The 72089-nt window shown below is 34.3% G+C and overlaps 4 protein-coding genes and 1 pseudogene across 4 annotated transcripts in view; all 5 read left to right on the top strand.

Annotated features, from left to right (window-relative positions):
* The window catches only part of LOC126722320 (wall-associated receptor kinase 2-like), an 8220-nt gene extending 3105 nt beyond the window's left edge, over positions 1 to 5115 (top strand). The window contains exons 4-5 of the mRNA XM_050425474.1: positions 2574 to 2639; positions 4115 to 5115. Coding sequence (XP_050281431.1) covers positions 2574 to 2639; positions 4115 to 5040 — 992 coding nt within the window. The 3' untranslated portion in view covers positions 5041 to 5115. The remainder of the gene's footprint in view (positions 1 to 2573; positions 2640 to 4114) is intronic.
* Positions 5116 to 9407: 4292 nt separating this feature from the next.
* LOC126723228 (glycine--tRNA ligase, chloroplastic/mitochondrial 2-like) lies at positions 9408 to 37498 on the top strand (annotated as a pseudogene).
* A 14590-nt stretch (positions 37499 to 52088) lies between these two features.
* Positions 52089 to 56441, top strand: LOC126723229 (RGG repeats nuclear RNA binding protein A-like). The gene is made up of 7 exons (XM_050426549.1): positions 52089 to 52553; positions 53103 to 53442; positions 53545 to 53610; positions 53759 to 53888; positions 54738 to 54893; positions 55001 to 55057; positions 55985 to 56441. Exons 1-7 carry the CDS (start codon positions 52340 to 52342, stop codon positions 56165 to 56167), a joined length of 1146 nt encoding a protein of 381 aa, XP_050282506.1. The 5' UTR covers positions 52089 to 52339; the 3' UTR covers positions 56168 to 56441.
* A 10642-nt stretch (positions 56442 to 67083) lies between these two features.
* Positions 67084 to 68528, top strand: LOC126723231 (glutathione transferase GST 23-like). Its single transcript, XM_050426551.1, has 2 exons — positions 67084 to 67469; positions 68030 to 68528. Exons 1-2 carry the CDS (start codon positions 67155 to 67157, stop codon positions 68393 to 68395), a joined length of 681 nt encoding a protein of 226 aa, XP_050282508.1. The 5' UTR covers positions 67084 to 67154; the 3' UTR covers positions 68396 to 68528.
* Positions 68529 to 69749: 1221 nt separating this feature from the next.
* Positions 69750 to 72089, top strand: part of LOC126723230 (uncharacterized) — a 2355-nt gene continuing 15 nt past the window's right edge. The window contains exons 1-2 of the mRNA XM_050426550.1: positions 69750 to 71278; positions 71369 to 72089. The exon at positions 71369 to 72089 is cut by the window's right edge and continues 15 nt beyond it. Coding sequence (XP_050282507.1) covers positions 69750 to 70604 — 855 coding nt within the window. The 3' untranslated portion in view covers positions 70605 to 71278; positions 71369 to 72089. The remainder of the gene's footprint in view (positions 71279 to 71368) is intronic.

The raw sequence follows: 72089 nt of genomic DNA on the forward strand, positions 1-72089 counted from the left end.
TCGATCTGATAATGCTCTTGAATAGACCCAATATGCTTTCCAAGCTGTTTTGCATTCCTATGGCACTATTCATCAACTAACTTGTCCAGGTACCTCTCAGCAAAATGGTAGAGCCGAACGGAAACTTCGTCATATTCTTGACACTGTTCGTGCTCTTCTTCTCTCTGTCAAAGTTCCTGCTCCTTTTTGGGGCGAAGTTGCTCTTCATGCTGTTCATACTATTAATCGCATTCCGAGTCCGGTTATCCAAAATCAAACTCCATATGAGCGCCTTTTTGGGTCATCTCCAGATTATCACCACCTTCGCTCCTTTGGTTCTGCTTGTTTCGTTCTTCTTCAGCCACATGAGCATAACAAACTTGAGCCTCGGTCAAGGCTTTGTTGTTTTCTTGGCTATGGCGAAACTCAATAGGGGTATCGGTGTTATGACCCTGTCTCTCATCGTCTTCGTGTTTCCCGCAATGTTGTCTTTTGGGAACATCGCCTCTTTGTCGAGCTCTCTCACTTTCGTGCCTCCCTATCTTCCTCCTCTGTTTTAGATCTTTTTCCAGATGAGGCACATATTCCTTCTGTAGCTGCTCCTGATCCTCCTGTAGTTGCTCCTGATTCTCTTGTAGACTTCTCTGTCCAACCACCAGATATCACTGATCCCTTTCCTAGTTCACCCTTTAATGAACAGGTGGAAGATGAACAAGTTGAAGACGAGCTACCCAACCCCAACCCTGAGCTTGGGTCCCCTGCTCCTGCTTCGCCTGAAGATCTTGCACAAGACATTCCACCTCGTCACTCAACTCGAGTAAGATCTATTCCTACACATTTACTTGACTATCATTGTTACACTGCTCTTGCTACATTACATGAGCCTCACACCTATCGTGAGGCTTCCACTGACCCTTTATGGCAGATTGCAATGAAAGAGGAACTTGATGCATTATCTAAAAACCATACTTGGGATTTGGTGACACTCCCTCCCGGGAAATCTGTGGTTGGTTGTAAGTGGATTTACAAGATTAAGACTCGCTCTGATAGGTCCATTGAGCGCTACAAAGCTCGTCTTGTTGCAAAAGGTTTTACACAGGAGTATGGGATTGATTATGAAGAGACCTTTGCTCCGGTTGCTCGTATCTCATCTGTCCGTGCCCTCTTAGCTGTTGCTGCTGCCCGTAAATGGGATCTTTTTCAGATGGATGTCAAAAATGCATTCCTTAATGGGGATTTACATGAAGAAGTTTATATGCAACCTCCTCCTGGTCTCTCTGTTGACTCAAATAAGGTTTGTTACCTTCGACGTGCACTTTATGGCCTTAAACAAGCTCCACGAGCTTGGTTTGCCAAATTCAGCTCTACCATCTCTCATTTGGGTTACATGGCCAGTCATTATGATTCTGCCTTATTTCTTCGTCGCACTGACAAAGACACTATTTTACTTCTCCTGTATGTGGATGATATGATCATAACTGGTGATGACCTCAGTGGCATTCAAGAACTCAAGAATTTTCTCAGTCAGCAATTTGAGATGAAAGATCTTGGACATCTCAGCTACTTCTTGGGTCTTCAAATCACTCATTCTACTGATGGACTTTATCTTACTCAAGCTAAATATGCTTCTGAACTCTTGTCTCGAGCTGGACTCACTGATAGCAAGACTGTTGACACTCCAGTTGAGCTTAATGCGCATCTGACTCCCTCAGGGGGGAAACCATTGTCTAATCCCTCTCTTTACAGACGATTGGTTGGCAGCCTAGTTTATCTCACAGTTACTCGTCCAGACATCTCCTATGCTGTTCATCAGGTGAGCCAGTATCTGTCTGCTCCACGATCAACTCACTATGCTGCTGTTCTGCGCATTCTTCGATACTTGAAGGGCACCCTCTTTCATGGCCTTTTCTACTCAGCTCAGTCTCCTCTTGTACTCCGTGCATTCTCTGATGCTGATTGGGCAGGAGATCCTACTGATTGTAGGTCTACTACAGGTTACTGTTTTCTCCTTGGTTCTTCTTTAATTTCTTGGTGAAGTAAGAAACAAACTTTTATGGCCCGCTCCAGTAATGAAGCAGAGTATCGTGCTCTTGTTGATACCACATCTGAGCTCCTTTGGTTACGATGGCTCCTTAAGGATTTGGGTGTGTCCACCTCCTCTGCTACTCCCCTTTATTGTGACAACCAGAGTGCCATTCATATTGCTCATAATGATGTCTTTCATGAACGGACTAAACACATCGAGATTGATTGTCATTTTATCCGTTATCATCTTGTCCATGGTGCTCTTAAGCTTTTCTCCGTCTCCTCCAAAGATCAACTTGCAGATATCTTCACCAAGTCACTTCCTAAGGGACGCACTCGTGATTTGGTTGACAACCTCAAGTTGGTCTCACATCCACCTTGAGTTTGAGGGGGGCTGTTAATGTCTATTATGTTATGGGCTTTAGGCCCAATTAGGTTACTTGTATAGCACACTTGTACTTGTACTACATTCTACTTGTACTGCACACATATGCCTCCTATATAAAGGCAGTGATGTATATTCTTTTATTTATGAAATACAATACAATTATTCTGTATTTCTAACACAGACGGTGAGGCATGTGTAGCTGATCAACCTGCTCCTAAATCATCACTTGCAATTAACCTCTCAATTGGTAAGTATATAATTTTTTTTTTGAGTAAACAGTAATACTTATTAGAACACACACAAAAATAGTAATATTAGTATTTTAAACATCCAATATGAGATAAACATCCCTATTAAAGTTAGGGATGTTTATTTCACATTGGTTGTGTATGTCTAGTATCCACTGTTTATAAACCTAGTCTACAACTACAAAGGTTAGATCATTTTGTAGTTAAAATCTGGTTATATAATGTATTATAAACCTAGTTGATAAGTATATTTAATTACTGTATTGGGTATTGATTATGATTTCATATACAGAATGACTTTCTACCGTTAATCACAAGAGAATAGGCTTTTTCTTTTTTCTTTTTTCTTTTTTCTTTTTTTTTTTGGTCCTAACAAAAATGCCATGGTTGGTATGGGAAAAAAATAATTAGAACTTGTTAAAACTTTTTCTAAGGTCCCCTTCTCCAGGTACATCAGTAATTGAAATTGTTAAATTAGTTGAAAGAGATATAAAAAATATTATAGACATAAAAGCATAGAATAGAGTAATACACGTTCCCATAACGTAACTCTCATGGGGTTTCTCAAAAAAATAAAAAATAAAACTCTCATGAGTACGTGTATTACTTTATTTTATGTGGGACCTAAGTTATTGGAATTAATATATCTTTAATAAAGACTATCAATTCAACATCACAAAAAGTCCGTCGACTAAATTTAGTGAATGAAAAAATTCCAAATCTTGATTGTCTTTATTTGGTATAAAATGTAGAAAATGATTTTTTTAATGTGGTCCTACAACTTAGGGTCCATTTGGTAATATTGTTCTAATAATATTGTTTAAATATTATGAAAATACATGTGGGTAAAAAAGTATTATAGAAATACATGTTGTGTTATTTAAACAACGAAAACTGCTATTTAAACAATACAACCAAACAAACCCTCAATTATCTTTGTTTAAACTTTATCTTTAGTCTCCATTCTCCAAGAACGTGGATATTTGAGACTTTACCAACTCAGTGTCACAAAAAGTCTAGTCCAAATTTTTTGAAATAAAAAAACTTCACAACTTGATTGTCTTTGTGGGGTTTGAAAACATTGAAAAGTAGAAAATCAACCTTTCTTGTAATCCAACTTGATTTTTCGTGTTTGCTCTATAAAATTAAAATAGCATGAATTCAATAGTCAATTATTAATATTTTATTTATTTTAATTGTAAGTGCTGGCATAGGCTTGATAGTCATGTTTGTCTGCTGCGCCTCTTGGCTGTACTTGATAATTAAGAAAAGAAATCTTATCAAACTTAAAGAAAAGTTCTTCAAGCAAAATGGTGGGTTAGTGTTACAATACCAACTTTCTAGACAAGAAAATTCAACTGAAACTGCCAAAATCTTTACCATAGAAGAGCTTAAGAAGGCAACCAATAATTATGACGAAACTCTGATCATTGGTCGGGAGGGTTTGGTATTGTTTATAAAGGACTTTTATCAGATGATCGTATTGTGGCCATCAAGAAATCCAAAATGGTAGATCAAAGCCAAATTGAGCAATTCATCGAGGTAGTTGTACTTTCCCAAATTAATCATAGGAATGTGGTTAAACTATTGGGTTGTTGTTTGGAGACATCAGTTCCTTTATTGGTCTACGAATTCGTAGCGAATGGCACCCTTTTTGAGTACATACATAATGAAAGCAAGGTGTCCACTTTATCATGGGAAATTTGTCTAAGGATAGCTACAGAAACAGCGGAAGCACTATCATATTTGCACTCTGCAGCTTCTACACCTATAATCCATAGAGATGTCAAGTCTTCAAACATTTTGCTTGATAGTAGTTACATAGCAAAGGTATCAGATTTTGGAGCTTCGAGATTGATACCACTAGACCAAATAGAAGTAGCAACAATGGTGCAGGGAACTATTGGATACCTGGACCCAGAATACTTGCATACAAGTCAATTAACTGAGAAAAGTGATGTTTATAGCCTTGTAGTGGTCCTTGTAGAGCTATTGATAGGGAGAAAGACGCTTTCATTTTATAAGCCCGAGATGGAGAGAAGTTTAGTTACGTATTTTCTCCTTTCTTTGAAAGAGAATAGATTGTTTGAAGTCCTTGGGAAACATATAGCAAAAGAAGGCAATGCCGAGCAATTGAAGGAAGTGGCAATTCTTGCAAAGAAGCGCTTAAAATTGAAAGGGGAGGATAGACCTACTATGAAGGAAGTAGCAACAAAATTGGAGGGTTTGCGAAAGATGGAAAAGCATTCGTGGGTCAATTTTGATTCGAACTTTGATGAGATTGAGCACTTGCTTGCTGAGACATCAAATTCTAGCAATTATGATGTTAGGAATAAAAGTATTGGTGTACATGATAGTGTCAAAGACCATGTAATATTGGACTTTGATAATGGAAGATAATCTTAGAGGATGATAGCCTATATTTAGTAGTGGTAATTTTGTAGTTTCTTGTTTTTACACTCATCAATGATGTCCCTTCCCCTTTTTTTTTTTTTTTTTTTTTTTTTTTTTTTTTTTTTTTTTTTTTCTGAACTTCATCCTAAACTAAGAGTGGTGAGAAGAATAAACTTGCAAATGAATATCATATTGATTTTCTTTCATATCCTCCTTTATAAATATTACTCTTTAATAGTTTATACATCCATGAAGGTAAAACGTATCTTGTCTATCCATTAAGTCTTCCCTTGAAACAAGAGATTGTAATTAAGATATATGTTATCTTGAATGGGCACTACTCACATCAATAAAACCCATATGCCAGAAGGTTTATGGGTGAAATTATATTTGATGAATTCCATTGCATAATATAACAATTTTTGTTCAATATAATTTTTAACAATTTTTGTTAAATATAAGTTAAAAATTTTCGTCAACATTATTCAATTGTAACTAAAGATATAAATCACTTACTTCACCAACCTACACAAACTTTAGAAGTTACATACCCTCCCCTTTTATAGATATTTTTTTCAACTATTTAAATCTATTAATAAAGTTCATTATTATGCATAAAAAAGGAGGAAACTACACTTTTTTCCTCTAAATTATACCTCATTTTACACTTACCCTCATAAACTATCATAGCCTCTGAGCACGCGCTCACGTGCGTGCTCAGAGGCTCTTCTATTTTTTGGGTAAGGGTTAATTTAGAGCATTTATTATAATTTGAGATTATTACATTTTTCAATTAAAAAAAAACACCTAGGGGTGTGATGAGTATTATGTGGTGAAATAATTTTTTTCATCACAATCTTAGGTTTTTTTTTATGATTGGAAAATGTAGTAATCTCAAATTATAATAAATGCTCTAAATTAACTCTTACCCAAAAAATAGAAGAGCTCATGCGCGTGCTTAGAGACTAGTATTTCATTTATAAAAGTACTTTTTATTATTTATATGAAATACTTTGATTTTTTTTTTTTTTTGAGAAAATTAAATACTTTGATCTTGATCTTCATAATTGCAAGTTGCAACAACAACCATTCCGTCACTTCGGTAGTAGAATAAGGGCTGGATGATTGCTATCTAATGAATCTGGGACAAAGCATAATCTTATTTCATAGGAAATCAATGAGTTTCTTTTTTTGTGGACTCCAAATTTGATTTATACTTATTAGGTAAAAAAAAAGTTTATCTAGAATTTACACGCTAAGAAAATTAAGATTGTAAGGACGCGATTTGTAACGATCCGTAACAGGGTGCTGGGCTCGCACGTAAATAGGTCTAAACAATATGATTTGTAGAGCGTGGGTGTAAAGAACTAGGTTAACTTTTGTATAATAAAAGGATTCACCCTCAAGTATATTGAAAGTCCAGAGTTGGTACAACAATAGTTCTCTTGGGTAATCGATACAGTTCTTTTTCTCTCTTTTCGTTCTCCTTCTTTAGTATGTGTTTCTCTTTCTTCTTACTTTCTGTTTTTCTCTCCCCTCTCCTGTATGTTCTTCTTTCAGTTTATATACCACCTTTTGTGTTCCATCCTCACCGCACACGTGTAGGTTAGGTTCGGAGGATTTCTTTCTGTCCCATCTAGCACCTCTTGGAACTTCCTATGGGCAGCTGTAAAGCTGCTTCCTCACTGTTCAGGTATCACCTCCACATTAATGCGGTCAGAGAGTTAGTTGAGAGGCCATTAATGCGGAGGCAGCTGTAGTTATAGATATTTGTTTGCCTTATCTCTTTCACCCTTGGTCGGTTACTCTATCTTTAGTGGTGATCTAGTTCTGAGGTCTGGTTACAACAAGACCGCGTCCTGATCGTCCTCGGACGCATACTGCCGAGGAGTATAACATCCTCGGACGGGTACAGAACTCCTCCCCCATGATATTGATTATCACCCCCTTTCGGCAATTGCCTTGTGACCTGACACGGCCTCCTCGGACGGATATGCATCCCCGGATGGGCCACAGGCCCAACGATCCTGACTTTAATGGGTCTGTTGATTGACAGGCCCCCACAAAGATCATCTAGGATTCTTGTTGTATTCAAGATTAAAATCATCTACAATTTCTTTTCATTAGGATTCTTGCAGGTGGCTAAGAAAATCATCTACAATTTTTGGTTAAAATCAAATTTTAACTTACTGTAAACTATCTTAATAACTAAAAACTAATTAATGAGAGTTTTATATAGTAAACTATTGGCAATGGAATTTAATCCACGTTGAAGAGTTGTAATATGAGTTGTGAACAAAACAATAGGAATATAAGAAAAGGTGAAAGCAAATATAAACCAACATAGAGAACCCAATATGCATGAGGTATCCAAACTAAAGGTGATCAAAGATACTTATATTTTGGCCGTTGACTACACTTCAAATCCAAAGTCCAAACAGTCCGTTGGAGTTGGAGGATAAAGCACACGAAAATCTTGAAGATCAACACCCCAATACACGTTTCTTGAAAATTAGATACGAAAATTTTTAAGATAGACACTTTTATTTTATTTTTTTGAGAAATTTAAATACTTTGATCTTGATCTATGTAATTGCAAGTTGCAACAACAACCATCCCATCACTTCGGTAGTAGAATAAGGGCTGGATATTTGCTATCCAATGAATCTGGGACAAAGTATAATCTTGTTTCATAAGGAATCAATAAGTCTCCTTTTTTGTGGACTCCAAAATTGATTTCTACTTATTAGGTAAAAAAAAAAGTTTATCTAGAATTTACATGCTTAGAAAATTAAGATCATCTAGGATTCTTGTTGTATTTGAGATTAAAATTATCTAAAATTTCTTTTCATTAGGATTCTTGCAGGTGGCTACGAAAATCATCTACAATTTTTGGTTAAAGTCGAATTTTAGTTTATTGTAAACTGTCTTAATAACTAAAAACTAATTAATGAGAGTTTTATATAGTAGAGTAAACTATTGGAAATGGAATTTAATCCACGTTGAAAAGTTGTAATATGAGTTGTGAACAAAACAATAGGAATATAAGAAAACGTAAAAGCAAATATAAACCAACATAGAGAACCCAACATGCATGAGGCATCCAAAATAGAGGTGATCAAAGATACTTACATTTTGGCCATTGTCTACACTTCAAATCCAAAGTCCAAACAGTACGTTAGAGTTGGAGGATAGAGCACATGAAAATCTTGAAGATCAACACCCCAGTACACGTTTCTTGACGTTTAGATACGAAAATTTTTAAGATAGACACCTCAGTGCACGTTCCCTAAAGAAATATGCGAAAGAAATTAAAAGTGAGATTGAAATATTTGATTTCTTTGTAGAATATAAGTGTTCATGACTTAGAAAACCAAAACAGAAAAGACCGATGTATATTGACATACACATACCATTGAGCAAGAGCAAATAGAAAAAAATGATGATAATGGTGAAAAGAAGATTAACACAGAATTGAGAGAATTGGAGAATTAAAGAAGAATCAGTTTCAGTTTGAAAACCAACTTGGATTTACTGGGAGTTGGTCCTATTTTGTAGATAGTGTTTTACATGGGAGTTAAAAAAGTATTTTTACCAAGTTTTGCCTATACTCAAACGTAGGCTATAGGTGTATTTTGGAGCAAAAAAATCTCATCCAAACAAGAGAAACCCTTTAAATAGTAGTATAGATAAAAACACGATTTCAACTGTTTGTGTATTAGATAATGAAAAATGTTAAAGTGAAAAATTATTTTACAAACTGTTAATGTAGTGAGCAGTTATTGATAAAAAAAAAAAAAAGTAATGTTAACAACGGGCTCAGGCGAGAATCAATTAAGAATTTGAAGATGTATTACTCCAAGGGTCTATTTGGATACAGCTGAAAACTGAAAATAGTGTAGCAAAATAATTTTTAAACGTGTGAATAGTATCGTGGGATCCATTTTTAATGAAAAAGTTACTGAAAAGTGAAATTTGTGGGTCCCGTAAACAGTATACGTGACCTACTAGTGTGCTGAAAAGTGATTAAAAAGTCAAATATTACGATTACTATTCACTCTTTTTTATTGTTCATATACCTTGGTGCACTGTTCATGTCCCGTGAACAATGCACCAGGCGCTGGTCTTAAAATAAATAAATTAAAAAAAAAAAAGCACAAACATAAATGTGCAAAACGGCAAAACACTGAATCCAAACCGCACCTAAGTGTGTGTTTAGATTAGAATTAAAAATTAAAATTATTTCACTATTTAATTTATTTTTTCTACTATTTATGAATTTCATTGCACTTTTTGACATTATTTATGAGTTTCACTATACTATTTCAATTAACCTTTACATCTATCTACAATATTTTCAATAATTTCTCACTCTCCAAGCCTGCCAGAGCCATAGCCATAGCCATGGCCATCCTCGCCTTTCCCCTAGTCATCTCCTTCCTCAAACCCCACACCTCCTGTCTCTCTCTCCTCCGCGTTGCCAACCGCAACCACCACCACCACCTCTTCTGCCCTCGCCGCCACTTCTCCGTCTCCGCAATCAGCACCTCCTCCTCCTCCACTAGTATTCCACAACACTCGCCGTCCTCCTCCACTAGTATTCCACAACACTCGCCGTCTACGGATTCCGAGTCCGACTCCAATTCCAACAACAACAGCAGCGAAGCTATCAAGTCCCCCGTTCCAACTTTCCAGCAAGCCATTCAGCGCCTTCAGGTTTCACTTCTTCTCAACTCAATTGAATTCACGCTTTTCTCTTCGTTTTTCTTTGTTAGTGTTATTGATGATGGTACTGTTACTCTCGACGTGTTTTTATAGGAATATTGGGGCTCAGTTGGATGTGCCGTAATGCAATGCAGCAATACTGAGGTAATGTAATGCTGTGTTTGAAAATGTTTTCCAAACGTAAAATATTTTCCCAAAAAGGAATTATTTAGTGTTTGGTTGTGTTTTCTGAAAATACTCTGGAAAATATTTTCTAGTGTTGGGTTGCATTTCAGAAAATGATATGGAAAATTTTCTTCTACTTTATCGCATTATTTCCCAGGCACAGGAGACCGGGGACATTAATTGGGTTGGGGTGGAGCTTCGGTTGATAAGTTTTGGTTGAGGGGGTAAATGGTTTACGAAAAATGCCTTTATTTGACCAACATTTTCTGTTGCCTCAAACACCGGTAAATGTGGAAAATATTTTCTGGAAATCAATTTTTGTTGAACCAAACACAATTGTAATAAGTTTTTCTACAACCACAACATTTGACACAACTTGATAAAATAGTTGACTATGAGTAGTGGACTCACTGGGTCCACTTTTTCTCCATCACTTATTTTTATAACAAAAGCTGTGGCACTGTACTTTCTCAATTTTATATAGTGCAATTGTTTGATAGTACAACTAAGATTAGATTACACTTTTGGCCCCTTGGGGTTGCTTTCATTTTCTTGCACCAAGTTTAATTTCATTTTCAAAAAGGTCCTTCCGTCTATGTCCGTGACTAATCTGGCCATTATGAGAGTGCAAAAAAAAAAAGAAAAAAAGAAAAGAAAATGATGTTGTTTAGTTGGCACGTTGAAGGATCATTTTAAAAATGGAATCAAATTTGGTGGACCAGAATGAATATTCTGAAACTCAAGGGACCACAATGAAAATAATGTCAAACTTTTAATGGTCAAAATTTTAATTTAGTCTACAATTTAATATAAATCCATTTCACAATTGGTGAACTGTGTGATGTAATTTACGTTAATCTTTGTTGACCAGGTTGGAGCTGGGACAATGAATCCTCTCACATTCTTAAGGGTTTTGGGTCCAGAACCATGGAATGTTGCGCAGGTGTTGTCACTTCTTTTGATGTATCTTCTTGTGCAAGCAAGTGTTGAAATTTTAGGAAAATGATGTTTAGAGTCATGTAGTAACCGAAATAATGAATGAACGTGGATGGTTTCCTTGGGATTATGGTGTATATGGCTTAATTAAGAGAAGAAAAGTGATTGGTAGTCAATTTAGGATTTCTGTTGTTGATACTAGTTTGTTTGCACGTGAGATCCAGTTACGTGTAAAAGGGTCAAATGTTTTTTATAAGTAGTTCATGTGTAGATGTTGTGGTGAGACTGTAGATCATCTATTGTTGCATTGTGACATTGCATATGCTTTGTGACCTTTACCTTCTTGACATATGGGGTTCAATGAGTAATGTTCAAGAGGGTTGTAGACCTACGACTTTCTAGATGGAGGAATTGGTTTGGTAAACATTCCTTGTTTGTGAGGAACCTACCTCTTTTATGCCTTTTGTGGACTTTATGGAAGGAAAGGAATTAACACACTTTTGAAGGCATGGATGTCTGGGTTATTCAGCCAAAATCAACTTTCCAACAAGCTTTGTTTCAATGGATCCTTGTTTTGGATCATAGATGATAGATCATATTGAGATACATTCTATTATAGACTTCATTGATTCTCCTTCCTTTAGACTGTAACATTCACTGTTTGGATATCTTGTACTTTTTTAGGGCTATTTTGTTTATTCCTGCGTACATATGGCAGTTCCATTTTTTTTTTCAATAAAATTTCATTATTAAAAAAGGAAGCAGTTCAATTCTTCTCTAACAGAATGGCCATACGGTCACGTACAGTGCACACTTACTTAAGAACTAAATATATAAATAATGATTTCCTAGAAACCATGTAGCTTAAATTAACTATATTCCAGTTCAATTGTTTGCAACATTCTGAAAAATACCCCTTGGTCCCTTTTTTTGTATGTAAATTATAAAGAAGTTGTTCTTGTTGTAAATGAAACTGAAGATGGTGCAAAATAAAATAATAAAAATCAATATATTCCTTCCCCCCCCCCCCGCTCCCCTCTTTATAATTTGACTTTGATGCTACCATACTTGCCTATCTTGTTTGTTGAAAAGAAATAAAATAAACAAATAGCAGATTGGAATCAACCTTTTTAACTTATGGCAGCCAAAATTACTCTCATTTTCATTTGCTAAAGGTTTCTATACATTTAAAAAAAAAATGCACAGATAGGCCATGCATATAATGGGGTAATTGGCTGATCAATTTTGGGGTGATCTGGATTTTTAATGCATGCTGGTTGATGAGGCCTGTGTGAATTAGACGTTTCTGGGATTAAATTCTTTCTTATAAGCATTTGCTTATTGTAACTATGCTTGAAAAAATTTGAAAATTTGAAATCTTGATTTTGATTGCTTTGATTTTTTGCTGGAATCTTCAAAATATTGTTTGATTAGCTAATTTAAAATGCTGTAAAGTTGTGAGATTTTCTGTCACTACCATTTTACATTTTGACAACTGCATTGATACTTGAAAACCATCCCTTCCGGAAAAAAAAAAGAAAAAAAAGAAGAGTTTTCTTAGGTAACTGCTAACATGGGGTTTCATATGAAAGGTATACGGAGCCTTGCATTTGGCCAGATGATAGTCTTTATGGTGAAAACCCAAACAGGCTTCAAAGGCACACTCAATTTCAGGTTAAATTTGAGTTTATAGATAAAAAATTTTCTTTTCTGGATGATTTAGGGAGCTTTGTTTTACAATACCTTACTGCTTGCATTCAAATTTGATCTCAGGTTATATTAAAGCCTGATCCTGGAAATTCACAAGATCTTTTTATTCGTAGCCTATCAGCTTTAGGTAGTGACTCTGCCTATATTTTCTTTAAATTGCTATAAGCTTAAAGGCATTTCTGCATTTTTCTTAAAGTTGAAAAGAATTGTAATTCTTTAGATTCCTCTGTGTTTATTTTACTTGTACATCAAGTAGTATTTTTTCAATAAAATATCATTACTTATCAAAATAATTTGAGAAGAATTCATTGGTACCCTTTGTCCATTTTCATGTCTTGTGCTTATTGATTCTTGACACCCTTATCAATACAAGAAGAAAACTAGCAATTGAGCCACATCTTAACCGTAAAAGATGGGCTAAAACTCATTTTTCCCTTTAAAAAAAGGAAAAATTCATTTGAAGTTATGCTGTATAAGAAAATGACTAGGCCTTACAATTTTGCTGTTTGTTGTTCTTCTTGACAAAGATGCAAAGGCGCACCCATTTTCTGCATAAATGGGAGAAAGTTGGGTATCTAGAGGTTCCCTAATATGAGAATCACGAGCTGTCCTTCAAGTTGGAAAATGAACTAGGCCTTACATCATCATTTGTTCTTTCTAGGTATTCCACTCATTTCATGAACATGTTGTTTCTTAGTAGCCCAACATTTTTTTCTTTGAAGTATGGCTGGTCTTATATCAATCATATATAATGCCCCCTTCAACTTAATGGAAATATTCAATCATGCAAGATTCCCGATTCACTTTTTATGTCTCCCAACTCTAATTATACGCATAACTTCTCTTTTTTTGATAGGTAATAGAACTTTTATTGAAAAAATGACTGGACATGAAGAAAATACATAAAGCTCAAGAGCTAAAGTTAACAGCTAACAGATTGTAGAAAGCAGAAATTGAAATGCATTGTGTAAGACCCAAAATATGAGCCCACTGAAATAAAGTACCGAATAGAAGATGTTTTAAAAGATCTAAAGATCGCTCATTATCTTCAAAGATACGGTTATTAAGTTCCTGCCAGGCTAACCACGGTAGACAACATGGTATCATATTCTAGATAGTTGATTGGTGTTTCCCAAACCAATTCTCCCCCAAAAAAAGAACAGTATGTATAACATGTTACATACCTCTTCAATCCCCCCATTCTTACAAATGATTGAGCCAAGATGTTGAAAATGATAACTTGTAGGCATTATTTGTCCATCTATTTTATCATCACTTAATATCTAGTTCCAGCTTTAATAAAATTGCATTCCATATGATCAATCTAAAGCTCAAGTAGAATAATCACTATAAATAAACAAACAAAGTGGTTAATATTATTGTCTCTGTTAGATTTAACGGGATGCATTTCTATCTCAATCTACCAATTTGATTGAGAATCATGATCACTACCTTCTTTGGCTTGGAGGTTGATGATTATGAGATCACTTTATTATTTTAACTATCATATAACTTATCAAAAAAAAAAAAAAAACTATCATATATCTATGGCAATTCATGTTCTATTTTTTGTTCCCATATATGGTAATTCCTTTGATTTTTATACTGTCATAGTTTCCAAGGATAGTGGTTATTCCTTTACAATTAAAATGAATAAGCACCATTTACATTCCGTGTTATATCTATGCAGGAACATAAGGGCCTCTGTCTTTTTCTTTTTAATGGTAATTGAATACGTATATGGTGGTCTTGAAAACCCATGACCTGTTGCTCCACCTTCTTCTTTTTACAAGTAATTAAAAAAATTTATTGGAGAGAAATGAAGGCAATGATCTCCATGTACACAGGAAGTGTACGAGGGTAGCCACAAACATCATCTAAAGTTATAAGTATCTAGAAATCTGACCAGACCCTCCACCTAACCTCACAAGGGGAGGAGTTGCATTTATGTTAGAGCTAATTGGCCTAAAAGCTTCTATGTTTTAATGACCATTGTTTTCAAAACAATTTCAAATGATGCCAATGAGCTCTAGCTCAAAATTCAAATGGTGCTTCCTACTCCCTTAATATTTGGATGGAGGGTAAGATTGTGGTTCAAGGCCTCTGGGATTCAATTTTATTAAATAAGTTTACATGTTACGTGTAATTGTTGTTTAGATTGCCAATCATCTAGTCCCATCGATGTTAGTGCAAATGACAAGAACTGTTTAACTTAAGTTTCATGTTCACATTTTCACATTTTATCCTTTTTTCAACATTTTGTTTAACAGTGATGCTTTATGCTTGATAGGTATCAATGTTAGTACGCATGATATATGATTTGTGGAGGACAACTGGGAGAGTCCGGTAATATCTTGTCTTTAATGGTGAATTTTTTCTTCCCTTGTTATTTTATGCAGATCTAATTAGTGCGTCTTACTAAGATACAATTTAACTTGGTTAGATTTCCTTGCTATGGCTCATAGTTGTAAGCATAGTGCAACTATATGTGTAAAATTTTTCTTGAGGAAGCATTTTGTCTAAATGGATCATTAGCTTGTTTGTTTTCTACATGCTGACCAAACATGCTTATAGGTACTTGGTGCCTGGGGTTTAGGCTGGGAAATCTGGATGGATGGGATGGAGATTACCCAGTTCACCTACTTCCAGCAGGTTAATCCTTTGAAATTGAATAGAACTAAGAATCTTCCCTAATTTTGGAAAATATGGCTTTCATGTTTACCGTAATAATAAGTTAATAACTATTTCCCTTGGTCAAGGTACTGTTGATTTTCATGATTTTGCCAAGTTTTATTTGGTTTCACTTGAAGCTTTTTTCCCATTCTTTCTCTCTAGGCTGGAAGCCTGCAATTGTCGCCCATATCTGTTGAAATCACTTATGGTCTTGAGCGTATCCTCATGTTACTACAGGTCTGTCTTTGATTGTTTCTTTTATTAATCTTTGACCTCATTGTCCATTTTATTAAATTTGTCTGAACTAATTGGCTGGGAGTTGATCATTTTAAGAAAATTCAATATGCTGATGGAATTACATACGGGGAGCTGTTTTTGGAGAATGAGTAGGTTTCCCCTCAAAAAAAAAAAAATATATATATATATATATTTTTTATTTTTCTTTTTCTTTTAAGGCAAAATAGTGCTAGAACTGTGTGGTCACAAATACTTATAATCTTCCAAAGATTGTCAATGTACATCACTCAATATTCTTGAATGGCGGATTATGTTTCTAAATTTGCCATTATTGTGCTTTATTAATCTTATGGCTCATTTTGTATGCACAAAAATTGTTTCCTTGTGATGTCATTGCGTGTTCCCTCAAAAAGTCATTTGAGTTAAGTTTCATACTTTCTTCCTAAATGCTGGTAATCTTTTGTCTTTCTAAATTTTTGTCATGGTCTTTATGGAATTGCTACCCCAAACATGTTGTACTTTATGCAAATAAACTTTTCGAGTTAGTGATATTCGAACTCCCACCTTTCTACTCCACTGTGTTCTTTTAGTCTTCTTTGTAGAAGTTAACTGCTGAACTTTTTGCCTCCTTCCCATTTTTAGTCAAGTACTTTCTCCTCTGTAAGCCGCTTTGCCTCTTTTTGAAGCATACTACTGCTTGAAGCTAATTTAAAAGAACTCTGAGGTGCTTGATTGGCAATTGAAGATAGTTGGATGGGATGCCATCTGATATGAAGTTCAAATATTCAGATGACTTCCATTAACCTTTTTAATCTCCATTCTCTTTATTTTGCTCTTTTTCCACCACCTGTTATATAAGCATTATCAAGCTTCACTGTGCCATTTACTTTCTAAATGTCCACAATCAATATATTTCGTACTTCTTTTTCAAGAAGGAAATGAGTGCATATTATCTAGAACATGCCAGTGTTCATCATCTTCAGAAACACTTTGATTTTTTTGAAGAAGAGGCGTGTTCTTTGCTTGCTTTAGGCCTTGCAATCCCTGTGTATGTTGTTTAATTTTTATTTATGTTCCATTATTCAGTGCATTATGTGGAAACCTTTTCTCTTTTTTTCTTAAAGTTAACATTTGCTGTGCTACATGCTAGGTATGATCAGCTTCTGAAGACATCTCATGCTTTTAACATCTTAGACTCTAGAGGCTTTGTTGGGGTAACAGAGCGTGCTTGATATTTTGGTCGGATAAGAAGGTAAGGATTCGTCCTTATTGTGGCCTGGAAAACTTTGCACTGAAAATAGAAAAACACTGTCATGTATGTACTGGTAAAATTAAAGTTGTGAATTTTGTTTTGCTGTAGAATGGTATTAAGGTCCACTTTTAGAAAATCATAGAGATAAATTTTTATTTTTAATCTGATAATCTCTCGATCTTAAAGTTGGGCAGATATCTTTTTTGTAGTCATCATTGTCTCAGCCCTATCCGTGATAACATGACCTACCATGTTCTTTGTACAGATTCAGTTAATGGGTAAGGTTTTAGAACTAAATTTATAGACCATTTGGTAGACTTTTCAACTGAGTACAGGGCACTATTAATTTATGGTGCCAATGACATGTTATGGCAAAATCTTAGGGGACATATATGCTCAGATCAGCAGGAGAAAGATTAATATGTAGTCTGCAACTTGTGATATACTGCTCAAGCAGCTCAACTAATATTGAATTTATAAAGGAACAAGACTATTGTCTTTTGATCCATAGGATCAACAAAATGAGAGGCAGGGAGGACTATCGAAACTAACAGTCCCAGCCACTATAATTTGCAACTGGTTATCATTGCTTAGCTAAACAAATTTACCAACTTTGGTTCCATTAACTGAATGTTCATATGAAACGAAGGGCCAATATTGGTGTCTATGTTATCAATGAAATGGTTGGCAGCTTGATAATACAGAACAGAGACATGCATGACAGATTATTTGAATGCAAATAAATTGCTGGTCTAGGCCTGAACAAAGATTTGTTTTTAAGCACATGATTCTTTCAGGTCAATCCTCCTGAGTTCTGTGTCTATCTTATCCTCTTTTTTGTGCGTGTGTGTTTTTTTTTTCTCTTCAATCAGTTTAGCTCGTCAGTGTGCACAACTTTGGTTGAATACCAGGGAGTCTCTTGGACATCCATTGGGTGTTGCTTCTGACCCTGTTCATGTTCTTAAGGTTAATTTAGCTTTCATTTTTATTGATTTATTATCATTTTTAATTATATGTATGAATGATCAAGCATACATGAATAGACTCATATTATTTTGGGATTTACTTTTACATCCCTTTTTGTGGCATGCACTTGTTTATATGGTTTGATCACCAGGTGTACATAGGAGTCCTTGATTTTTTACCTATGCTTGTAGCTTTAAAGACATCATAAATTACGCATGAGAACTAAATGATCTAAGCAATTATATAATTGTATTTGTACACTCCTAGACATATAATATATATGTGTGTGTAAGAGAGAGTGAGGATGGCGTTCAATTTACCATTGACACCTTGTCATTGAAATTCTAGTAGATAGATATTGCTAGAACTTTAAATTTATGTGAGCTTTTTAACATTATAATTTTATTGTTTGACCAGAATAAGTCACGGTTTAACAACTACTGTGTACATATAATTATTACTTTTAAATATGGGTTTATTCTGTGACTTATGTCACAGGTGAATGATGATTCAAGGTTGTTTGTTCTTGAGATTGGGACTGAAGAGATGCCGCCTCAAGATGTAGTTGATGCAGGCCAGCAAGTACTCTTTTTCTTCACATGAAGCATGTTGATCCTTGTCTTATTATAGCTATCTCCTTTCCTTTTTTTTTGGTTGGTTGGTTTTGAAGCTCTCTTTACCTTTTAGATATTGTCAACCCCATTTTTTCCACCTAATTTTCCATCTATAGTTGTTCACTGACTGAAATGGTGGTCATTACAGCTCAAAGACTTAATATTGCTGGTGTTGGAAAAACAAAAATTAAGCCATGGTGAAGTGCAAGCATTTGGAACACCTCGCAGATTACTGGTACAGTGATAACTATATTTCCCTTTGCAAAATGCTGACATTGTTTTCCAAATAGAGAAAATAGAAGAGAAGTTATTCTTTGTTCTTATGGCTTAATGGCCTAATTGCATTCTTCCATGGGATTTGTTTCTGGGTTCAATTCTTCTATCTCATACTTAATAATAAAAAAGAACCATGTTTCACATGCAATGGTGCAGGTTTTACATCTAAATATGTTGAATTTTATAGTACCCTATGTGGCTCCTAGTACTAAAATTGACTGTCCACTGAGATTTCAGGACGTTATCCAGTTTCATTTTTTCACACTGAATGGTTATGATGTGTGCCTTTTTGTCACATTTCCTGGTTTGTGTTGAGAATCTTTGCACTAAACAAGCTGAGAAGGAGGTTGAGGTTTGAGGACCTCCTGTTTCAAAAGCATTTGATGATCAAGGAAATGCTACAAAGGTTTGCCATTCTTTTTCTCCTGTGAGCTTAAGTAAATTTGCTTTTTTGGCCAAATGATTTGTGTGGTGAGATTATTTGAAAACAGCAATAGAAGTACCATGAGTGCATTTGCTTTATTATTAATGTTATTTTATTTGTTTTTCCTTCATGGAAGGGATTATTAGTTATTACATGTATTTTATGTTTCCCAGCTTGTGCTGTGACTTTGGCAAAGCTAGAATACATTGCTCGCTTGTTAGTGTAATTATTGAGATGTCATTGTATACTGGTGTAACTTAAAAGGTCATCATTTTTAAGTGGTTGGTAGCTGATTTGAATATGAATAGCCATATAATATTTAACTTGTTATTTCATGTCAGGCTGCTGAGGGGTTTTGCCGTAGATACTCTATACCACTGGACTCATTGAATAGAAAGATTGATGGTGAGTGTGCAAAGTTTACCTGATTTGAGATCTAAGTTTACTTCATTGTTCATCTCCTCAAATTTATTTGTACTTTTTATATGATTTTGGATATAGAGATGGTTTAATTATTTCAATACTCCCCCCCCCCCCCCCCCCCCCCAAAAAAAAAAAAGAAGAAAAAAAACTACTACTAGAAGGTGACTTAGAACTGTGTATAGTTATTAGTTTTTACTGTGTTATCATGTTGCAAATAACTTGCAATGGTTATATTTAGAAGTTGACCCCTTTTAAAAATCAGTATTATTATTACACAAAAGAGGACTTATATTTTAAGGAGGCTTATCATAGCACATAAAATCCTCATCTTGTGAGTAGTCTAGCTAAGCAAGAGCATCACAGTAGTCAGACTACTGCAAGAGAGGGTGGATAGCAATTATCTACAATCAACAAGGGAAAATGTTAGTCTGCTAGTGGCAAAATGCCCAGTGACTAAGTTGACAACTATCAGCATCATTTCCACTTTTAAACAAGAAATTCCAAGCTCCACGGCCATTGACCAGCTGCCTCTAAGCACTTAACTCTGCTTGCACACTAGTATTATCACTTTCATTTAGGGAAGTCTCTCTCTCTCCGAATTTTTCACCTTATGTGAGAACAATAGCAGACATGTTTATGTTTGGAGATTGCAGATAATTAGAAAAAATATATGGAAACAAAATTTTTTTTTTTTTTTTTATTGGTAAGTAAACATGCATCTAGTGATTCTGGTGGGTTTGAACACATGACTTTACCCTCCAAGCCTTTCTACGGGGGCATATAGTGTCATTTGAGCTAGAGCTTATTGGCAAAAATTTATGGAAACAATTGACTCATCTGTGAGGTGGGTTGATGATCTTACCCATACACTTCCAATAAATCATGTATGAGATCTACCTAATTGTATTGACGGAAGATTGTTTTCGGTATCTGTAAATGTTTAATATTCAGTTTAAGTATAGAAAATCTTATGCTATTTGATCTTCATTTGACCAAGTAATCAATTTAATTTGCTAGTACACCTCATGCCAAATCAACTAAGTTGTACTATAGTTGTTTATACTACATAATTTGGCTGGGGCATACTGGGTCTTTAGTTGAGACCACCTCTACCCTGGTAGGGTTTAGGGTTCTTGTGCTGCCATTTTTTTAATAGAAGTGAACCTTAATCTGGCCCATTTATTGATGGGCCACTTTGCTGCAAAAGGTCTGAGTTATTGCTGTTTAACTGCTACTTTGAGGGCAAGTAAGTTGGCCTTTAAAGCTTTGCACATTTGAATGGTTAGCCATCAGAAATTTAGGCCATGTTCCAGAAAACTCACATATTCTTGTTTTTAAGTTGCTACACATAATGTTTGCACTTGATAATGGGTATTCATGAGGATTTTTTTTTTTTCAAAATGCAGGGAAAACAGAGTATCTATATGCTCGTATAATGGAATCTGCCCGACTTGCTGTTGAGGTTCTAGTGCCACTTTTTCTCTTTGCTAATTGTATTTATGAACTTCTCTCATAAAAAAAGAACTTTTTTCCTTAGTTATTTTATTGTGAATGTATTTGGTTAGATGAAGTGCCCATCAAATTTGGATGTACAATTGCAGATGTGTACTGATTCAGATAAGATCTCAATATGTGCTAATTTTAATATAAGACAAATACTGAATATATAGTATTACTTTCCTTTATATCTATTAAAAAAAAAAAAAAAAACAATGACTGAATGTTTTGATTAACTGAATGAAACTTTATTAACAGTAACAGTTTCCAACATAAAATGTTAGTAGAAAAGTTTATCTCATGTACTATTTGTAGAACTCAGGAACAGGATACAATCAAAAAGAGCTAGGGAGGAATTCAAGGAAGCATTGATGAAGATTAGGGCTCTTTCATTTTTTTTACCATTCCCCTTTTCTATTATTAAGGTGACAGATGCAATAATATCTGATGCTTAAAATTAATACTGATTGAAAGAAAACGTAATTTCCAATGATATCTGCAGATATATGAACGTCACTTACTATGTGTGTGTCAATTATTCTATTTTTATTTCTTTCATAAATAGGCTTGTTAACTATTGGAGCTTATTGGTGAGTACAAATTATGAAGGTACTGATAAATAATGGAATACTATGTTTCTAGTATCCTAATAATGATTACTTATCTATCTCCTTAAGGTGACAATTTGCTCAATGATTTTCTAAGATTCTAGGAATTAATGGCTACTTACTAGGACTGCTGCTTTAGAATAGTGTACATGTGGCTTGCCTTTTGATTCTATTGTCATCACTTTGTGGTTTTTTTAATTTAACAATTTTTACCCATAAGGATCTGTAGATAAATGCTGTTTTTAATTTGCTATAAATAGGTGTTGTCTGAAGAATTACCCAGTACCATTGCTAAAATATCATTTCCAAAGTCAATGCGCTGGAACTCTCAGGTTTGTACAATTTTAATTTTTGATTTCTATTTACGGCTCTTAACATTTGATTTGCATGTGTTCCTCTTTTCTTGTTAGTTAAAATTAAAAAAATAAAATCAATTATTAATCTTTTGTTCATTAAATTGAAATTGATTTTTTTTGGATTATCAGTGAGACAACTTGGTGTGGCTACCGGATTTATTTTTGATTTTTACTTATTTGAGACACTAGATTTCAGACTTTTATTACTTTTATGTATTTGAATTTTTTGAATTAGTTTAGGCTTTATTGTGATTATGGATTTTGTGGGATTTAATTGTGGCATGATTAGATCTTTCCAGATTGATGTAATCTTGGAAGCCCTATTAAATTAGTGGCTCTTGTAATAAAGAATTTTCTGATGAGAAATTATCTCTTGCTTGGTGGTGATCCCAAGCACCCTTAGGTGGTGAAGCCTAGAGTTTTTCTCTTTTGTTTTTATTTTATTACATTCCCTAATTACGTTCTGCATCAACTTGGGGAGTTGGTGTGGACACTAGATTTGTTTCTGATTTTTACTTATTTGAGACATCAAATTTCAGACTTTTATTACTTTTATGTATTTGAATTTTGAATTAGTTTGGCTTTGTTGTGATTAAGGATTTTGTGGGATTTAATTGTGGCATGGTTAAATCTTTCATATTGATTTGATCCAGTAAGCCCTATTAAAATAGTGGCTCTTGTAATTGTGAAGGTACTGCCTTTTGAATAAGAATTTTCTGATGAGAAATTCTCTCTTGCTTGGTGGTGATTTCAAGCACCCTTAGGTGGTGAAGCCTAGGGTTTCTCCCTTTTGTTTTTATTCTCTTGCTTTCCTCACTACATTCTGCATCACAGGTCACTAGTTTTTTCAGTGTCAAGTAAAATCATATGTTGGATTTTCCTTTTGCAAGTGCTCTACCTCCTTAATGGATGAAAATAACTCTAGGATTTAGTGCTTGATTCATCCAGCATGTCGTTGTCAAGGACTTACATTATGTAATCCTTGTGCAATTGTTGTGCCAACAATTTTATTGTAAATAAAAGACTGGCAATTCACTTAGTATTGTAATTAGGTAAAAACATGATTACTTGGATCCATCCTAGTATTTTCAATTTTTGTTTGTGTGTGTTTTTTTAATTCCGCTTTTTTCATGAGCAATAAAATTATTTGTTGTGGTTATTCTATATTTTTGGTCAATATATTCATATTTTTAGTTCACTGGATTTGCTAATTAAGCCCTTGTTGTTAATATGTAGATCATGTTTAGCAAACCTATTTGTTGGATTTTGGCCCTCTACGGAGATGTAGTCGTGCCATTCATGTTTGCTAGAGTTTTGAGGTGATCATGGGTGTATTCATATATCTCTCACTCTCTCTCTCTCTCTCTCTCTGATATATAATTGCACAATTGTATTTCGAGTAAAGTGGGTTGGCTTGGCTTGTCTTGGGCTACGTTTTCTATTGTTGCAACATGAGCTTTTATTTAAGGGTTTTGAAGTATAGTGTTCCTTATAGGGATGGCATTACATCTCCCTGAATCAATAATCGGCAATCTTTGTTAGAAACATGTTTATTTATCATTTTGAAGATCTATGATGAAAGGGAATTCATTATGGGCCTAAGAAATTGATTCGCTAAGTGGGGCATTGTTGCATTTAGGGATATTGCATTGTCATTATTGACAAATGAGTTGTTGTCAATGGAGGAAATGAATTACCTTTGGAGATCTAGGCACCGATGCTAGTAATTTGATTCTCATCAAATAATTTTGAGGGGAGGATTTTTTTTTTTTCAATGAAATGTCTTACTTAAAAAAATATTCTGAGAAGGAGAGAAGGGGAGGATGAGGCCCATAATTGTACATTTTTAGCCCACCCCACAACTCCCAAAGTAGCTTGGAAACCTATAAACTATCATCCATCCTCCCTTCTTAGCAATGTGGGGTTCATCTATAGGCGCCTGAAGGTTTCTTTTTTATTAGTTATTTTGAGGAGAAATTTTTACTAGGTGAGATTCTCATACTTGTAACTAGTAGATTGATGCAACCCAACCTATTATGTAAATTCAGTCCGTGGGCTAATACTCAAGTTTTCAAAAAAAAAAAAAAAAAAAAAAAAAAAACCAAAGCTAACAGGATTATAAAAAAATACTAAAGAAAAAAGCATTTGTAGACTATTTAGAAAGTTCATGTTGGTCAACAGGTTGCTTGATTTGGTTATGTGCTGACAATAGATGCATGTTTCCTCTAGAAAGGACAGTTTCAATGCCAAAAGAGAAGGGCAGAATAGAACTTTGTGGTGCATGGCTTGTTTTGTCTAGAGTTATTCCTTTTGTGTTTATATCACTGGCTAAAATGCATCTTATCATTTGGCTCATTAGGGGGGAATGCATATAAAAGTTGCTTGTGGATTTGGTTTTTCCTTTTGTGTGTGTTTAAACAGTGTACTTACAAATTTAGTTTTTTTTTTTGGATGTAGTGGCAACCTGTCTTATGGCCTTCGTAATACTCCTTCAGCTACTCTCATAGTATGTGGGTAAAATTTACACTTTTTTATTTTTCAATTTCCAAAATCAGCTTCCTATGCATTTTACCTAGACTACTTAGGTATCTATTTCATTTTTGGTTTATGTATCTGTGAATGTATTCATGTATATGTTACAAAAATAATTATCTCCCCCTCCCTAAAGGTTGATCTAACTACTCAAATCTCAAGTGAATCAATTTTCTTATTGAAGGGAATATAGAAAAATTGTGGTAGGATTGACTGCATCATCTTGTGTACATTATATAACCCATAGTCAATACACACACAAAGATCAATGCAGATATCTTTCCTTTCTTCCTTTAGAGATAACTAATTGGCTACCACAAAGGGTAGCACATTCGGCTGAGGACCATGGCTCATGATGTGGAGGTTAGGTTACTAGTTCAAATTTCCCCTTCCTCCTGCTCTTGGGGCCAAAACTTATCAAAGAAAGTACAACTGATTGAGCTGTGGCCAATTTTGTTCACTTGTATAATTGTCCTGTTTTATACAGATCTAAATATTTTTGTTCTAAACTCACAATTTTTATTATAACCTTTAATTGGCACTCTATTAGGTTTGCAAATAAGTGGCTACAAATCGTTTAATTCTTTTTTAGTACAAATTTTGGTCATATGTCTCTTTTTCCTCCCTTTGGTAGATTCTATCTTAACAGTATTTGTGAATGTTTTTTGAGGGCTATATCACACTATTTCCCACATTATGATTTCTTTCATCTGTTCATATTGATGATTTCTTAGTATACCTATTTAATTTATGGATTTTATATTCCTGGACTTCTAAAGGTGAGTGTGGGTGCGTTTTGTCCTGTGCAGGGGGTGGGTTGTGGTAGGAGTTGCTCTTTGTTTTCCAAGTCTAAGATGCTTGATTAATTCAAAGCTCCACAAAACTACTCACAGGTAGAAAGTGCAGAATCTTATGCAAAAGTTATGATGAATGCTGTAATCAATGTTGAAATTGAGGTACTATGAAGTAACTTGCTTTTTCTACTTTCTGCAAAACTATGGATGGCTAAAAACATTGTCTCGTTTTTCTTATACTCTTTTCCCAAAAAAAAAAAGAAGGAAGTATAGAATTAGCAAAACTTAATTTCTGAATGATTTGTTTTCTCTTACAGGAACGTAAGAAAAAGATTTTGGAGCAGTCTAATGTGTTAGCAAAAAGTTTCAATGGACACACTCTTTTTAAGGAGGGCTTATTTGATGAGGTTATAGATGTGTTCTCTTTTGGTGAAATTTGTTCAATAGGCTGGTACTTGAACTGTGCTTACTTCTGGGAAAAAAAGTTCTTAGTATATCTGTTTGCATAATATTTTAGGTTGTAAATCCTGTTGAGGCTCCTGTTCCAGTACTTGGGAAGTTTAAAGAGTCCTTCTTAGAGCTTCCAAAAGACCTTCTAACTATGGTAAGATGTTAAAAGTTTATCAGACTTTTAATGTGGGGTTAGAAATTTGTGCATCATTTGTTGACTGTTATGTACGATTATGCAGGTTATGCAGAAGCACCAAAAATACTTTGCTATTAGTGATGACACTGGAAGGCTATTGCCATACTTCATTGCTGTGAGACATTCTTACCAGTTATATCTACATTATAACCTTTTTTTTTTCCTTCTTAAAGTGTCAAGGTTGATCTGTTTGTAAGTAGTGTGGTGACATGAGTTTTTCTTTTAGGTGGCAAATGGTGCAATTGATGAGACTGTAGTGAGAAAAGGAAATGAAGCAGTACTCAGGTAAACAAGGTTCTCATTGGTTCACCCCTTTTTTTTTCCTTTGGTCAATAGTGGAGGATATGATCTGTTAAACTTCTCATAGCTCCTTAAATTTCTTTTGGCAAAGGAAAAATTCTATTGATCTTTTTAGAAGTGATTTCTTTTTTCTCCCCCTAAATCAGAAGTTGTAGATGTTTCAACAAGGCAAATTAGGTCCAAGTTTCGGTCTTTATGTTATTTTAAGGCCATTGCCTATTGTGAGTCCTGCCGGCATAAGGTATTAAAATGGTATTTTTCGGCATTACCAATTGTGAATCCCACAGGAATAAGGTTTTGGAGTGGTGTTTCTGAGCCTAACCATTTTTGCATGAAATTTCAATTCTCATGAATCTACTTCGAGTGATTGCATATTTATTTGGAATTACACTATTATTATGCCTTCCTTCTTATTCTCTTATTGAGCTGTCATATGAGACAAAGCATTTCATTTTTTGTGCATAGCTCGCTATGAAGATGCTAAATTTTTTTATGAGACGGATACACATAAAATTTTTTCAGAATTCCGAAGTAAATTGAAAGGGATTCTTTTCCATGTAGGTTATTTCTTTCTTTTTTAATCCATGAGAAAGGAGAGATGATATGTTTGGGAATTAGAGAATTTCACTGTTGCCTTCTTTGAATTAGAAAGTTCAGCATGTGACTTTTTTTTAACACTGTTTCTTTTATATAATAATTGAACAAACTCTTTTAAGCTTGTAGTGCTCATAGTGGATTTTTTCCCCCTGAAAGAAAAGGGGGTGGGGGAAACTTTAAGATCAAAAGTGATATTTGAAAGTGCTGGAATTATATCTGATTGATGATGAATTGACACTGTTCCCTTCTCTAATAGCTCTTACATCTTGATAACTTGAAATACAATAGGAGAAACTAGGAACAATGCTGGACAAGATGACTCGCATTCAGAATATGGTTACCAAACTAAGTTCGGCTCTGCAAATTGATGAAGATATGCATCAAGTTCTTCAGGTTGCTGCATCTCTTGCTATGTCAGATCTTGCTACTGTGGTTGTCACAGAATTTACTTCTCTCTCAGGAATAATGGCCCGCCATTATGCTATTAGAGATGGCTATCCAGAGCAGGTTCATCTTACTTTTAATTGTTATTTCTTCTTTTTGGGTTTCATATATGCATTTTTTCCTTTTTTTTTGTTAGGAATTTATGTATAATTCCCTCACATGTGCTACTTAATGTAATATACTCTGTTTTTGTTTCAGTTTCTGTGCTTTGTGTGTTGCAGGTTGCAGAGGCATTGTATGAAATCACACTTCCTAGATTTTCTGGGGACATTCTTCTGGCAACTGATGCAGGGATAGTTTTGGCAATTGCTGACTGGTGAAACTCTAATCATAAGTTCATTTACTTATCCCTTTCAGGCTCATTGGTTGCTAAGTAAAATTTAGGTCAAAATGCAATATTGGTATTTGAACTATGTGTTAGATATGAAATTAATCTTTAAACTATCAATTGTTTCAATTTAATTGTTGAAGTTTTAAAATCAAGTCAATATTATCCTTACACTACCTTTCCATCACAACACAAAAGACAGTTGCTGATGTGACAAATTTTTTTGTATGTCTTTATAATGTTGATATAATATGTTAAGCAACATGGTGCTCACAAAATCAGGGTTTAGGGACCACAAATATTTTCTATTTGTTTTACATTCTTTAAGTTTAAGTTCACATATCTCAATATATTCTGATTATGTGAGACCTGCATGTGGCCCAACATGTCACATGAGTATTATAACGGCTTGTAGAAACACATGTGCTACATCAGTGATTGCCATTAACATGGTGATAAAAGGTAGGGTAAGGGCACATTGATACATTTTCAGAACTTCTAGAAGTTTGAAACTATTGATAGTTCAGGCAGATGCATAGTTTAAGGACCAAAATTGTAGTTTGACCTAAAATTTTACTTCGGATAAACTAAATGTGTGCCATATGAGTTTAAGTGTTTGCTCAAGGATGCTGAAAAATTATTAAAACTGAACAAAGCGGGCTTATAGTTCTCTCCTTTTTTGGGCATATGGTGTATTAGTTAAAGAAGAAAAAAGAAAGAAGAAACTTACTTAAAACCATTTTCCTGCATTTATTGTTTGACTTGTCGTACATTTTGGGCAGTTTACATTGTGATTCTTTCTAGGATTTCATTTTTGAATATTCAGTTGTAATTTCTTCAAAGGATGTAGCATTTTCATCCTCTGTATTTATATTTTGCCCCTTAATAAAATTTTTAGTACTTATAAAAAAAGTAGGAGAAAAAGATTAAAAAAGCAAAACCAACTGGATGGAGTTGCAATCTGGCAAGAAAAGCATGGTTTGTTTTGGTATTCGATTCCACTTGGTAAACTTTTTCTTAAGGTCCACTGAAGAAGTTGAATGAATAAGACTTGATAAGAGTGTTTGAGTTGTCTCTATCAAAAATTATTCTAAATGGTAAAAGAAGTGGGATTTCAGTTTCTTGCTCAACTACCTAACACCCTAATATGCAAAAACAGCTGAAGATCTCTCCGTAGTGGGCAAAAGATGATCCATAAAGTCATCAGATCTTGCTCAAATAGCCTAATACCCTAGAACAGGCACAGTTCCTTTGTATGTCATGCATGCATGGATTCTCTAATGTATTGTCATCCTTTTCATTTGGAAAGGGGTCTTTGTGGGGGGGGGGGGGGGGGGGGTGAGTGGTGGGGAGGGGGTAGTTTTAGTCCTGGGTTAGACATGAGTTTGTAAGAGAAGAGTATTAAACTGCACCGGATGCCTACTCTTCAACAAGGATACTCTACTTGCAGTTTGTCTTCATGTAATATGTTTTCTGCAGATTAGATAGCCTTGTTGGCTTATTTGCTGCCGGTTGTCAGCCTAGTTCCACCAATGATCCATTTGGCCTACGAAGAATCTCTTATGGTCTTGTAAGTTATTATCATCTTAATGCTGTGAGGCTCTGATAATTATACTCGATTATGCTGAATTTGCTTCTTTTAGATCCAACTGTTGGTAGAAAAGGATAAAAATCTGGATCTAAAACAAGCTTTGGAACTCGCTGCTGAAGTCCAAACCATTCAAGTAGATGCCAGTACAATAGAAGATGTAAGAACGAACACCCTTTAGAGTTGTATCAAAATTTAACATCACTGTTCCTATGGTTACCACTATAATTACCAATGCCACATAATGGCATTCAACTGATTATTTGAGTAGGTTTTTGTTACTCTGCTTCTGCAAGTGTTTCTTGATTGCTACTATATATGAACAACTCTTATATATGCCATCCCTTGCAATTACTTTGGATTCATCATCATGCTTATAAATTTGTTTACAGCTGTTATGGGCATCCAATTATGATTGTTGCATCTTTCCTTTCAGGTACTTCAATTTGTTACTCGGAGACTGGAGCAATTTCTGCTTTGTAATCTTTATATTATGGAGTTCTTTGCTTAACACAACTTATGCATCTTTTCATTTGCCAGAATGTTTGCCTTATTTTTTTAGGTTTTTATTTTCTGCTAAAAATAATATATTCAACAGAAAACAAGGATGGTACTATTGGGGCATAGTGTTAAGACTCAAACCTGAGACTCCTTCCCCGTTCTGCTCTTGTTGCCTTCTCTGCTGAGCTATGACAGCATTGGCTGAGAGGCATGGTTTTAGTACCAATACTTCACAGAAATTTTGCCTGCTCTTCATAGTTTGTCTGAATACATTTATCTTGAACAAAAATGTGGTTAATGCTTGACCAGTGACTGCAAATTCTGAAGTTGAATTTTTATAGCTGATTTTCCACCATGTTCATCTGGAAAATATAAAAGAAAATGGGCACGCCACCTAGAATGAGTGTGTAGAAAGAAAGATGTACTGATCCAACTTATCTTGCTAGGTAAACACTACTCACGCGGTCACGCCTATAGTAAATTGAACCTGTAACCTTAACCTCCACCCCTTCTTCATTAGGACAGGAGATGTCATTTGGTTCGAAGACCATTGAGGAAACTAACCAGGCTTGGAAGTCTTTACAATAGATTGAATTCATAGGGTTTATACTGTTTAAGAGGTTACAGCCATCTCCAGCTACTTATTGAAACAATCATTAGATCTGGTATTCTCCTTTTTTTGATTGAAAAGGGAGATGTGCATGTTTTCTACTCCCAAAATTTTCTATATGTTCAATTGTGGTAGTTTCTGGTAATATAAGCTTTTTTTTTTAACCATATTATGTCGGATAATCTGTTTGGCTTTACTGTTGTTATTTACTCATTGCAATTTTTAATCCTGTAAATTAATTTTTGTCAATAATCAGAGTATGTTATTTGAGGACATGTAATATATTCTGACAAGACATTGAGCTCACTTTTAGACAAATTGGCTGTGATTTGTTTACAGGTTGATAAGGGAATAAGCTTAGAAGTGGTTCGTTCTATCCTTGCAGAGCGGGCAAACTTGCCTTCTCTGACAGCAATGTCAGCAAATAAGGTAAATGACGTTTTTTATACTCCTTTTTTGTATATATTGACCAGTGTCTGCTGCAAATAACTACTTAATAGATTCAACCACCACATCAAAGTTATGCTGAAAAAAAATTCTTTTCTTTATTTGAAAATAATAAATCTCTTAGATCAATCTGGTTGTAATTTTCAGAGATACCATAGATAGATACCAGAAGCTGCCAGGAGGCACTGATCTGTGAGCTGGATTAGGATATCATATTGATAATGATACCCTTAAATTTCTTTATCTACCATCTTTTGCAATCCTTGCTCTAAAATGGTCTTCTTTTTCTTCCTTTCTTTCCTTTATTTTTTGGTATCTTTTTCTTGAGTAAAAGATTTAATTACAAAAGTCTATTGCATATACATGGCTTCAGTGCCTTTTTTAAATATTCACTTTAAAGAAAAAGGACTTATATGGGAGATATTTCTATTACATTTTTACAATTTTCTTGAACTATGTATTAGTTTTTAATGGTCTAAAAAAATTGGTTCTAGATGGCATCCTTGTCAAGAGGCAATCTTTTTCCAAAGGTTGTTGAAGCATATTCTCGTCCAACAAGAATTGTTCGTGGAAAGGAAGTGGACCCTAATATGGAGGTACCTTTTTCTTTCTAATATAGAAGCCTTATCTTTGGGGCCTGAAATTTATCTAGTTCCTGACTTTGTATTTTCATAGGTGTGTTTTTGTCTGTTTACATTCTGACATGTGTAGCAGTGCTCGTCATTGCTTGTTTAATTGTTTAAGATGTTCTATGGCATGAGTGTGTGGCTACTCGTCCATCTAGTGTTCAAGCACTGACATCTTTTCTGTATTTTGAATTAGATTTTTTTTTTTTTTCCTTTTTTACATTTTCGACATGTCTAGCTTGATTCTTTGCATGTGTAGCCATTTCAGATGTCCATTGCCTCTTTACCAAAGGTATTTTTTAGGGCTTAATTGGTGGTGAATGTTGTAAAAACCAGAAGTGCAGTATAATTTTGTGTGTTTATGTTGAGCATGTGTTGGTCCAATGTCAGTCACACTGTGGATTTTCATTTTCTTTCTCTGCTTCTCTGAAAACAAAATTACTTAGTGCAAATGATATAGTATAATTCATGAACTCTCCCAGCTCCATTTATCATTGAATTTAGCTGCCTTTGGTCAGTTATGTGGAGCATGTTGTGGGAAATATGCAATGATTTTTGTTAGGGTTCAAATGTTCTTATCTTTATTGTGCAGAGGATGGTTTAAGAATTTATGCTTGATGGGGTGTTTACCTCGAGGTTTAGTAGATTTTGCAAGCCGGGTTGTTTAAAATTGGAAATCACTTTCTTTTTATTTAATGTTGATTTTTTTTTTATTAAAAAAAAAATGTGTAAGTTAGTGTTGATTGTTTTAAGGTTGCTTAGTTTAGTTGAAGTTTAACTATCTAAATTTTTTTTTTTTTTTTAAAGTGTACAAGAGCTACAACAATATCAAGGTGGAGCAATAGAAATGGTGAATCAGTTGACCATCTATTCCTTCATTGTCCTATTGCTATGTATCTATGGTCTATGGTTTTGGGTCTATTTGGAGTAACTTGGGTTATGCCGCACACTGTTTTGGGGCTGTTAGGGTGTTGGTAAGGCAGCTTTGGTCGTTATCGAAATGGTTATATTTGGTCCATCATTCCTCATTGCTTAATGTGGTGTCTTTGGAGGGAGAGAAATAGTAGATGTTTTGAAGATATTGAGAGATCTATTCCGAACCTCAAGCTATTCTTTTTTAGAACTTTAATGGATTGGTTGATTTCCTAGACTCTTGCAATTTTTGTATTTGATTTCTTGACCCCTTGTACACTCCCTGTGTATTAGGGTGTTCCTTTTTTATATCAATAAGACTTATTACTTAAAAATATATATATATATATATATATATATCAAGGTGGAGCAATAATCTCCCCATCAGTATGCTGATTAACACTCTAAAATAGCTCCAGGAGACCTAGTCCAAATTCTGAGTGATTTTGTATTCTCAAGTAGAAGAGTCATGTTATTTGTAAGGGTGACAATGTTAGGCATGATCTATGAACACAACACAATTTTTGTGGATTAGTATTTAGTGTAAATGGGTTCATGTCAAAGAGGGTCAACCTGCTTTGATACGATCATAAAATGGATCAATTTTGTGTCATTTAACCCACAATTAACTTGAAATGACCTAGTTCATTACTTGTGTCAATGCAAGTTGACCCGTTTTGACACGAACTTGTTTAACCCATATCATAATTGTCTTTTTTATACAACACATTAGAATATAGAATTGAGTAATTAAATGAATTTAATGTCTATATTGGTAAATTCCACTGTGAATCCTTAGAGTTCCTAAAATTTTTTCCCATCCAAAAAAAAAAAAAAAAAGGCTCTCATCTAATATTAATTTTTTTATGTTGTGTATTTCTAAATTAGGATGGAAGTTCACCATGTTGTAATAAGAACTTTTCAATTATAGTTATTAGTACTTTAGTTGATGTTATTTTGAAATAGAATTAGTATGAAGTATATTTCTTTATAATTATTATAATTTATGTGCTTATAAAATATAAAAACATGTCAATTTTGAGTCAACTCAACAAGGATTGTTTATTAAGCATGTTACATAGGTTGTCTTGTGTTAACTCTCTTAATACACACGTTGTGTTGGGGGTTGAGGCGTGTTGACACAATTATTAAATGAGTCATGTTTGTGTCAACCCATGTACTCGTATACCTCTACCTCAGTTTGTAAATGAGTCATGTTTGTTCGGTTTGTATCTTATTTCCCAATAATGAGGGTGGATTGAATGAATTGGAGGTTGACTTGTTATAGTCAATTTGATGTTTGCTCATGCTATGATGCTTTAAGGGGCACAAGGGAAGTGACATTTCCTTGGAAAAAGTATTTGGTGCACAAAATGCTCCAAAATGGGAAACATTTTTGTCTGGGCAGCAGCACGGGAGATATTTTAACTGGTGACAATCTAAATAAGAATGAGATCACTCTAGTAATTGATGTTGCATGTGCAGAAGCAATGGCTAATCCCAAGAGTGTTGTTGAGCTACTTTCTGGTTGTGGAGAATTGGTTTGGTCATTCTTAATTTTTTTGGAACTTAGATACATTTTGCCTATTGTGGACTTTATGAAGGGAGAGGGAAATCAATGTGCTTTTGAGGGTGTGGATGCCACGGTAACTCAGCTGAAATCATATTTCCTAAGAATTATGTTTGAATAGTCCTGTGTTTTGGGCCATAGTGAGATGCATTCTATTGTAAACTTCATTGATTCTCTATCTCTTAGACTGTAACTTTCATTTATTGTCTCTCCTTAGGACTGTTTTTTGTAGAATCTTGTGTGCATGAAGTAGTTCCTTTTCTTCAATAAAGTTTCATTACTATTTTTTTTTTTAAATTCATTTCTCAATATTGGGACAATGCTCTTTATGAAATATATCTTATACTTTAAGGATTTATTTTTAGCCTATCTCCTTATAATGGGTGTATATGTCTTTATTAGGTTGATGAGACTGCCTTCGAGACAAATGAAGAGAGAGCTATATGGTGCGCTTTCTTGTCAGTTAAAAACAAAATCCATCCTGGTATTTCTTTCTTTCTGTCATATTTCCATTTTCTGTGTAGTTGAGGTTTTTTTTTTTTTTCATGCCTGTTTCTTTCGATTTTATGGATAACTGGTGGCCACAATTTGCTTAACTAACTATAAGATCTACCATTTTTGTCCTCCTACAGGAATTGAGATAGATGATTTTGTTGAAATATCTTCACAGCTAGTACAACCACTTGAAGAATTCTTTAATCGTGTCTTTGTGATGGTGGTATGTTATCTTACCTGTCACTTACATGAATGAACATATGTAACATTAGAAGTCAACATGTACTAGGTGGAAATCACACCCTTGGGGCTTGAAAGAATGAGAAACAGTGTCATCCATTTTTTTTTATTTTTTGATAAGAAGAAACGATGTCATTCATACATGGAGTAGCCTGATAAATGGGTTTTATGGCAATTCACAAGCTATGTTTTAGGTATCAAGAGTGATGGAAGACTATAATTGAACCTAAATTTGATGTTTAGATCAAAGTTGCATATTTTTTGAAACACAAATATTTGAACCTAAATTTGATGTTTAGATCAAAGTTGCATATCTTTTGAAACACAAATATTTGTTTATTTTGTTGCGTATCTCTAGATTTTAATGAGTTTCAAGTTCTATTTATGTTCTAGTTGCGTAAATGTATAGTAAAATACATTTGGCTGATTTTGACTAGTCTGTTGAAGATCTATAGTTGATCTTAAAAATTTCAGGACTGAAGCTTGGTAGTTGTTGCATACATATTTAGATATTCATTAGATATAATGAAATTTACATGCATAACACACACACACACACGTGTGTTTGTGTGTGTGTTATTTTCTAGCAGTGTTTTTTCATTTTGCATATTTGTTCTAAAATATAGAATGAGCAATTGAAAATTTGAAACCATGTGTTAAATGTAATTTATCATTACATTCATATGCCTTCATGTAGATCAATAATTGGATGCTTAATATGTTACCTTTTTAGCTTACTGCTTATATAGATACTTATCCATCACATTTTATACTTAATTCTTGTGGTTGTAAGGTTCCTGTCAAAATTCAAATTGTTTATATTTTGCAACAAGTTATAAAAGACTGGACCAAATCCTTTTGGTGAATAGCTGAGAAGTAATGTACATTAAGTATGCGTTTGGATTGTGGCTGGCGGTTGTGCGTTTGCGTTATTCTCTTCTTTTATTATTATTATTATTATTATTATTATTATTATTATCATTATTATTATTATCATTGAGAAGTGCTCCATCACGTGGGATGTTGTCTGTCAGTGGGTCCCGTGCACTCTTCTTTTATTATTATTATTATTATTATTGAGAAAGTGCTCCATCACGTGAGATGTTGTCTGTCAGTGGATCCCGTGCACTATGCATGGGACCCACTGCCTCTTTGATTTTTAGTGGGTCCCGTGCACTGTTTACAGATCCACAAATCTCTTTTTTCAACAAAACTATTCACACATTTAAAAGTTATTTTACTACAGTATTTTCAATTTTCAGCAAAATAAGTGGTATCCAAATAGACCATAATTTTTTTTAATTTGATTTGAAGTTGCGGAAACTTACCCAGACCCAACCTGCTTGTAACTGAATTTGTATGTTGAGCATCTCTGTTGAGTTCAAAAATCCCAGTGTCAGCTGCTTATTTTGATACATTGCTGGTTTTGTTTCCTACAGGATTTGTTAGAACAATGGTTAAGTGATTAAATTCAGCATTTCCTAATAGCTTAAGTTTTTAAGACAAGTAGTAGTTTATTATGGTATTAGAGCAGTAGCCTTTAGTTCAAACCCTATCTCCACTTTATCTCCCTTTTAAATAATTAAAAATCTCACGTATTCAGCCCCACGTGGTATCAAAGCCTTATCTTTTGTTGAGTTCCTCAATTAGATTAGTGACAATCTTAATTTGTAGTGATTTCTTCTTTTCTGCACATTCAAGGCTACATTCAGTTAAAGGTCATTGCATGCACATGGAGGGAGAGGAGTGTTACTGTGTTTCATCTTGTTATACGGTGCTTGGCTGTTTTCTATTAGCTTAAGCTTTTGAGACATTAATTCAACAGGTAGAGCTGAGGGACAGTCAGCCTGTTCTCGGTCCATAGTTATGCAAATGCAAGGTCTTCTTAAAAGACAGTTTATTAGCTTTAGTTTCCATAGATTCTATGACACAAGGCTGGTTCCAATCACATATCAAACGCTTCAAGATCACTTTTTTATTTTCTGATAGACAAATTCAAAAGTTTTGAGAATTACTTATTACCAGCTTGTTAAAAAGCAAAGCTGATTTTGTCAAACATACACCTTTTGGATTTTAGTCACAAGCTTATTGCTGGTGCTTAAAAGTTCTTTTGCTCTAGTGAGGATACAGCCAGGTCTTCTGCATAAACGTGAGAGCATTATTTAATGGGCAGTGTTTATTACACGTGTGGATCCACACTGCCCAAAATGCACTGAACTTGACTTTAAGTCACGATTTCAAATTTTAACAGGTTTTCCCTTATTTAATTATAAAATAAAATAAATGCTCCAAGTAACAGTGGTAGTCGTAGTAATTTTGCTAATAATATTAACTAAATTGATCTAGAGGCTGTTGATTTGAGCTCATAGAGCATTTTTCTTTGTAAAAGTGCTATTCTGAATTTTTAAAATCTGATTTTAGGCAATATGTAGAGCTAGAAAAGATTATGCTAATTGGTTTTGGTTAGTAATTCACTTTTAAAAAAAATACTGTGCATTCCATTTGCAGTTCATCTGTCGATTTAGAAGTGGTCAGTTTCACTTCAACATTCATTTGTTTATAAAAAATTATTGTGCTTGCAGGAAGAAGAAAGAATTAGAAAAAACAGGCTTGCTCTGCTCAGAGATATTGCTGACCTTCCAAGAGGGATAGCAGACCTCTCAGTTTTGCCAGGATTCTGAGTTCAACCACTTACCATCTATATAAAGCGATGTCATTGTTGTGGCAGGAGAGAGAGCCTAAAGAATGTAATTCTTTGTATTTTGCTTGTGCATAAACATTCTATTTATCCTGCTGCATCTTGTAAAAAAAATTGTAACATTTTTTCCCCAAGCTTATCATTAATTTGTCAGACCATTCAGTAGTTTATTGGAGAGAGGCTTGGGTGTACAAAGCACACAGTGAAATGAAGATTGATGTTTGAATTGAATTATACAATTTAATGAAAATTCAATCATTTTTTTGGGTGCCTATATCATCATTTCCAATGATCTATCCTTAATTCCATCTGCTTTAAAAGTGGTCAAATTATTCTGACATGAATTTGGGAAAATAGTGCTTCTAAGTACGCACGAATGGAAGGTGGTATATGTTCATCAATCATTTCTTTTCTTTTTTACTTTTTCTTTTTAGTTTCAATTGTTTAAATGTAATTTTTTTGTTTCAAAAAACATTCTTAGGAAAAATGACTTATTTTTTCCGTTGGTAGGTTGCATTCCTAAAAATATTTGTCAATGCTTAGCACGTATGGAAAATATATTCCATGAAATATGTAAATTGGCTACCTTGTCTTCTACTAGCATTTTTTTTTTATATAAAATAAATAATAATTTGATAGTTACAATTGGAGGGGTGATTTGAACCCTAAATATCTCATCTTTATAGGTACACGATCAAAGGAAAAAGAATATTCATCAAATAAAGAAAGCAAAAATAAGAAGCTTGATGCGATTGATAGCTTGAAAAAAGGATTTCTCGACTGTGGGCGGTAGATCAATAGCTGGATTGTTGGGTTGTGGGTTATAGAGACGAGGGTGCTGTGGATTGGGTTGCTGGGGTGGGTGTGAGACCGAGACATGATTGAGTGTGTTGTGGAAATCTTCTCTAAGCAAATCCAAGGCACTTGATTGAGTTGAGGGTGTTACTAATTCTCGATTTGGCCAAAATTTTCATGTGTTTCAAATACTTGAAAATGACAAAAAGACATTTTTCTCAACATGTTTTACATCGAAATAAACAAATAGTGTTAAATTCACACTTGCTTTCGGTCTTTCTTAAAATGGAAGGTGATGGTGGTGTGCTCATTTCCCCTTCAAGACCCCAACGTAATGACAAAAGTATGTGGTGGTGGATTTGGGTACTCTTGACTACAATGCAACGTCAATGCAACATGTGACCTAGTGATAAGGGACTTAGATCAATAAGTGATAAGGGACCTAGTGACCTAGTGGTGGTGGACTCAGACTCCAATCTTGGGTTCGAGTATCCCCATACTAATAAGTGCACTGGTGTCCATTTCCTTCTCAATTATCTAGGGGCCCTACACTTTTTCTTTTCTTTTCTTTTTTACCGAAGCGGTGGAATGGTCATATCTCAAAACACATAATTTAGTATGTGTCACTATCACACTCAATACATTTACCGAAATGGTTATTGTCATCATTATAGGACAAAATACCCAGTTGGCGCATTGTGGGCATGGCAAGCCATGGCGTTGAGCTTTCTTGATAAAAAAATTAATTGTGGACCAAATTGTATGAATAATGCTGGGGGCACATAATTCCTCAAAATGTATTTGTCTAGGGATAGGTTGGCTGGCATTGTGTACTTGTGTGCGCTCAGTTTGATCTTACTCCCTTTGTGTGGCCTTTTAAAGTAGAGATACCGTGGTACCAATGTCAATGGTGTCAAAAGTAAAAAGACTAAAAAGAAGGGCATGTCCAAAAGAAAAAAAAAATCTATTTTATTCTCCTAATAAAATAATAAAGGGAAAAACTAAGAACAAGTGCATGTCCAAGCCATATATACAAGGTTTAAGTAGGTTGAACATTCATACAAATTTCTTTTCTTTCTTTCTTTTTTTAATAAAAAAAGGGTGCATGTGCCCTTGTTGGTAATTCAAAACTAAAAACACATATACATTTTGGTTGACTTCACTTAAAGAAAAATATATAAATAAACCCTATCTTTGCTCCCACCCAACCCCTATTTACATAATACTTCTTTCCTAATTTTTCTTTTAAATTATTATAAAGAGTGATAAAAAAGAGATTTGAATCATGATTATCAATGTCACTTAATTACAAGATTCAATATTTAATTATTAGGAGAACATACGAGAATATAAAAAAATAAAAAATAAATTGGGATTGTCTTCATATATAAGACAGAGAAAGAGGATTGGAAATGCAAAGCTTTTTTTTTTTTTTTAAATTTTATTCTAAACTAAAAATTAGTTAAAAATTAAATTTAGTTACAATTGTCTGAAATGATGAGTTGTTAATTATAAGTATAAGCGATTAGTCCATATGACAATTAAGTACTCGTTTGGATATAGCTGATAAAGGCCAACATCTGCGTTTTGGCTTTTTTATTTATTTATTTTTATTTATTGAGAACGTGCATTGTGGGTCCCGTGCAGGAAGAGAATAGCGTTTTTTTGTTTTTTCAGTGTGGGTCCCGTGAACAGTGCTGATAAAGGCCAACATCTGCGTTTTGGCTTTTTTATTTATTTATTTTTATTTATTGAGAACGTGCATTGTGGGTCCCGTGCAGGAAGAGAATAGCGTTTTTTTTGTTTTTTCAGTGTGGGTCTCGTGCACTGTTCACGGGACCCACAAGTATATTTTATTCAGAAATAAACTTTAAAACTGAGTCCTATAGTACTATTCACACATTTAATAATTATTTTGTTACAGTATTTTTAGTTTTCAGTTTAAAGCAAAGTAAACGATATCTAAATAGACCCTAATTATAATTTACCAACTTAGCGGGAGCTTAAGCATTCAATATCTAGAAGACAAGAACAGTGAACACATGAAGTTGGAAGGACTTCACTCTGCCAATCACCAGTTCTACAACTTTTCTAAATCTCCCCAAATCCAGGAGACTTCTCTTTGAGTTAAGAATCTTGAGTCAGTCATGTCTTACACCTATATTAACTTCTCAAGAGTTTTACACAAATAGTTTTCATTTGTAAGAATATTCCATGCATGTTTGGCAAGCATGGATTGAAGTCTTTAGCCTAGAATACTAGGTTCTTTTAGTTGGCATAAACTCTTCCCATCCTTCCTAGCAGCAAAGTTGATTTACGCTCTGTTTGTTTTGTTGGAAAACTTTCTATAGAGATAGTTTTCCACATTTTCCAGTGTTTGGTAGTATAAAAAAAGATTGGTCAACGGAAAACTATCTTTAGTCAACAGAAAACTCTTATAAAACTAAAGCTTATTTTCTATAGGTTGTTTTCCAAAAATTTTTTTTGGAAAACAATCTCTCTCTCATACAGTGCATAACTCCTATAAATATTATCTTCTTCTGACCTAGGAAAAAATATTTTCTTTCGCTCATTTAGCCTTTCTCGCAATAAACTCTCTCACTTCTTCTCCTCCCTTTGTTTTTTCTCTCTTCTCACACCCTCATTATCATCCCCTCTAGCCTCTTCTCTTCCCACAGATTTCTCTCTCTATCTGCCTCTCTTCTCTTTTTTTCTTCCTATTTCTTCTACCCTTTATAACACTGTTCTTTAATAAGTTTTTTTTTTTTTTTCTCCTCATAGATTGGTCAACAGTTCTATAACAATTTTTGGTATATTTGTCAAACTATTTGTACTAGATTAGTTTGCCAGTAAAACTATTTAGCCTATGTGGCATTTTGAACTATTTAACATGGAACTTATGGTTATAATTGTTATTTTGAATTATGAGAAGTATGATTTATATAAATATATAAATATATATATATATATTTATATATTATGTACTTTATTGTTTATATACACGAGCAAGATGATTATTTGAGATCATGAAAATTGGATAGCTAATTTTGATTGTATCTGTTATCAAAATTTTAGTTTGAAAACCAAATTCATTCTTGGGTTTATTTATTTATTTATATTGATTACATTAGGTGAGTTTACACAATACACATATTATACATTTTTTTAAAATTATATAAGAAATGTTATAAAAACTATGGATACCAAATACTAGAAAACATTCTCAAGCCCATTTTCAAGGTTATTACCAAACACTGGAAAATGAGATAGTTTTTCAGAAAATGTTCTTTCAAAAATGAATTATTTTCCAGAAAACATTAATGCCGAAACAAACAGAGCGTTAGAAAAAAGAAAAAAAGTAGTACTGCATCTGCCTATATTTGTTGCACACATATCCGAAATTCCGTACTCGTAGCTTTAGAATCTGCGTAGTTATACTTTTGAAATGGTAAAATCGCTTTTTAAAAGTATAATTTTACTGTTTTGAACTAAAATCATGTTTTGAACTCACGATTTCAACTTAGATGGTGTATACACACTGTGCACACAAATACGTAACTAACAGCACTTTGCCCACAAAAGCGTGGTTGGGATGAAGAGTGACTATTCTACTGCATGTGTGAATTTGTTTTGGATCACTGGTTAGCCACTACGGTGCTAAAGTGAGTCCCTTTTTCACCTTGATGACTGTGACCACCATCAATTGGGCCAAATGACGTGTGACATACTTTTGACAATGAAATTATCCATATCCATATCCATACAGCATTTTCGATAGATTGACCAAATTTTTATACTATTTAAATAATGAATAGTAATATTTAGTTTTTATTTATTTACTTTTTCAAGTATATTTTTCTTAACAGATTCTTTATCATTTTCTCCACCTCATTTAAATATTATTTCTTCATTCATTTTTTATTCATTATTTATTATTTTTTTAACAACTATACATTTTTCAATATTTTTTTATTCAATACCTAATTATTATAATAGGAAAAAACATTTGAAGAATGAATAGTAAAAGTTACAGTGTTCTTTATTTATAGAGAAGCACTATAGCAAAGCTAATCTAAAAAATAGAGATGAAGAATATGTTGGAGTGTGAATGGAGTGTGGATAGTGGTGTTTTTGCTCCAAAAAATAAATATAAAGCCTCTATTGGAGATGATCTTAGCCTAAAATTCCAAGTGTCTCGAACCTACCAAAGTATTGTCATTATTTTTATTTAATCTCTATGACACTTGCGAAGACCAAGCATCTGTATGTCTCAACCTTTTTTTTTAATTTAGAAAACTGTATGTCTGAACTGAATCACTAAAAAATTTTAAAATATATACAACCGTATGTAGATGATATGATCAAATGCATTCTCATTTGTCAATTAAAAGTAAGATCTTAAGGGGTTTGGTTAACTGGAAAAAAAAGTAGTGTTTTATGTTTTCATTTTCAGTTTTTAGCGGGACACACCACAAAAAAACTTGTTTAGTTTAAGAATTTGAACTCAATTTTCATTTTCAGTATCCTAAAAGTTGGATTTAAATACAAAAAATGAATACACATTTTCAGCGTTTTCAAATACAATGGCAATTCTGTACATATTGTGAAAACGTAAAGGACCCCACCTGATTGATGTGAGTATGTGTAAGTGAAAAAATTAATTTAAAAAAATAAAATAAAATAAAAATAATAATGTGAAACTGTGTATGATGAATTTTTTACCCAAATTATGTATTCAAAATAACTTACCAAACACCCTCACATGTAAAAATGGGTCATTTTTTTCTATATTCAATTTTAGAAGTTGCATACAGAAAAGAGAAAATGAAAAGTGAATACATCACTTTTTAGAACCAAACTGGGCCTAATACTTTGAGTTGAAAATTGCTTTTAATTCTGTCTAGCTTGTTAGAATTTTATTTTTATATCTAGGATGGGTCTATGGTCATCTCCTCTATTCTTTCTTGGATTTTCTCTTTAAAAGATTGAAATAGATTGGAACGATTTTTTGTTTATTTCTTAATATATTATTATCATTACTCTTTTTTTTTTTTTTTTTTAAAGTAAGGTTATTATCAATTTTATTTTATTGGTTTGTAAGTAAAAAAAAATGATTGATCTTGTTTCTAATTATCATTCTATAATCAAGAATTCAAAGTGACAAAGTCTAATGGGATGAAAATGAAACCTTCATTGCATCATTCATTCTTATAAGGGGAAATTACACTTTACCACCCTAAACTATACCTCAGATTACACTTTGCACCCTAAACTTTTCGGATGCACATTTTGCACCCTAAATTATGACATCTGTTACACTTTGCACCTTGGACTTAAATTTTCTGTTATATTGGACGGAAATCTCAACCTCATGAGTTTGCATGTGACTCTTGCTTAAGTGAAACATGGGTTAAAGACCCAAATGCCCTTCTTCCAACCCAACAACAAGCCACTTTCTCTCTCTAAACTCTTCCACTATTTTTGGCCACACATAGTCACAGCCACCAATTTACGAGCATGAGATCCGCAATCAAAACCCACACATTGTTGGCCGTCTCACAATAAAAAACTAGATCAAAAACACAAATTCATAGTGATACAAAATCATAAACACAAATTCGGACCAACCCACACAAGATCCACAAACACAAATCTCATTCAATCTATCACCAAGATCTGCTGTGAAAGTGAGAGAGAGAGAGGAGCTAAATCATACACAACCAAAACCCAAACCGAATCTGAATCGGGAACCAAAAAAAACCCAAATCGGAGAGAGAGAGAGAGAGAGAGAGAGAGAGAGAGAGAGAGAGAGGAGCTAATCATACACAACCAAAACCCAACCCAGATTTGAATTGGGACCTAAACAATCCTAAATCAGATATGAATTGCAACCAAAACAAAACCTAAATTGGAGCGAGCCACCATCACCCACTACCATATGCGACCCAGCCACCGTACCACCCTCAAAGTCCGCTAATCTATGCATGCAAAAGACCCAAAACACCAAGTCACGTGTGAGAGAGCGGGACTGTCTGAGACCGTGATCTGTGTAAAAGAGTGAGGAGGTTCTTTTGAGTTTTGACTTGGAAGAGGGCATTTAGGTATTTTGACTTGCTGTTACTTAAATAATAGTCATGTGCTAATCACGTGATTGAGCTTTCCGTCCAATATAACAGAAAATTTAAGTCCGGGGTGCAAAGTGTAACAAATGTCATAGTTTAGGGTGCAAAATGTGCATCCGAAAAGTTTAAGGTGCAAAGTGTAATTTGAGGTATAGTTTAGGGTGGTAAAGTGTAATTTCCCCTTCTTATAAACCATGACTTGTTCAACAGTTTCGGAGGTAAACTATAAATTCTACAGTGACATACTGACATACTGACATTGTTCTAATCGTTGTAAACATGTTTTTAACTTTTTTTTAAATGTTAATCATCATATCACATCAATGTGGTGGAGTCATCTAATGTGTGGCTAAAGGAATTTTTTAATTTAAACCCCTCATAAAAGAATAATGGTTTATAATAAGTACTATTATAATAAAATTTCATTTTAAAAAGGGCATTAAGAAATCCTAAAAAACTCTCATTAATTAGTGAGCCGATCGAGCATCTTTTTCTCTATCTTTTATAAAAGTGTTGCATCACTAAATTTTGAAATCTAAACTCAATATGGACTAGAATATTCTGTCTTTTAAAATATAGTTCTCTTATATATCAAAACATATTCCCTTTTTTTGTTTTTGTTTTTTTTTGCATACGTTTAAGAAAGTTTTTTTTTTTAAATAATTTTTTTAGAGAGTTTCAATCTATAGCATTCATGATATCAATTAGTTTTTGGTTAAAATGGAGATCAAACTTTATATCTCTTAATTGATGACGAGATATTTTATCAATTAAGATAACCATAACCCACTTTTCAATTTCAACAATAATTTATATTTTCTAAATTGTTTCTTCTGGAACCCACTTTTCAGCAAGAATTTTGGTTTGCTAAATTGTTTCTTCTGGTCCATGATATAAGTTGGACCTCAGACCATAAAGCTGCCAGTGGATTTGTCATTTGTGAATTATGAGTGAAGGGTAAATACAATTAAACCATGGTTCAATAATATGGTTTTTTTTTCTTTTTTTTTGGTAAACCAATAATATGGTTTTGAATACCACCTTCAATTATTTGAACCAACTTGCATGATGACATCAACCAAATGTTGTGTCAAAATACTGTACTATATTTCCATAATCAGGGACGGAGGCATTAATTGGCCCCACCTAATTTTTTTTAAAAATATATTAGATATATATATATATATACATATTAAATTTAGTAATTTTATTCTAGAAAATTATATTTTGCCCCTTTAATAATATTTTTTTATTTTTTTAGAGTAACGTTGCAGTTATAAACTTATCTACGACATTTTTATATAATATTGAGGTACAAATTCTTGGTTCGCATATGAGCTATCACTTACATCATTTTTTTACTTATTACTTACCAATAATCACTCACTATATCAACAATATACCTTTAGTACTTTCCTCATTTTAAAGACTATTAAAAAAATTTGTAGATCTAAAATTTAAAACAACATATACTAGCCCAAAAACATTTGTGCAACAACAAAAATTACCAATAGCAAAGCTAAAAAAAATTAAGTCCAATTAACCAATTTTACTCAAACAAACAACTAGCCATTTAAAAAGTTCTAAATAGAATGATTTTGCCTTTACCTAGCAGGTGCACACATCAAAAAAAAAAAAAAAAAAAAAAAAAAAAAAAAAAAAAAAAAAAAAAAAAAAAAAAAAACCTCAGTGGCTAAGAAGCCGTTGAGCTAGAGGTCAAAGTCGTCCTCCTTAACTCAAAGTCCTGACTCCATTTTTGTCCATAATACAAAGAATTTATTTTTTTACTGAAGTATTATTAAGAACTTTATTAAATAATAAAGAGAGAAAAAAAGATATAGTAGAACATTGTACTAAGACCATGATAAAAGTTTTATCTTATAAAGAAGAATTAAAAAAGAAAAAGAGACAATGGTTGTTTTTTTGGGTTGGGGGGGGGGGGGGGGGGAGAAAAATAGACAATGATTAAGTTTTTATTTTTTATTTTTATGAAGATTAAGTATTAATTTGGCTTAAAAATTTGTGAATAATTATATTTTTGTAAACAAAATGTGGTCTGAAATCCAATTCTAAACAACGATGATTTTCTTTTGAAGAAAAATAGACCAATGATTAAGTATCCATTTGGCTTTGCTATTTGAAAACTTCCTTTTTGGTAAAATTTGTGAAATAATGATATTTTTGGAGGGGGAAAAAAACTGCTGTGGAAACTCAATTTTTAATATTTTTATACAACGTTTACATTTCTTAAAAAAACATATATATAAGTCTTACTAACTTAATCTTTTCTTTTTTTTTTCTTTTTTTTTTTTGAGAAGGAATCTAAATTATCAATTTTCCCATGAAATTTTTGTTAGAAATATTTTAGTGAATAAATAACTTTTTGATCAAGAAGAAGTGTAATCCAAATAAAATTTAAGAATAGAAAATAGAGATAAGTTTAAGAACATCTCACAAAACTATAGAACCATCTGAAAACTTTATTTTTAAAAGTTAATTTGTGTCACCCAAAGTAAAACTCTGTGTGAATAGCATCGACTATAGCATCGACTTTTGTATTGGACACACTTCAACACACAGAGGTTTTAAAACAACCTTTTAATAATGTCTTTCTTTCAATTGATTGAGTAAGAATACCATTGGAGCAAGAGAAAAATTTGTGGAAGAGCAAGAATAGTACACTATTTTCTAATCGATAAAGCATTAAACGAACTGACGAGAAAGTGTTTTGATGGTGTGTTAAATAAAGCCAATGCTATACTAGGTCTCACATGTTACGATATAAGAGGAGATCCACAATTGTTTATATCCACAACAAAAGCCAGAGTATTTGGAACACACCCACAACAACCATTGTAAGGCCAAATGGGCACTCAGTTCACAACTTGATTCACATTATAATATTATTAACCAATTCATCTCAATTCTTAATTCGTATCATCGACTCAATAAAGGCAAAATGATAGCTTACAATCAATTCCACAAGGCCCAATTTTAGAATTTTCAAGATAATAAATCTAGTGACATGGATTTGTTCATAATTACTAACATAACTTGTAATTAGTACATAAAAAAGTGGTATTAGCGATTTCGCTCATGTGAAAGTAATGTTGTTCCTAAGAAGGCTTCTTGTTGTTATTTTTGGGAAATAAATTAAGGAGAGTCATAGAAACTAAACAGTCATTGCAGACAGAGCAAGCTCTATGCATATAGTTTCCACTACAACCTTGATTCAAAAGAAAAGATACATCCATGGATGGAATAAGAAGAATAATGAAATCACACGTTAGATTAGTTCCCCTCCTAGCTAGTGCATCCATGCACTTATTTGCCTCTTTGTAACAATGCTTCACTAAGATTTATGGGAATTGGTTCATCAAATGCTGGCAGTCATCAACAAGTGAAGATAAACTGGCATTAGTTTCGGAATTGCTAGTAAGCAAGCCAACTACTATTATTGAGTCGAACCCTATCTCCATTCTTCCAAGTTAAATTGTTGAAATACCTCGTTTTCTAAAGGCTTACAGTACCTCGTTCCTTAATTAAGACTCACAATTCTATGCCTACATACATGGGCAACACCAACCAAAATTTACTATCAATTATATGGATTACATCCATATGCAATCAAACTTTCACAACATTCACAACTCGCATAAACAATACTCACAAACCTTACTAACATACAAACAAAACCTCTCACAAGCCTCACACACAAACTTACAATACACCCAATAACTCTCCACAAACATTAAACTATTCTTTGAAAAAAAACCAACTCATGTCCTTCTAGAAGTCTTCTAATCTTCTCCCCTCCCTATGTGGGAGGACCTTTTGGTAAAAGTCGTCAAACCCATTGCAATAGTACCTATTTATAGAGTATTAAATTATTAATCATATTCCTTGATGGACAATGAACACTCTTTTACTTTCTCAATAAGGAATATTTTTTCTTTTCATATTAAGGAGAATCATTTTTTTCCACACCAAGAAAAAACCTTTTCATCATTGTGCACAATTAGCATGATGATCACTCCACAAGTTTAAGTATTTATGGAATGTGGGGGACGGGGGGATGGGTAAGGGCTAGGGTTCAAGTATTCATGAGAGAGCTTTATACATATATACTTAGATTATGTTAAAGTATTTAAAAAAAAAAAAACTTTTTTTTTTCATGCCATAAAGACCTAAGCCAAGTCAAATTAGGAATTTGAGGCAATTTTCCAACACGTTGCTTGGATGATAGGACTAGCCTTAATTTCTATTAGGACATTCTTTGGAGGAGTAACATAAATTAAGTCTCAGTTTCAACCACTCAAAGTAAATACATTTCTGACTAGAAGGTCATTATTTCCTCTGTTAAGAGGGCACTGCATCAAACTCTTTAAGGTACTCAAACCATTTTTCTCTCCAAAATCTAAGAGTAATATGATTTCCAGTAAGCCATTTAACTCATATATGAAAGACATCCTCAACCTAGTGCATGAAAGACCAAGTTCAAGAGCAAGGAAGGCCTATATTGTGGCTAGAAACAATCCTCATTAGTTTCAGATACATTTTCACAAGGACCTAACTGGCTGAGCCCATTCGGCTTGATTTTCTTTGTGGAACCTCCATTTTCAGCAGGGATAAGTACTTTACTTTAGCCGGATGGATTCCCAATCCACCTTATTTCTTGGACTTTTTTTTTTCAACTCACCATATAAAGTTTACATTTGTTGTAAAGTTTCAGTTGACCTTATTCACAATTTTCAGTATTTTGTGAGGTAACACAGTGCTCTGCATCATATATGAGGGGATGGCTGAAATGATTGCTTAGCATGATAGGAAATTCAAGGAATCAAGATATCTCCTTAAGGTTGGGAGTTGAGTAAGACCCTAAAAATTGGCATAAATCACTTGTAATTTGGCATGCCACATTTAGAGATATAATAGACTGCAGAGCATGTTGACTACTCAATAACCCGTGTAATGCATGCTAAAGTTCCATAAGATATAATTCTCTCTCTTCTATTTTATTTTAAAAAAAATATGAAATTTGATAATTATGGTTGATTTTCTTTAGTTGGATAATTATAGTAATTATTACTATTAGTAGACATTTTTTATAATGTTTATATATGGAAATATATATTCTACCATTTAAATAAAAGAGTAATGCTACAAGTATAAACTATTTTACAACAATTTTACAGACGACTAACAATGAGTTTAAATATAAGATAAATTTTAAATCAATTCAAACATATATTATAATAATGACGTGAAAAGATATAAGGCCTTAATGGTTTAAAATGAAAAAAAAAAAAAAAAATCAAATACATAGCTTGCCATGATTGGTGGAGTACAAAGTGGAATAAGATTTGTTTTCCCTTAAAAGCTTATGTGACGAAATATTAGGAGGTCAATCAAAATTCAAACATTTGTTTTGTTGATAATTTGATAATTACAATTGTAGGGTCGGTCTTTGGGGCCCAGGCCCAACAAGTAAATGATTCTGGCCCAAAGAACCCTAGACAATGAATTTGTAGAGAGCGGGTTACAGAACTAGGGCTGGACGAAGTGAACGTTAGTTAATTGCATGCCATGCAGCAGTTTGAATGTAAGAATATCTCCTTAATGTCCACAGGATACTTAGTCCGAGGAACCGTATGGGTGCACCTCTGGTTCTGATCAAAGACTATTGCCTTGCTCTTTCTTCCTCTCTCCTTTCTGTTTTTCAATTTCCGATCCCTTCTTCATGGGGATTTCCTTCTCTTATATAGCCTCCTTAAATTGATAAGAGCCTTACACTTGTTAACCATCTGGACCTTCACTTGAGTGCCTGTCCCATCGGACATCCACCTTATCTTTCTATGAGTTACATTGGCCAATGTAACACTGTTCGTTTGTCTTCTCCACATTAATGCGACTGGAAAAGTAGCTTCCTTGCATTTAATACGGCAGTTGTGGTCTCTCCCTGGACATCCTATGCTTTTGTTCTTCTCCCTGCTTTGTGAGGCTTATCCTGATAACCAATATTTGTTTAGAATGACTCCTTATTATGGATAGGGTGCATGTTGGGCTCATATTTGGCGCGTCTGAGGAGACACTCCTCCTCGGACGTCTCCTTTAAATAAGTTTGGACTTATTAGGGTTGGGCTGGCAGTTGTTTTGGAGGCCCATTTTCCCTTTGGTCGTAATTGGACTCTGTATAGGGTCCAAGGCCCGTCGTTTGACTTGGGAATTTTACCCTCACAATAATAGTGGTGAAGAGATTTGAATCTTAAATGTCTTTTTTGGAAATATTGAATGGGGATTACGACAAGAATGGTAATCCTTATTACTATAAATAAAATGTGTTGTAATGAAATAACTAAACATATTTATAAGTTCGGTTGTAAGTTGTAATGTTAGAATAAAACTTAAGATATATTTTATGAAATATCTTACTTATACAATTATATTTCCTATTTTTTTTAAATTGAGAGAGATATTAGTTATTTTTTAATTTTCATAATTATTATGTATATATGGAAAGTTTTTTTATTTGGAAATATATTAATTTTAAAAATTATTACACCTACTAATGAATAACTATTACAGGCCTTTTAGAGAGGAACAATTATTCCACATTTTAAAAAATAGCTATTCATAAGGAATGACTATTTCTTATAATAAAAACATAATCAAACTACCGAATAACTAAGTTATTTGAATAACTATTACATTATAGTGTCTATTATAATCTACCAAACGTATCTTAAGAGATGCCGATTAGTTGAGTTATAAGACTTTTAGCAAATGTCAAATATCTTTGGTTTTATAGTATATATAGTAGTTGATAACTTGTGTAATGCTTTGAAAAATTCAACAAAATATGATTTTTGGCACTCTTTTATTTTTGTCTAAATATGAAATATGATAATTATGTATTATTAATAAACGTTTATTATTATTGTTTTATTTTAGGGAAGAATCTAGTCTACCATTTAAAGAAAACATGATAAGGTAAGATTCTAAAGGAGGATTTAAATTTAGAATATAATTTAAGATCAACAAACACTATTCCGCGAAGTACTAAAGATACAAACTTTTTTAGAAAATATTTTACAAATTATTAATGTGGTGAGTGATTATTGATAAACGAAAAAAAAAAATGATGTTAGTGGTGGTGGTGGGCTCAGATAAGAGAACCAATAAAAATTGACTACAATAACCGTTTGTAAAATAATTTGTATCTTTAACATTTTTCATATTTTGGTATTAAATATTTATTATAATTGTGTTTATCTATGGAACTATATATTATAACATTAAACTATATATTATAACATTAAAGAATATACGATATGCTAATATTCTAATTGGCGATTTAAAATTTAAATATAAAATAGAATTTAAATTTAAATTTAAAAAATATTAGAATAATAACGAATAAAATTATAAGATCTTATTAAAAGTTTTTCAATATTATGAAATATATATATTTATAAAATGGTAAGAAGCATCTTCCTATCAAATAAATATAGACATGGATATCATAGATAGATTATAGGTAGATTTTTTGCTCCAATAAAAATTTATTAATACCATATTATTAGTATATTTTTGGTAAAAAAGAAAAAGAAAAAGAAAAAAGAGGGGTTTTGGACATTATTATTAGCCCAAAGCCCAAAACCCTTGGTCTTGAAGAGGTTACAAATTAATAAACCCTAGTGGCTATAATACAACCGGCCGCCCTTAAGTGCACATTGGTAAAAAACCCAAAAACCAAGTCCCTTCCTAATCTCTTCAATTCTTTCTAGAAAATTATTGTTCTACAACACAAAAAGCAAAACACACAAAAAAAAAAAAAAAAAAAAAAAAAAAAAAAAAAACAAATAATAAAAAAAAAAAAACAATAATTTTTCACACACCACACGAGCACCATTGTCACAATAAATTGAGCATTTTAGATTAGGTTCATTTCTCTCTCTCTTTTTCTCACTCTTGCGGCTAGGGTTTTGTCTCTCTCTCTCTCTCTCTCACATACACACACTCTCACACAGACACACACACACACACACTCTCATAGATCTATATTCCGATGACGAAGGAGTTGTTAAGCTAGGGTTTTTGTCCTAACCCCAAATCTCTCACAAACCCCAAACCCACAACCTCTCTCTCTCTCTATATTCGTTACCATTTTTTCTCTAATTTTTTAGAGAGAGAGAATAATGGCGACCATGAATCCCTTTGATTTGTTGGGTGACGACGACGCCGAGGACCCGTTGCAGCTGATCGCAGCTCACCAGCCTAAGCCAGCTGCCTCCACCGCCGCCGTGGGGTCGCAGTCGAAGAAGCCGTCGCCGGCTCAGTCCAAGCCGGCTGCGGTGGTGGCTCAGCCCGCTGCTAAGCTTCCCTCCAAGCCTCTCCCTCCAGCTCAAGCTGGTTTGTCCTTCTCGATTCGTCGTCGTTTTGATTGCTTTTTCACTCTTTTTTATTTAGATTGGTTTTTTTTTTTTTTTGGTTTATAGTATATGTATATGTATACGTATACGTACGATAAGTGTAATGGGGTTTTTGATGTGGTGTATATGGTTTTTGTTTTTGATTTGATTAATTTGCTATTTTTGAAATGGGAAATGGGTATTAATAACGAGAAATGTGAATTTGCTGTGGGATGGTTATGGATATTTCTGGGTTTTGATGTGTTTACCTGTATAGATAATGTTGGGGTTGGTGATTTTACTTTCAATGATTTTGTTAAATTTACAACAGGTTTTGAATTTTGTGAAAATGGAAAAAAAGTTGGGGGAAGACGCAAATTAACATTAGTAAAAGTAGTAAAAAAGAAGAACAGTATGGCTTTGGATAGAATAGAATCGTATAAAAGTATATGAATGGATAGCTTAAATTATTGCTATTATTTTTACATGGGTGTTTATTAAAATTGTACTTCTTCTTGGTGTATTTGGGTATTTGTTTTTGTGGGAGTAGTGAGGGAGGCAAGGAGTGAGCCTCGGGGAGGTGGTCGTGGTGGTGGACGTGGATATGGACGCGGCCGTGGTGGTGGCGGTGGTTACAATCGTGACTCTGCCAACAATGAGGGATCGTTCCCTGAGAGTGGGGCTCCTGCCGGTCAAGGTGCTGTTGAAGGAGGGGATTCTGGGAGGTCTGGTGAGAGGCGTGGCTATAGTGGACCTCGGGGACCTTACCGTGGTGGCGGTGGCGGTGGTGGCGGCGGTGGTGGTCGCCGTGTTAGTTTCAGTAATGGAGAAGCTGGTGATGTGGAACGCCCTCGAAGGGCATTTGAACGCCGTAGCGGAACTGGGCGCGGGTGAATACTTCTTCTTGAACATCTCATTTTAGTATATGTTATGTTTGTCTTCAAAATGTTTCTCCATAACAACTGCCTTATACCTAACATGTTTCTGTGTAGAGGTGAGGTCAAACGTGATGGAGCTGGTCGTGGGAACTGGGGAACTCAGGCTGATGAAGTTGCTCCGTACGTTCATTCTTTACAACATGTCTTTGGTTGCCAAATGATTAAAGAGCCATCTTTTAAAATTAAGTTATAATTTGTTGTTAAGACAAATATGATTAGTTTTATAAATTAGTAACATTGCTTGTTCACCACGTTTTGTTATGCTCAGGGTTGCTGAAGAAGCCAATGAAACTGAGAAGAATGTGGGTGATGAAAAGCCAGTGGGAGAGGAAGAGGCATCAGATGCCAACAAGGAGACTCCTGCTAATGAAACTGAAGAAAAAGAAGCCGAGGATAAGGTGATTTTCGTCAATTCAAAACATAGTCAATATCTGTTCCTTTTGTATTCATGTTTTAAGATGGATGCTCAATGCCTACCATGTAGAGTGTAGACCTTATTGAAGTTTCCTTGGATGATTGCTGTATCTTCTCACTGTTACTAAAAAGCACAACAAAGGATGTGTCAATAGTCTCTTGTTATCCTAATTTGGATATTATTTATTCTTTATCCGAAAGAATTCTGGTGCTCTATATTGCGTTCTTCATAATTGCAAGGAATATAACTTCTAGCAGTTCATTTTTCATCGGTTAGAAATCGCCAGATTTCTTTAGGTCGGTATATGATCTGTCTTTTGTACTGGAATCCTGGAAGTGAGTGTATTTTACTCGGGAATTTCATGTATTTGTCATAAACATTCATAATTTGATTTGGAGAGTATTTGTTATTGTGGTTGATAAAGTAGCTTCTAAAATGTGCTGTTTTTCATCTATAGATCTTGTTATATTCAATTGATTCACATCTTATTGATGTGAAATCTTTTGCTGTCAGAACTTCAGTTTTCTGAAATACAAACAGATTTGGCATTTTTACTATTTATCTTGATCCACAAATTTGGGAAAGTCTGGGTTGTTGTTGTATGTTGATATTGTAAGTGTATTTTCCCCCCATTTGTTGAAGATATGGCCTTTTGTCATTTTTCTATTTTGGATGAGTACCCCAAAATATGGGAATGGGGAGATTTGAACCAATGAATTTTGTCCTTGGATAATTGTGCTACTTCTTGGTACTACAGTCATACTTACCAATAAGAAAATTTTAATAGAAAAAAGGGGAAGCTATAGCTTATGGTTTGTTGCCATTATAATAGGAGATGACTCTGGAGGAGTATGAAAAGGTGCGGGAAGAGAAGAGGAAGGCCCTGCTGACACTTAAGACTGAGGAAAGAAAGGTTGATGCTAAGGAGTTTGCATCCATGCAACAGCTTTCAAACAAGAAGGAAAATAATGACATATTTATCAAATTGGTGAAATCTTTATACCCTCTTAAGAAGTTTTTCAGTTTTAATTGATCTATGTAATCAGCACCAGTATATTAATTATCTTTTGCCATTTGATGTTTTTATCTTTTCAGGGCTCTGAAAAGGATAAGCGGCGAGAGGCTCTTGAGAAGGAAGAGAAAGCCAAAAAGGTAATCATACTTTGCCCACTTATTCTCTCATTTCCAATTCATTATGTTTTCAGTTAAGACTTTAGGTAGTAGAGCTTAATTGGCTTCTTCTTTTGTTTTGGCACTTTGATTTGCCAAAATTTTGTATTGGATCAGAGCATGTCATGTATAACTCCTCCCCTACTTTCTTTCATACCCCAAATTGCTGCTATATCAGATTAAAATTCATTTCAAAGATTTTCAAAGATTCCCTCTTTCCGTCTAATTTCTACTTTAGAAAACCTTGTACATAAGGTTTGAATATGTGCTCATCAATTGTGGATTCTTTTTGGTTGGCTGCCCTCTTCTTTGAAAATGGTGTTTTGTGGCTTGTGCATTGGACAACCTAATGTTTGATTTTTTGTCTATTTCTGAATTTAATGTGGCTAGGGACTTTCAATTTTACATTGTAATGTATTAATAAAGACCTTTTATGGACAATGAGCTCTTACTCAAATGACACTTTCCCTCATAAGAATGGGTGGGGCAATAAGGCCATGGATTCAAAGTCATTGGGTGCACAAGTAATTTACGAATCAAAAAAATAAAATAAAGGAATGATGTTCCTCTTCTTTGCTAATTTTACAATTTACTGTCTTGATGATAAGTTGCCTATGTTTGCAAGGTATTTAACATGTCTTCTCAATTTATTTACGGACAACTAAAGACACAGGTTTACAGAACAAGCATCAAAGATGCAAACAAACCAACAGTCAGCCAACTAACAGAGCTAGGCTAAAACAGATTCAGGCTTAATGCCTTTTGAGACATCATTGTTCATCTTTCCTATGTTTTGCTATTTAGTGCTGCTATCTTGAAAAATTTTCTTGTTTTTCATTTTTTCTGGGTTTCTGTTTCTTCTTTGAGGTTAATACTGAACTTTCTTATTATGTGGTATGGTGGTTATAGTCGGTCAGCATCAATGAGTTCTTGAAGCCTACTGAAGGAGAAAGGCACTTCACCCCTGGTGGTCGTGGTCGGGGTCGTGGTCGTGGTTCAAGAGGAGGGTTCAGTGGAAACACAATAATAAGCAATGTGGCAGCCCCATCTATTGAAGATCCTAGTCAATTCCCAACCTTAGGTGGCAAGTGAGATTATCCAAGGCCCTGCGATAACAATCTCAATGGTTTTTACATTTTTGGGTTCTTTGGTCTAAGCAGGAAAATGACTCAATAATTGGATTTCCTGTATTTTTAAAATTTTATGCCTTAAAATGTAAATTTCAGGTTGCTCTTCATATGTTCCCCTGTAGTTTTTCTTTTCTTTTTTTTTTCTTTTCTTTTAATTGGTATGCTTTGTTTTACTGTTTTTGAGACATTGGGGCATATGAGACCATTTACTTATGATTACAATTCATTATTGCCTAGTTTTGTTTCATAACACATTTTAAATTTTGGATTTTGGATTTTGGTTTTGCCTGAAAAGTGAGGGTGGTGGTACGTACTTGATCTTTTTGCACGGTGACTCTGCCCTTGTTCAGATCAAAACTAGGCAAATGGAAGGAAAACGATAGTGAAATCCAATCGAGGGAAAGAGTTTGTTTATGAACTATTTACTATTCAGCATTTACAACAGGTTTTGGGTTCTGCCCTAGGATCTCACTAAAAACTCTAATCTTCGTTTCCAGTTTTAATGCCTTTGCATCTCCAAAATATTTGCTCCTCGTATCTACAACTGGTATATTTGCTTTGTATTTAATTTTATTTTAAAATATTTTCCTTCAATTAGTATTATAAAATATAAATGTTAGCCTGTGGGATTCTAAAGCCTTTGAATAAATTTATAGCAGCATTGACACGCTTAAATGTCAACTTAATTTCTTTTCAATTGGGTGTCTGCTTTGAATTCGGAAGATGTAAAGTCAACCAGTTTTCTTTTGTATTATATCCTTGGTTTTTAATCAAAATCAGTCTAACACATTTTCTTGTAACTAATGTTGGTGTTAGATCAGCGTATCTCCACAGGTATCTGTATGTTTTGCAAGAATTTTTTGCTACTTTTGTTTCAGCGTTTCTCAGGGACTTGGTAGAGACGATGCTGTCTTCTGATGAGTGTCCAAAGCTTTGCCCTCCTCTCTTGGTCAGTGCCGAGCTAAGCAAGTACACCAATACATGCTCTTTCAAAGTTCTAGTCAGTGGAGGATGGAACCATATCGATTGATCTTTTGGCCATATGTAGTTTCTTCATTGGGAAGAAAGACACTGTCAACTAGTCAGTGGAGGATGGTACCATATCGATTGATCTTTTGGCCATATGTAGTTTCTTCATTGGGAAGAAAGACTGTGTCAACTATGTAGTTTCGTGTTCCATTTGCCCAATTTCTTGTCCCCATTGTTGTCACAGCCTTTCAACCTCACACTTGAATTGCGGTATGGTTCATTTCCTAGTCAGTGGTGTTTAGAGTCGTTCCTGCTTTGATGAGACGGGTGGGGGTTGACTTTCTACTTTTTGTCACATATTTAACATAAAAGCTATCAGAAACTATAAATTTTGATAGACTAAGTAAATAAACTACTGAAATTACGGGGTTTCCAAATAGATAAAGATTCCTCTTGGTTGCTGAGTCCTTATTGTTTCCAAATAGATAATGGTTCCTCTTGGCTGCCGAGTCCCTATGTCTTCACAGTGGGGGTTGGTTTATCTCATCTCATAGATCTAGTGCCTCTCTTGTATGGTTGTCAAAATCCAGATCTGGATCCTACTATTTTACAATCTCACCTGCCAAAAAATCTGGATCTTTCAAGAATCTTTGTGATCGTTCAGGATTGGTAGAATTGTACGATTTTGATGATCAAAAACGATATTGGCGATCCCAAATGATCCCGGTTTTTTGTAATATTCTTTAACTTGACAGAAGGCTCAATTGGACTCAAATGAAAAATAACATCCCAATAGACCAAGTTTTGCTATTCTTATGTAGAGAAATAGAGTGTTAGTTGGATTCAAATAGAAAATAACATTCCAATAGAGTGTCATGTTTTGAGGTTTTTGACCTCTTTAAATGGTGCTTATAAATGAATGTAATGATGTATGGTAATTACGTTAAATGGATGCAAATTTTTGTTTTTTATGAATGAATGTATAATCTATGTGATTATTTAACATACCGTGTATTTTTTGTTTTTTTCTTAGATAATGTAGAATTTTACGATCCATAATCTGATCTTACGATCCACAGTCCCTCCTACCTCAACAATCTTGCTCCTTAAGTGGCCAGTGCCCTTGAGATAGATTCTTAGAGAGCATGGTTTTGTTCTGTTTCAGTTTTGTATTTTGTTTCTCCTTTGTGGTTTGATTACACTGCTCTTGTATTGTTGATTCTTGTAATATGGATTGGTTTGTAATTTCTCTTTGAGAGTTTCGTCTCTCTCCAAAATATACTGGATTAACTTTTTTATTTACATGTATCTTTTTTTTTTTTCTAGAAACAAATACTGCGAATTTTATAAAGGGAAAAACATGTCTTTTATGTTTCTGGAACCTTCGAATAATTTATATTAGCATGGATACTTTTAAACATCAACTTCAGTTCTTTCCAATTTGCTTGGAACCCAGAAGATGCAATGGCCTTGATCACCACTTTTTCTATATTTGCTATCGAAGATACAAGATGCAAAATTGATATCATCTCTCTTCTTTCACTTTTGCAAAATTGATATCCTATCTTTTCTTTCACTTTTCTATCTTTCCTTTATATCAAATAGAGTCTATTATTCCCATTCTTTTTAGTGTTACGTTTCTTTTTGAAGCGGAGACAACCATATCTAGAATATTGTACTAATGTATCCTTCATTTTTAAGCAAAATCAGCCCACACATTTTCTCATAATTAATATTAGGGTGTGTATGTATATACAGTAATTATGCGCATGCATAAGTTAGGGTTCAAGTTATATATGATGTAACTTTTATCAATAATTCAATATTGTTATATCACTTAATAACTTTAGAGCGAATATGTTTTTTTGACAATATCATTGTCTCCTAATACCTTACATGCTGCTAGAGATATTACTATTTAAGGCCCAAATACTGTTGCAAGTCTATGTACATGTAAAGCAAGTAAACCATATATTAAATTCATTGTAAGACATACTTCAATAACAAAGATATAACCGTCAAGGGTTTTCCATTGCAGTCTTACAAACATAGGTCATCAAGAAGAATCACGTAAAATTCTAGCTCATGCTTCTCTCTCTCAACAACCTTGACACAGTACCATAGCCAAATTCGATCTTGGTCAATGCTTTAATATACCAAAAAACTAGTTACCCATGCAATTATGTTGGACCTCACTACTACAACTACCACGACTATCACCATCAAACCTTGTACCATCAATCTGACAAAACAACAATCACAAAACCTTGGCATTTCTCACCAAATTCATTGACCAAAATAACTCGTAAGGTGGCCGGTTTCATGCCTAGCTCGCAACACCATGGGATTGGCTGGCTAGTCAAAGTCTCCACCAAGGAAGATTAGATCTATTGTGACCAAACCAAAACAGTGCCACAAAGGTTGCCATCATGGGGTGTTTTTTTTTATTTTTTTATATGGATTTAGTTAGACCAGGTGTAACAAAACACCGCAACCAAGGAAGTTCAAATTTGTTGATATATATATATATATATATCAAAAAATAAAAAACTTTTTCTTAATGTTAAACTACCTAATAATCTTTACTTTCTTAATGTTAAACAACCTAATAATCTTTATTATATTAATAACTTTTTTTTAGAATCGATTATATTAATAACCTAATAGCCTTTATTACCTATTTTCTATATTCTTATTATTATTTGATTCATAATCTCATCTTTTATACATAATATAAAAATAAACTTAAAATTAAAATTTTATAAATGAGATAGCTATAATTTTTTTATTATCTTGAAATTTTGCAAGAATGAAAAGTAGCAAAAGAGAAATGTTGTCCAACTGTGGGTTTCTAAAAATACACATCCAATAAGATTGTTGAGTAGTATAACACAATAACATTGTTTAATATTAAACAAAATGTAATTTCAACCCAACTTTCAAGGAGGGTAAAAGGAAAATTTCACTTTGAAGGAGGTTAACTGGAAATATCAGATTTTTGAAATTTTTTTGTTTCAACATATTTCTTTTTGTTTCCCACCCTCCATTTCACGCCTCTTTCTAGCACATAGCCATAGATGATTCCCTGTCCATATTGTCGTCACAGCCTTTCAAGTTTAAACCTCACACTTGATCAGCGATATGGTTCATTTCCTAGTCAGTGGGTTTTGCTCATTTGCCCTCTGGCTTCCTTCAATCCCCACTTTTGCATGAAATGATTTGGGGTTCTTAACCCTCACTCTAATGGTCCGTTTGGATTGAGGAGAAGGGAGGAAGAGTAAAGTAGATTTAGCTCAAAATTAATTTATTTTTAGCCAACTCTACTCTACTCTCCCTCCTTCCCCCTCCATTCAAACATGCCATAAGTTTTGCATTTTTTTTTTTAATTTATTTTTCTTTTCCATTTTTAAAGCATTTGCATTTTTCAACTCTTTATCATATCTGTTATTATTTTTGCATAAAAAATGTTAGTTTACTTAATTAATTTTTTTTTTTTCAATTTTCTTTAGTAGATTTAACGGTGTTAAGCTATAAGGGAAGTGACGGTAGCATACTCTTTTTTTTTTTTCAAATAGAAGTCTATTTACAGTTTGAAATAAGTTAATGTAATTTTAGTAAACCTTAAAGAAGGTCAATGCAATTTTCTCAAAAGATAATTGTACTACGCTAAAATCACTTCTTCAATTTTGGTAGAACTCCCCAAATGTACATATACAAATTCGTTTATTAAGTAAGGCAAATATTGACTGTAACATGGCCTAATTAGTAAACTGAGAGTATTGTTTGCCCAATTTTTTAAAATGATGGGTTGGGCTCTCTAAATGTCGGCTTGTGCTTTCCAGAACCCACCCATTGAGAGAGAGAGAGAGAGAGAGAGAGAGAGAGAGATGTTGGTTGTAACATGACCCAATTAGTAAACTGATGGCCTTGTTTGCCCAACCTTTCTAAATGTCGAGCTAGGCTTTCTAAAATCTACTAATTGAAGATTTAACCCAACTTAAAAGAGGTTTGTTTATAAATATAACATGGCCCAACTGGTAAATTGAGAGCCTAGTTTGCACAACTAAATCCTGGGCAAGGCTTTCTAAAATCCTCCCATTGAAGACTTAATTAGCCCAACTTAAAACAGATTTGGTCACACACAGAGAGAGAGAGAGGGAGTTACATTTAGTGTAACTTCAAAAAAGTTACACATTTTTTAGACTATTGATTACTATTAGATCTAAGGGTGAAAACACGCTCACGGTAATGTCATTATTATTATCTAGAAATTAGTGATTTAGGAAGTAACTCTTCTTATCAAATGAAAAAAAAAAGGCATTAACTCTCCCTCGCTACGCCATCATCTTCTTCCTCTCTCACATAATCTTCTTGCTCTCATGCAAACAAATCATAAGGAAGCAAGACAAATGTTGATTGTATATTTAGCTACTTAGGTCTGCCGTGACTTTCACTGTAGATGTTATTTTGGAGTATGGCAAGCATTAGAGTTTGTGGGGCCATATCATGGAGGACATTAAGGTTCGACTCCAAGGTAGAGTACTTGTTGATTATACAAAGACAAATGATGCCACGAAAGTACTAGCCTATTTTGCCATAAACCATGATGCTTTGCATATATTGATGTGTACATGTAAGTTAGATTTGAGCTTATATAGGGAATAAAATAAGTTATCTAATAGTACATTTACATGAAAAAGCCTATGAGTGACAAAGGTACAAGCTTTGATATCACAAAAGTTAGAGAAGAAGAAAGTGATTGCAAGAATGTAAAATGGACACTAGATATATGCGTAAAACCCTAAGAAAGGGATGAAAAATTACGGTTTGAGCAAGAATATTCTTGCTCTGTTCAGCTTTGTATTATGTGGAAAGAAGATGTAACTCTTGTATGATAAGGGTGTTCTTCCTTAAAAGAGAGACTTTGTTTTCTATTTTCCTATCTTATCAACTTTATACTCTCTTCTCAAAAGATCTACTTGAGTTCTTACCCTAAAAGTCCAGCTATATGTTTATCTTATAATCTGAGGAATATAGCTGAGTACAAAGACAGGTGTCAAGTCATTATTTTTTTATTTTTGAACATTTTCACAGCTGTGGTACTATTTGGTGACTAGGGGAAAGAGAATGCATCAACATGGCACTGCGGCATACGGGTAGGTGACTTTGCCATTGCCTGGGAAACAACTTTTGGAAATTGAGAGGGACATCAGAAGTACTGTAAGTAATACGCGTGTCTCTGAAGTGATCCAACATGCATTCGACCAATAAGGGGTGTTCTCATAGTTGTTGACCTTAGAAAGTCACTATCTCCCTTTTTGTGAGTGCTTGAGTATCATGTTAGGTGCATATTTTACTTCCTTTCCAAGGCAATCACGCCTTTGGCACTGGCCAAGGATAGGATTTTGTAGCCAACGCTTCTTCTTCCTTTGCTTATAGCCACTCCACGTGGAGGGTCCAAATCCAACCACATAGACATTCCCCCATGCCTTGGTTGGTGTAATGTACATGATGTAAGAGAGCCCATCTTTTTTAAGATCATTCAAGGACCATAGTGGGAGATGATGATATGGCTAAGAAATAGAGTTATGTTGTTAGAGCACTAATTTTTTAAATTGAGTTTGGCCATGAGTTCTTTTATCCTTAGAAATACTCATCCTTAACAATTTTCTCTAAAACAATTTTGACTATTTCTAAAATTTTCCAGTACCTCAAGACAAATATTGTTAAGAAATCAATTGTGGTGACCTAAAAGTACATAGTGCAAGAAAAAAGATGTGAGAGAAGATGAGAGGAAGAAGATGATGATGCGGAGGAAAGTGGGAGTTAATGCTGTTTTTTTTTTTTTTTTTTAATAAGAAGAGTTAATGCCTAAATCCCTTATTTTTCCTTTAGTAATCTTTATTTATATTAAATTTGTGAAAAAAAAGTGAAAAATTAGATTATTATTTAAAAAAAAAAACAAATAAGCAAAGTCAAACGCACTCTCAATTGATGATACAAAATTTCATTGCTTGTTAATAAACAATGCAAAATAATTTAGGATTTACTAACATTAATAAACTATTTTAAGATATTTTTTTAATGAAAAATTTACTAACTGTATTAACTTCTTCAATTTTTCATAAATTTTTTTCTAAAAAGGATTATACTCTCTCTAGTCCCTAGTTAAAACAAGGGGTTAGATTGGTAGTTCAAAAAGTAATTAGGTGTACTGTGTCACACACAAACAGAGCTCATGTTCTTTTGAGAAGGGTCTCTTTCATCTTTGAAACGCAGAGAATTAAGGAGCTTCATGTGAAATCAAGTAGAAACAATGGGTAAAAACAGAGATTGGCGTGTGAGTTTTAATCGCTAAGGAAAGGCTGGACGAGTTTTGAATCATTTGCACATATATTTCCATTCCAATACCTAAGGCTAAGATCAAGTGTAGTACCTATATTCTTGTAAGTACATCAACTAGAAATTTTTAATAGATTCTTTTTAGATTTTAAATTGAATGTAAAATTAATATTGATCAGTGATCTTCTAATTTTTTTTTTTTTTTAATTATACCATTTAATTGATTTTTTATTTTATCTCACATTGGATTAATTAGTACCATATCAATTCAATTTGGATAGTTGAGATTACCCATTTTCTTCTTCTTCTCTCTCTATCCTTTTCTTTTCTTTTCTTTTTTTCTTTTTTTTTGGGGAGGCCTTTAAGGATTTGTTTGTGATTTTAGAAGCATTGGATAATTATACTTTTCAAGATTAATGTTAAAGCTCCTTCCTCTCTTCAATTACACAAGTATTGAAAATAATACTACTTTTTAGTTCCTTTCTTCACGTCTAGCCCGCCATAGATGCCAAAAAGGTTTTGGAGTTAAAAGGCAATTCTATCCCTCAAGAAAAGGAAACAATACTACTACTTTTTAGACAAATATTACATTTTTTTGATTGGAATCAAGCAATATTTTTCATTGAGATCAAGCTATTCCAGGAATTCACTGATTCACACAATTACTTATTGATTTTGGCCACCAGTAAAATTGCAATGCTACAATAAGAGACTAGGAGTTTTGTTTATATAAGAGTAATATAGAATGATAATTTGGATGGTCTTTTTGTTGTTAATTTTGGTACTAAAATTGCTTTAAAATCTGGAATTGAATCTCATTTGTACCTAAAAATACAAAATTTAAGAAATTGCTTAAATGAGCATTGCTGTATATTAAACTTTGTAGATCCAACGAATCTTGAAAAAGGAGGGACTGGGGGTACAATTAATTGAGAATCAAATTTAAAAGTTACACTAAAAAAAACGCATTTTTAAGCCGCGTTTTACAAAAACGAGGCTACAGCTTTTCCTTTGAGCTGCATGTTTGAAGAACGCAGCTCCACCCCTGGTCCTATAGCCGCGTCGAGTAAACACGGCTCTAGACCAGCTCTGGAGCCGCATTTTGCCCAGGTGAGGTTGCGTTTAGCTCCCTAGGACTGAAGCCACATTTTTAAAAACGTGGCTTCAGTCCCAGAAAAAGAGAGAAATGTGTGATGTAAGCTTAGGCAATTAATGAGAGACTAATGAAATAACAGTAAAATAAGTTAATGTAAACTTTTGGGTAACAGTAAAAAAATGCTAAATGCAAAGTTAGAGCGTTACTTGGCAAAACCTCATGCACTCCCGCATGAGATTTCTGCTTATATATATAGTGATGATTATTCCTTTATAACTCCTAATCACTAATCAGCATGAGTCTCAAAAAACTTTGTGCTAGGACTTTATCATACATGCAAAATAAGTATAGATTTTTTTTTTTTTTAAAGGATATTGCTATTGTGTTCATCCTTATAAGAATTTAAAGCATAGACTAAATTTTCATTATTTTTGACAATTTTTCTTTGATTCTTTTATAATTTATATATTGTGTTGGTTTAAAAGAATTTTTTCTCAAGCTTTCAGAGGATGGACTTTAGATAAGATGTTCAACTTTTATATGCCAAGCATTGACTGTAAGTCTTGTACATGGAACAAATAGAGATAAGAAATTAAGAATATGGTCTATTTTGGTCGGCCTTAGTTTGATTTGTCTAGACATCAATTTTCTCTCTTGCCAAAAGTCTGACTTATTTTAGGTGGAAGTTTTCTTGATTATTACTTATATACAAAATTCCAGGATCATTAAATTAGAATAGATCCCTTACTAACCTAACCAATTGGAATAGAATGAAATTTCTTCCCATCCACACTAAACATTGTGTACACTCCAAATTTTTTCTGCATCTCATAATGATACATTGTTGATAGGTGTCATCCAAGTCCAACATGATTGAGAGTTGTAATTGAGACTATGGCCCAGAAGCTTTACTATTCAATACTTTGCGAGAAAAATTAAACACTCATTTGATATAACAGGAGACTATGGAATTTGACACTGTATTCACTGGAGTTTGTTCTTGATGTTGTGAAATTGTTGTAGGTATTAAAAACTGTAGTTTGATAAGTTGGCAAGTCATGTTCTTTAAGCGTGAAAAGTCTACAATGGAAAACTTTTATGTTCTTACAATAAATGTTTTGGAGAGAAAATTGTTAGCCCCCTCATCCCATTAGGACCCCCCTATTCATACAAAGGAAAAAAGGGTCTAATATTCCTAAGTGTGACTTATTTACATGGAATTTTTGTGCAATTGTGCCTAGATTTCTTTTAAAAATTTAATTATAATTTTAAACTCTAATTTGTTGATTTTTATATGATTTTTGTGGTTTGATTTTGATTTAGTAAAGACATATTAGCCAAAAGAAACAAAGGTAGAGCTATTAAAGAAATCTTTACTTTCAGATTAGCAATTACAAATGGCTAATGCTGCTTTGTCATCAAGTGGACATTATTCCTTTCTTTAAGGCTAATAGCCATGGTCTGTTTGTGAACAGGCTGTGCCCTGAAGCTTTGCTTCCTGTTTAGTTTTTTGTCTTTCCCTTGTTTACCAAAAAAAAAAAAAAAGATATATCAAAATTGAAATATCATATTCAATAGACTTATAATTTATATTTTTTCATATCAATACTTCGAATCAGCCCCATGTAAAAATTTTTGACTTCATCCCTGTCCTAAGTAGTAATATTTTACATTTCCGTTAGTTTTTGAGATGAATTTCTTGAAACTGTTATTTATCACGAGTAGATAATGGGCATACTGGTTATGGGCTTTGAACAGTAATGTTCTGGAATGTACGCGGACTTTGAACATAGTGACTGACAGACTACTATCGTAATCATGACGTAATTCGTAAGTGCACTTTGACACTTCTTTCAAGCTATCACATCAGACTTTCTTCGAATTTGAAACAAAATAATAGTCCTGGTGCCGGCAGGTAAAGACAACAAAGATGGAAAGAGTGTTTTGGTTACCAATAAATAAATAATAAATTCAATCATCTGATGTACTGTCCTCGCGTGGTCCTTTCCAAACTTCACGAAATAATTCGGCTTTGTATTTGTATGGTATATATGTTTTAAGGGTTTAAAATCTTTCACTTTCGTAAGGTAATTTTATTTTTAGTTATCAAAATCTTATCCATTCAGTTAAAAATGAGTGAATTGGATTTATCTTATCATTAATATTTAAATAAATATATTAAGTATCATCATTTTTTGAATATATATAACATTAAAGTATTCCAAAATGTAATTGAAAGACAAGGCACGTTACCTCGATTTTGAGAAGATTGATATCAAAATATTTTATTCCATTACACATTCCGAAAGGGAATTGACAATATTGAGTAAAACAAATTATGATAGGAAAAAGCAATGAAAAGAAAATTCAACATTTAGACAGACCTCTAATTTAGTCAAAGTTGGCGTCTCATTATCTCGTGCTCCGATGTTGAATTTTCAAAATATCTGGGAAGACACACATATACAAGTACTGGCAGCCTCAGACTGTTCATCAAAACGAAAAAAAAAACCAAGTGCACAAAACCGCACCTAAATCTTAAATGGCGAAGCAGGAGGTGAAACTTTTGTCATTTTGGCCTAGCCCATTTGCCTGGAGGGTTGAATGGGCTCTAAAGCTGAAGGGTGTTGATTATGAGTACATTGAAGAAGATGTCTTCAACAAGAGCTCTCTTCTTTTGGAGCTGAACCCAGTTCATAAAATGGTTCCAGTCTTGATTCATGACGGGAAAGTCATCCTTGAATCATTCATCATTCTTGAATACATCGATGAGACCTGGAAACAAAATCCACTGCTGCCTCAACATCCTTATGAAATAGCCCAAGCACGATTTTGGGCTAAATTCGCAGAAGAGAAGGTAATTCCTGTTGGCTTTATATATAGCTTATTTGAGAAATTGTGCGCTCTTTAATTTTCTTTCTAATATTACGATATTTAACTATACCAGTCTCTTTTTTTTTTTTGGTTTTAATTTAAAAGTGGATTTGATTCATTGTTGACGTTTTGCAGATCAAAAACAAAATTGGAAATTGAATGAGGTTTGAGAGTAGTGTTTTAACCTTTTAAGTTTCAACCAGAACAGAAAATGACACAACCAATTAATGGACAAACCTTTTTTTTTATGGCTTACATTGGACAAACCCAATTACCATCACACATGGATAGAATATGGGAAATTAAAAGTACGTCTAACAATACTCAATCGATTTCATCTTTTCTTCATATAACCTACAGGTCCTACACTTTTATGAGCATTCTTCTTTACTAAGAGAGATTATCATGTTCCCAAATTAGTGCATAGGAAACGCAAAATTTTATGGATATCACACTTCACACACATATGCTGATGCATAACAACTCACTCATCCTTTCATCACATAATTTTAATCATCCAAAATTTTCTGTTTCTTGGGACAGCTTATGGAAGCGGCATGGACTGCTATGTGGTCCCTAGGAGAGAAAAAGGAGAATTCACGAAAATTAGCCATAGAGGCTGTGGAAAAGATAGAGGAAGTGATAAAAGGGAAAAAGTTTTTTGGAGGGGAAAGCATTGGGTATTTGGACATTGCACTGGGATGGATCGCTTACTGGCTGCCTATTTGGGAGGAAGTTGGGTCCACGCAGATTGTGGATCCTGCAAAATTTCCTGCCATCATTGCATGGATGAAGAATTTTCTGAATCACGGACTGATCAAACACAATTTGCCACCTAGGGACAGAATGCTTGTTTATTTTCATGAGCTTTGGCGTAGCAAAACCTTGTCGGCTGTCCAGCAGGGGTGATTTTCATTTACAGTTTAGTTCTACGTGTTGGGTATGTTTGCAAGTAATGCATTTTAGTTTGGTCATGTGAGAATTTTTCTAATTATGCTCTTTGAGACACAGAAATTATGTAGAAAGCTTGTTCAGTTCTTTATGAATTTTGTCTAATATTTGAAGGGATCTAGCTAGCTAGAAGACTTCAAATAAATACGTGTTGTACTGTTGATTGTATAAGCCCAGTTGATGATGTCGAAAATATCACTAATAAGTCACACAGCACTCGCGACTCAAAATGAACCTGCACAACAAAATAACCGAAGACTTTAAAGAGCACCGGTGTGGTGCCGGCCAAATACTCTCCGAAGGTCAAGGTAGAATTATTCTCACAACTCTAGAGTGCTAGAGAGGGTAAATTATGCGTACCTTCTTTTGGCGAGGGTATTGGAGATTTTATAGTAGTAGATGATCGGCTATTCCTCTTTGGTGTGGAAGTCTTTTCCTTATAGAACTCTACTTGAATATTTCCGAGCGTAGTGAGCAAGGTTTTTCCTTGTAGAGGAGATCTACTTTCAGTGTGCGTATCTTCTAGAATCACCCTTGTGCTCAGATTTCCATATTGGGATTCTAGGGCGTTTTAGGCAATGAGCGATAGAGACCTTAGATCAAGGGCCCTTACTGTGTCCTTCAGCGATGGGCTTTCAATGAGCGTTGGATCATCTCTATATCGGCCCAACAATTCCAATTTGGCAAGCCCATTACCACAGGTTCGTCAGGTTTATATTTTATCCTCTTCAGTTGCCCTCTTCACCCCAAGGGTCCGTTAGTTTAGAACAAAGGAACCATAGGGTGACGACCCTAAGGTAAGGGCGTGACGGATAATTTTTTATGAAGGAATGAGACCAATGAGACTTAAAGAAGAGGTTTTAAGGTTACAGTTACAATGGGTTGACGGATTGATGCAAGCTAGGATGACGGTGCAAGCGAGGAAACCGTCGACCACACCAACTACTGACAGGCTGTAAGAAAGTCATTAATGATGATGACACGCGTCGTAATTTAATTGGGTTTTATCTCGTATTGAAGTGTTGCTTCGGCTTTCGTGCATCTCCCTTATAAATAAGGGAGTCTTCCTTCTCATTTCTCCAATTTCAGCAAAAATTAACCTGTTAGAGCTCACCCGTCACACCCGTCAGAACTTATCCGTCATATTTTGTTAGAGGCTGAACCGTCTAGTTGCTTCAATCGTCAGCGCTGTACTTCCTCCTTTCACTCATAAAATTGGTAAGTGTTCTTTTCAAGACCAATCTTGTATCCACACCCGTTATGAACATATAGACCTGTCAGAGTCTTAGGTTTTTGTCGTTTTGTGTAGGAAATGTCTAATGTGTCCAGTAATCAGTCGGTTGTTCGTGACGGGTTGGATTACGGGGAAGTATATCCGTCCGGTCATAAAAAACAAGATAGTCCTGGTGATGATAGGAGTCCGTCCTCCTCCTCCTCGTCCTTAACATATGAGGATACGGAGGTGGTTGAACAAGACGAGGGCTTTGATGACGGTGAGGAACAGATTGTTAGATCCGTCGTCGGTGCTGATGGGCTCAGGGAGTTCGTCATGCTACTAGAGTGGACGATGAATTACTTCTCGTCTGTTATCAAAGAAAAGCACTTCAAAACATTTAGGGATAACTATCAAATTCCAGATAATATTTCCATCCGTCTACCCCATAAATCAGAGAGATGTTATTATGAAGGGGTAGAGGGTGTCGGGGTATATGAGCATATGTTGAAGGCCGGACTCAGGTTCCCATTGAGTTCGCTTCACCGTGAGCTCCTCCGATATTTGGGATTATCCATGAACCAGATTTCCCCTAATGCCTGGAGGGTCTTCATAGCAATGGAGATTCTGTACGGCGTAATGTCCGACGGCGCCAAGAGGCTGACGGTTAGGGAGTTCCTTCATTGCTACCGTCCAGAGGAAATTGATAGGTCTAGGGGAATATATAGCTTTGTCCCCAGGAGTTCACTATTGAAGGTCATCTATAACACGCCGGACTCAAATAGGGATTGGAAGAGCCGTTACTTCTTCCTAAAGGGTGACAGTTGGATGTGTCGTCCAAGGGACACGGATTACATGCCCGTCGACACCACTTGGGGCATATTACACCCGTCTAGTATGGACCGTCCTAAAAATTTAAATTTATTTCATTATGTATGTTTTAAAACAATTTAACCGTCCTTCCTCCTTTGCAGTTAGACGACGCCCCCAAGTCGACATTAAGGAGTTCGCCTTCCTTGAAAAAATCTTCTCAAAGACCTAGCCGGAGGAAAGGACTTGGGCGAAGTTGGTGTCACTTAAGACCATTCATTGGTATTGTGACGGACCAGAACCAACACCAGCTGCCGTCAAGTACGAGGAACAGATTAGAAGGCGTAAGTCCGTCACCCTATTCTTGATAAGTTACGTATCTTATTTTGATAACTAATATTCCCGTCCACGTTTCAGAAATGGACGACGCCAAGAGGAGAGCTTTGATTAGATCCAAAGCCGCAAAGAAGACCGGCGATGTTGCTCCCCCTATGATGGGCCCAAGCAATCCGTTCGTCAAGAGGAAAACGCAGCCCAAAGGGGATCGTCAGGCCAAGAAGGCCAAAGTGTCCTTGGAACCCGTCGTGGGACTTATGGCGGAGCCTCCGAAGACGGCCACTCCAATCAAGCACAGGGTCGGCAAGGGCCTCATGAAGGGGTCGTCGAAGGATCAAGAGAAGCCGCCCGTCCTTCTTCGGGAGGATTCTAAGCATGCCTTAGAATAGATTTCCTCCATCATGTCGGCGGAGGATTATGAAGACCTAGGCAACCATTCGACGGAGGCCATGGGTGAGACGGGCCTTTTTGCTATTACACAAGTAAGACAGCCCGTCTACTTTACCAATGCTAATTACTTCTCTTTTTTGCCCACACTTCGTTTCATAACTACCATTATTATTATTTTTTAGGCAATGGTCATGATGAAGGGGCTGATGGGACAGTGCCTCAGCCATGAGACGGCCCTGGATCGTGTACGGGCGAAAGCGGAGCAGACGGAGGACGAGCTTAATCAGTTGCGAAATTGGAAACCCAAGATGGAGAGGAAGCTTGAACTTTCAGAGAAGGTAAGGAAAAGTCTTGAACAGGTGACGGAAGAGGCAAAGAAGACTCTTGAGAGCAAGGTCAAGGAGATAGAAGAACTGAAAAATGAAGTCCGTCAGGCTAAGGACGTCGCGGTTCGTGAGTACCGTGACTCCGACGCCCTGATTACTGAACTAGGTGACTCCTTCCATCAAGGTTTCGTGGATGCCATCCGTCAGGTCAAGCAAGCTTATCCGGATTTGGACGTTTCAAAGTTCAAGGTCGAAGACCCAGCTCTGACATCCGTCATACCTGCTGCTTCAGAGGATACAGATGACCTCTTTGCTGATGATGATGCCCTTGGTGACGGGGAGTCAGCACCAACAAAAGTTGCACAAGCTCAGCCTGATACGGAAATGGTCCCTCAATTTGTCGTTAATGAGGACAAAGTTTAGTAGCTAGATTTTTTTATTTATTTTTTATTATTTTTATTTTTTTTATGTACTTGGAGAACAATTTTCATCCATTGCTGATGATATGTAAACATTGCCTTTTAAGGGTCTATTTTTTGTCGAATGCATCCGTTCACTCCATTTTATATGCTGAATG

The sequence above is a fragment of the Quercus robur genome, chromosome 4, assembly GCF_932294415.1.
Source record: "Quercus robur chromosome 4, dhQueRobu3.1, whole genome shotgun sequence".
NCBI classification, from domain to species: Eukaryota; Viridiplantae; Streptophyta; class Magnoliopsida; order Fagales; family Fagaceae; genus Quercus; species Quercus robur.

What these genes read in the sequence shown, in the direction of transcription:
- LOC126723229 (XM_050426549.1), top strand. Translation starts at nt 52,340, where the DNA reads ATGGCGACCATGAATCCCTTTGATTTGTTGGGTGACGACGACGCCGAG. An exon ending in TCTCCCTCCAGCTCAAGCTG is followed by an intron (nt 52,554 to 53,102) that starts GTTTGTCCTTCT and finishes TTGTGGGAGTAG; the next exon opens with TGAGGGAGGCAAGGAGTGAG. An exon ending in AGGAAGAGAAAGCCAAAAAG is followed by an intron (nt 55,058 to 55,984) that starts GTAATCATACTT and finishes TGGTGGTTATAG; the next exon opens with TCGGTCAGCATCAATGAGTT.
- LOC126723231 (XM_050426551.1), top strand. Translation starts at nt 67,155, where the DNA reads ATGGCGAAGCAGGAGGTGAAACTTTTGTCATTTTGGCCTAGCCCATTT. An exon ending in CTAAATTCGCAGAAGAGAAG is followed by an intron (nt 67,470 to 68,029) that starts GTAATTCCTGTT and finishes TTCTTGGGACAG; the next exon opens with CTTATGGAAGCGGCATGGAC.